Here is a 55,599-nt window from a genome sequence, read left to right as displayed (position 1 = left end):
AGGGTGCATGCGCCCGGCCCGCCACAGGAGTCGCTAGAGTGAGATGGAACAAGGACATCCTTGTCGGCCAAACCCTCCTCTAGCCTGGACGACGCTGGGCCAATTGTACGCCGCCCCATGGGTCGCGGCCGGCTGCGAGAGACCCTGGACTCAAACCAGGATCTCTAGTGGCACAGCTAGCAACTAGACCTTAGACCACTGTGCCACTCGGGAGGCCACAATAAGGTGTTTGACAGTATTGAGACCCAACCACTGAGTGACTCAGCACTCACTCTCCTCCCTTCCCTCCCCCCCTATCTTCCTCCGGTCCTCCCTGTCCTCCCTTCAGATGGTCAGTAGAACATTGATGACTCTTTGCTGGGGGCGAATGCGTCGGCAGAAGTGCAGGCTGACGTCTGTGAGTCCAGCACGGTCAGTGGAGTGGACATCGTCCTCAACCACAAACTGCAAGAGACATCCTTCCCCAAGGACTCATACAAGGGATATATCAAGGACTACATGAAGATGTGAGTGTGTTAGTAAGGGGTGTATGTGTGATGTTAGGTTAGCCCTATCAGTCCCCCTTTGCACCCTGCAAAGCTGTAATTGTACATTTTTAGAAGTCACTATTTGAAATGAAATAAAGTTGAAGGTGTGTGTGTGCACATGATCAAGGCTAAGCTGGAGGAGAACAACCCAGATGGAGTGAAGCCCTTCATGACTGGAGCTCAGGAGGAGATCAAGATGATCATGGGCAAGATGAAGAACTACCAGGTAACCAACTACATTTACATTTAAGTCATTTAGCAGACGCTCAAACTACATCTACTACTGCCTAATAGCCCAGTCAATTACACATGTTCTACCCGAGCTTGCTGGGTATTCCTAGACTTGAGGAGAACCTGGGGTGTATTCATTACGCCGATTCTCTTTCCCACATTTGTGTTTATCTTCTTGTTTCTGTTTCCCCAATCTCTCCACCCCTCACTCTACCCTCCTGCTCCCACCTCACTCTACCCTCCTGCTCCCACCTCACTCTAGCCTCCTGCTCCCACCTCACTCTCCACCCCTCACTCTACCCTCCTGCTCCCACCTCACTCTCCACCCCTCACTCTACCCTCCTGCTCCCACCTCACTCTCCACCCCTCACTCTAGCCTCCTGCTCCCACCTCACTCTACCCTCCTGCTCCCACCTCACTCTCCACCCCTCACTCTACCCTCCTGCTCCCACCTCACTCTTCACCCCTCACTCTACCCTTCTGCTCCCACCTCACTCTACCCTCCTGCTCCCACCTCACTCTCCATCCTCCCTCCCACTGTAGTTTTTTATTTTACAGGTGAGTCTATGAACCCAGATTGTATGGTTGGTCTGCTGGACATCCGTAAGGACGGCATCACTCCCTTCAAAGATGGCCTGGAGATGGAGAAATGCGCGAGACCCTTTAGGTCAGTCTACTAGTGTAATAATAACACTTGTTATAACCAGTCTACTTGTGTTATAACCACTGTCCTTCTTCCTCTCTTTCATAGTAATACACAGGTCTCAGAACTTTGTTTCTATTAGCTGCTGCATCTCACCTGACCCACGACCAGGGACCAACCAGACGACAACCCTGCATTACGTTTGGAATGGAAGTATTGTATGATGCCCAAACCAAGTCATGTCTATGGGGTTGACAGAAGTTGTGCTGTGACAGTGTTACGGTATTGAACTTATTGATTATGGTGTTCAACTTTGAGTATTGCAGTGTTCTGTTAACAGGTACTTCCTGAATATACCAATCAGAACATTCAGATATAAATGTATAGAGTAGAGCAGATATGCTTCTGTCATGCAGAATACACAATATGTTACATTTCTATCTGGGACATTCTATATGTCACACAGTTTGCTGCGGGGTGATTTTTTAAACTTTGCGAAGACAATGTTTCAGTCCACTTATTGGTTATTCATTAATGAGTTATTATTGTTGATTAACTCTCAGGCCTACATTTGCTTGGTTTACAGTTACATTAGATGTGACACCCTTACTAAAAGTAGTGGGATAGCTTAGGACTTCCTGATTTGAGTTGTACAAAATAAAACACTGGATAAAACCTACACAAATGTAGTGTTATTTTGTCAGAAAATGTAGATGCAACAGTCATTAGATTCATCAAATATCTTTTGATGTTACACCATTGGCCTTTTTCTTGAATAAATACACTACATGACCAAAAAATATGTGGACACCTGCTCGTTGAACATCTCATTCCAAAATCATGGGCATTAATAAAGAGTTGGTCCCCCTTTGCTGCTATAACAGACCCCACTCTTCTGGGAAGGCATTCCACTAGATGTTGGAACATTGCTGTAGGGACTTGCTTCCATTCAGCCACAAGCATTATTGCGGCCAGGCACTGATGTTGGGCAAATAGGCCTGACTCACAGTCAGCGTTCCAATTCATCCTAAAGGTGTTCAATGGGGTTGAGGTCAGAGCTCTGTGCAGGCCAGTCAAGTTCTTCCACACCAATCTCGACAAACCATTTCCGTATGGACCTCGCTTTGTGCACATAAGGCATTGTCATGCTGAAACAGGAAAGGGCCTTCCCCAAACTGTTGCTACAAAGTTGGAAGCAGAGAATCGTATAGAATGTCATTGTATACTATAGCGTTAAGATTTCCCTTCACTGGAACTAAGGGACCTAGTCCAAACCATGAAAAACAGCCCCAGACCATTATTCCTCCTCCACCAAACTTTACAGTTGGCAGTATGCACTGGGGCAGGTAGCGTTCTAGCATCCACCAAACCCAGATTCGTCCGTCGGACTGCCAGATGGTGAAGCGTGATTCATCACTCCAGAGAACGCATTTCCACTGCTCCAGAGTCCAATGGCGGCAAGCTTTACACCAGTCCAGCCGACGCTTGGTATTCCGCATGGTGATCTTAGGCTTGTGTGCAGCTGCTTGGCCATGGAAGCCCATTTCATGAAGCTCCCGATGAACAGTTCTTGAGCTGAAGTTGCTTCCAGAGGCAGTATGGAACTCTGTAGTGAGCGTTGCAACCGAGGACAGACGATTTTTACGCGCTGCACACTTCAGCACTCAGCAGTCCTGTTCTGTGAGCTTATGTGACCTATCACTTCGCGGCTAAGCCGTTGCTGCTCCTAGATGTATCCACTTCGCAATAACAGTACTTAACAATTGACTGGGTCCGCTCTAGCAGGGCAGAAATTTGACAAACTGACTTGTTGGAAAGGTGGCATCCTATGACGGTGCCACGTTAAAAAAAAGTCAGAGCTCTTCAATAAGGCCATTCTACTGTCAATGTTTGTCAGTGGAGATTGTATGGAGATTGTGTGTTCCATTTCATACACCTGTCAGCAACGGGTGTGGCTGAAATGTCCGAATCCACTCATTTGTATGCATGTATCTGTGTGTAGTTTCCCTCAAAAGCTTGTTCTGTCACATTCATTGAAAGAAAATGTCAAATATTCCGAAACCGGTAGTTACATTATTTTATAAATGATTTACAAATGATAGTGCAAAGTTTCAGCGTCTGTAAGTAGTGAAGAAAAAAAATATTACAATTTCTATAAGCTGCACCAAACGACATAGAAAAGAACCCATCCAAAAGAGTGTTGCTTTAAGGCAAGTGTTTCACACAGTCTGGTTCATAGTGCAAGATCCCCACACACCATCCTACCAACAGATGATAAAGGGTAGACCCTTTGTGATCATGTAGTTTTGGGTAGCAGTTTTATATGAAGTGAAAGACAAAAGAACAAAGACTTCCGTGATGGTAGGCCCCCAGGTCAATGTCTGTATCCCAGACAGGGTGCTCTGTTCTGGGCTAGTCACTCTTTATCTCCTCCTCTCCTCCCTGGTAGTGGCGGTACTCTGGCTTCAGTTCCCAGGTACTCTTGTGCGTCCCTTTAGCGTTGTACACTCCTATCTCCCTCAGAATCTCCTTCAAGTAGGTCTACAGGAAACACACAGACAAACATCTCTCAGAATCTCCTTCAAGTAGGTCTACAGGAAACACACAGACAAACATCTCTCAGAATCTCCTTCAAGTAGGTCTACAGGAAACACACAGACAAACATCTCTCAGAATCTCCTTCAAGTAGGTCTACAGGAAACACACAGACAAACATCTCTCAGAATCTCCTTCAAGTAGGTCTACAGGAAACACACAGACAAACATCTCTCAGAATCTCCTTCAAGTAGGTCTACAGGAAACACACAGACAAACATCTCTCAGAATCTCCTTCAAGTAGGTCTACAGGAAACACACAGACAAACATCTCTCAGAATCTCCTTCAAGTAGGTCTACAGGAAACACACAGACAACCATCTCTCAGAATCTCCTTCAAGTAGGTCTACAGGAAACACACAGACAAACATCTCTCAGAATCTCCTTCAAGTAGGTCTACAGGAAACACACAGACAACCATCTCTCAGAATCTCCTTCAAGTAGGTCTACAGGAAACACACAGACAAACATCTCTCAGAATCTCCTTTATATATGTCTATAGGAGAGAGGCTCTTTCTACAGTACCCATTTTCACACAGCTACAGCCTGCACCCTTACTCTGAAAACTAGAAGCATCTACCAGTGAGGCGAGTCTACCTGTTATTCTTATTGTCAAAAGCCATTTGTTGTAGTTGATAATGTCCACCAGATGTCAATAGTGGGTAATGGTTGACATTCCTCCAGATACAGGTCTACAGTATGTGTTCTGATTCTGTTCAACTTATTATGGTATGACTAATCAGGCCTCAGGTTACTATAGTTCACTCTAACAAGCTGTTCTCCCTGTGAAGCACCCTGGAGAAGGTTACAGTGGTGGAGCGTAATCGATCCTGGAGAGAGAGGGTTACAGTGGTGGAGCGTAATCGATCCTGGAGAGAGAGGGTTACAGTGGTGGAGCGTAATCTATCTTGGAGAGAGAGGGTTACAGTGGTGGAGCGTAATCTATCTTGGAGAGAGAGGGTTACAGTGGTGGAGCGTAATCTATCTTGGAGAGAGAGGGTTACAGTGGTGGAGCGTAATCTATCTTGGAGAGAGAGGGTTACAGTGGTGGAGCGTAATCGATCCTGGAGAGAGAGGGTTACAGTGGTGGAGCGTAATCTATCTTGGAGAGAGAGGGTTACAGTGGTGGAGCGTAATCTATCTTGGAGAGAGAGGGTTACAGTGGTGGAGCGTAATCGATCCTGGAGAGAGAGGGTTACAGTGGTGGAGCGTAATCGATCCTGGAGAGAGAGGGTTACAGTGGTGGAGCGTAATCGATCCTGGAGAGAGAGGGTTACAGTGGTGGAGCGTAATCTATCTTGGAGAGAGAGGGTTACAGTGGTGGAGCGTAATCGATCCTGGAGAGAGAGGGTTACAGTGGTGGAGCGTAATCTATCTTGGAGAGAGAGGGTTACAGTGGTGGAGCGTAATCTATCCTGAGAGAGAGGGTTACAGTGGTGGAGCGTAATCGATCCTGGAGAGAGAGGGTTACAGTGGTGGAGCGTAATCGATCCTGGAGAGAGAGGGTTACAGTGGTGGAGCGTAATCGATCCTGGAGAGAGAGGGTTACAGTGGTGGAGCGTAATCGATCCTGGAGAGAGAGGGTTACAGTGGTGGAGCGTAATCGATCCTGGAGAGAGAGGGTTACAGTAGTGGAGTGTAATCTATCTTGGAGAGAGAGGGTTACAGTGGTGGAGTGTAATCGATCATGGAGAGAGAGGGTTACAGTGGTGGAGCGTAATCTATCTTGGAGAGAGAGGGTTACAGTGGTGGAGTGTAATCGATCTTGGAGAGAGAGGGTTACAGTGGTGGAGCGTAATCGATCCTGGAGAGAGAGGGTTACAGTGGTGGAGCGTAATCTATCTTGGAGAGAGAGGGTTACAGTGGTGGAGCGTAATCGATCCTGGAGAGAGAGGGTTACAGTGGTGGAGCGTAATCTATCTTGGAGAGAGAGGGTTACAGTGGTGGAGCGTAATCTATCTTGGAGAGAGAGGGTTACAGTGGTGGAGCGTAATCGATCCTGGAGAGAGAGGGTTACAGTGGTGGAGCGTAATCGATCCTGGAGAGAGAGGGTTACAGTGGTGGAGCGTAATCGATCCTGGAGAGAGAGGGTTACAGTGGTGGAGCGTAATCTATCTTGGAGAGAGAGGGTTACAGTGGTGGAGCGTAATCGATCCTGGAGAGAGAGGGTTACAGTGGTGGAGCGTAATCTATCTTGGAGAGAGAGGGTTACAGTGGTGGAGCGTAATCTATCCTGAGAGAGAGGGTTACAGTGGTGGAGCGTAATCGATCCTGGAGAGAGAGGGTTACAGTGGTGGAGCGTAATCGATCCTGGAGAGAGAGGGTTACAGTGGTGGAGCGTAATCGATCCTGGAGAGAGAGGGTTACAGTGGTGGAGCGTAATCGATCCTGGAGAGAGAGGGTTACAGTGGTGGAGCGTAATCGATCCTGGAGAGAGAGGGTTACAGTAGTGGAGTGTAATCTATCTTGGAGAGAGAGGGTTACAGTGGTGGAGTGTAATCGATCATGGAGAGAGAGGGTTACAGTGGTGGAGCGTAATCTATCTTGGAGAGAGAGGGTTACAGTGGTGGAGTGTAATCGATCTTGGAGAGAGAGGGTTACAGTGGTGGAGCGTAATCGATCTCGGAAGGCTGAGCAGAACCGCTCGCAGCGCATACTCGCTTATGGTAATGAAATCAGACAGGACAGTGAACAGGTTGCTGTTTGTGTGTGACTAACCACAGGTTGCTTGGTGACCTCCACCAGGTCTTTGATGTTGTAGTACTGGTGTTTCTCAAAGGCGGAGAAGAGCATGTCCATCACCTGCTGTCTGTCTGCCCTCACCATCCTACCTTCAGCCTTCTTCTTCTTCTCATACTCTACCTACACAAAACAACCCACGGAAAACCCACACAGGGACAAGGAGGGAGCATGGTAGAAGTGCACGTTACAGTTCCAACTGTGTATTGATTAAACACTACAAAGATATGGAACCTTCAGGAGCATGCAAGCAGACACACACCGATTTTAACATGTGACATGGTAGTGTTCTTACATTAGCAACATGGTTGGCTACAGGCTTGAAGTTGTTGGTGACAGCCCTGTCCATCTGCTCGGTCAGACGCTGGGGCTTGGTAGACACCTCAATCTGTAATCTAAGGAGAGGAGAATACATTCTAGAACACTGTCACAGAACTGTTTGAGAGAACCTGAGAAATGATTCAAATGAATGAAGATATAGGGTCTCATTGAGAGAAGCAACCCAGTGGGCAGAGCAGTGAATAGAACAAAAGGCAGAACAATAGCATCCACTATGCTGTACAATGGTTGAATAACGCATATAGCCATTTAGTATAATGTACAGTACTGGCACTGCTGTGCACAGAGACACCAAGGCAGACATGCATGTGCTCAAACACACAGGGAGAGGCTCTACCCAAAATTACAATCAACTAATTGCACCATTACCGCAAAAATGGAAGAAGCACGTTAAAGGGGGAAAAGTAAAGAACTTGTCGGTATATCAGTTTAATGTAAAGGAACAATATTATTATTATTTTATTTTTATTTTTTACAGCTGTGCCATATAGATGGCAAAATAGTTAGGACGAGATTTTTGATGTACCAATTCCATGCCACATGGTTTATGAACTGATACGCAAAATGACACTGATCTCAAAAAGTAGAATATTTCAATTTAAATGATTATAAAAAAATCTTGCAACCAATAGAATGTATATACAGTTGATGTCGGAAGTTTACATACACCTTAGCAAAATACATTTAAACTCAATTTCACAATTCCTGACCTTTAATCCTAGTAAAAATTCCCTGTCTTAGGTCAGTTAGGGTCACCACTTTATTTTAAGAATGTGAAATGTCAGAATAATAGTAGAGAGAATGATTTATTTCAGATTTTATTTCTTTCATCACATTCCCAGTGGGTCAGAAGTTTACATACACTCAATTAGTATTTGGTAGCGTTGCCTTTAAATGGTTTAACTTAGGCCAAAGTTTCGGGTAGCCTTCCACAATAAGTTGGGTGAATTTTGGCCCATTCCTCTTGACAGAGCTAGGGTAACTGAGTCAGGTTTGTAGGCCTCCTTGCTCGCACACGCTTTTTCAGTTCTGCCCACAAATTTTCTATAGAATTGAGGTCAGGGCTTTGTGATGGCCACTCCAATACCTTGACTTTGTTGTCCTTAAGCCATTTTGACACAACTTTGGAAGTATGCTTGGGGTCATTGTCCATTTGGAAGACCCATTTGCGTCCAAGCTTTAACTTCCTGACTGATATCTTGAGATGTTGCTTCAATATATCCACATAATTTTCCTTTCCTCATGATGCCATCTATTTTGTGAAGTGCACCAGTCCCTCCTGCAGCAAAGCACCCCCACAACATGATGCTGAAACCACCATGCTTCACAGTTGGGATGGTGTTCTTCAGCTTGCAAGCATCCCCCTTTTCCCTCCAAACATAATGGTCATTATGGCCAAACAGTTCTATTTTTGTTTCATCAGACCAGAGGACATTTCTCCAAAAAGTACAATCTTCGTCCCCATGTGCAGTTGCAAACCGTAGTCTGGCTTTTTTATGGTGGTTTTGGAGCAGTGGCTTCTTCCTTGCGGAGCAGCCTTTCAGGTTATGTCGATATAGGACTCGTTTTACTGTGGATATAGATACTTTTGTACCTGTTTCCTCCGGCATCTTCACAAGGTCCTTTGCTGTTGTTCTGGGATTAATTTGCACTTTTCTTCTCTAGGAGACAGACCTTCCTGAGCGGTATGACGGCTGCGTGGTCCCATGGTGTTTATACTTGTGTACTATTGTTTGTACAGATGAACGTGGTACCTTCAGGCGTTTGGAAATTGCTCCCAATGATGAACCAATGTTGTGGATGACTAGAATTTTTTTCTGAGTTCTTGGCTGATTTCTTTTGATTTTCCCATGATGTCAAGCAAAGAGGCACTGAGTTTGAAGTTAGGCCTTGAAACACATCCAGAGGTACACCTCCAACTGACTCAAATGATGTCAATTAGCCTACCAGAAGCTTCTAAAGCCATTACATTTACTAGAATTTTCCAAGCTGTTTAAAGACACAGTTAACTTAGTGGTTGTCAACTTCTGACCCACTGGAATTGTGATACAGTGCATTATAAATGAAATAATCTGTCTGTAAACAATTGTTGGAAAAATTACTTATGTCATGCACAAAGTAGATGTCCTAACTAACTTGACAAAACTATAGTTAGTTAACAAGAAATTTGTGGAGTTGAAAAACGAGTTAAGGACTCCAACCTAAGTGTATGTAAACTTCCGACTTGAACTGTATATGGGGGATACAACCATCCCAGCTCTGCAGATTTTGCTGCGAAGAGACAATCCTTAAAATAATTTGTTTTGGTGCTGTCCATATGTAGCTTTTTTTTGGTCACAGGTCCAGGAATGGCTGAAGAATTGCAACATTTACCTGGAGCGAACTGCAAATTGCACTGCTGGGTGATTTGAAAAGTCATAGTCAATCGATCAATAATAATAATACTCTTAGCAAAAATGTTATCTTTAATTTACAATCTGTAGAAACTATAAGAATAGAAAGGTTCAGAACATTTGTGAAACATCACAGCACAGTTGAAAAATATATGGCAAATAGAAATACAAACTGGATGGTGTTAAGAGATAGATGGTAGGGGTTGAGCTGAAGGGTGGGAATAAAAACAACAAGATAACTATTGTAAAATATACTGTGTCCATAAAATGTATATAGGTTCACTTTTGAGAGACAGCACAGTTAAAAATATATGGCAAATAGAAATCAAACTGGATGGTCTTCGGAGATAGATGGAAGGGGTTGAGGGTAGCTGAAGGATGGTATTAAAAACAAACAAAACATAACTGTAAAATACATATGGTATGTATAAGCTTAAGAGTTGTTGTCCATTAGTTTACTCCAATTAGGGTAGGGTTAGGGGAAAATAATAAAGGAAAATATATATTTTTTATAATCATTTATATATACAGTGCCTTTGGAAAGTAATCAGACCACTTGACTTTTCCCACATTTTGTTACATTACAGACTTAGTCTAAAATTGATTAAATGTTTCCCCCCCCTCATCAATCTACACACAATAATCCATAAAAAACATTTTTTTTATTTAATTTTTGCTAATTTATAAAAAGTAAAAACCTGAAATAATGCATTTGAGTCCATCAGTTGAGTTGTGACAAGGTAGGCCTGGTATACAGAAGATGGCCCTATTTGGTAAAAAAACAAGTCCATATTATGACAAAAACAGCTCAAATAAGCAAAAATAAAACAGTCCATCATTACTTTAAGACATTAAGGTTAGTCAATCCGTAACATTAAGAACTTTGAAAGTGTCTTCAAGTGCAGTTGCAAAATCCATCAAGCGCTATGACGAAACTGGCTCTCATGAAGACCGTCACAGGAAAGGAAGACCCAGAGTTACATTACAGTTACCAGCCTCAGAAATTGCAGCCCAAAATAAATGCTTCACAGAGATCAAGTAACAGACATCTCAACATCAACTGTTCAGAGGAGACTGCGTGAATCAGGCCTTCATGGTTGAATTGCTGCAAAGAAACCACTACTAAAGGACACCAATAACAATTAGAGACTTTCTTGGGCCAAGAAACTCTCAGCAATGTACATTAGACCAGTGGAAATCTGTCCTTTGGTCTGATGTGTCCAAATTTGAGATTTTTGGTTCCAATCGTGTGTCTTTGTGAGACGCAGAGTAGGTGAACGGATGATCTCCGCATGTGTGGTTCCTACCGTGAAGCATGGCGGAGGTGGTGTGATGTGTGGGGGTGCTTTAATGGTAACACCGTCTGTGATTTGTTTAGAATTCAAGGCACACTTAACCAGCATAGTTACCACAGCATTCTGCAGTGATACGCCATCCCATCTGGTTTGCGCTTAGTGGGACTATCATTTGTTTTTCAATAGGACAATGACCCAAAATACCTCCAGGCTGTGTAAGGGCCATTTGACCAAGAAGGAGAGTGATGGATTGCTGCATCAGATGTCCTGGCCTCCACAATCACTCGACCTTAACCCATTTGAGATGGTTTAGGATGAGTTGGACCGTGGAGTGAAGGAAAAGCAGCCAACAAGTGCTCAGCATATGTGGGAAAGACTGTTGGAAAAGCATTCCTCATGAAGCTGGTTGAGAGAATGCCAAGACTGTGCACAGCTGTCATCAAGGCAAAGGGTGGCTACTTTGAAGAATCTCATTTGTTAAACACTTTTTTGGTTACTACATGATTCCATATGTGTTCTTTTATAGTTGATGTCTTAACTATTATTCTACAATGTAGAACATCGTGAAAATAAAGAAAAACAATTGAATGAGTAGGTGTCCAAACTTTTGCCTGGTACTGCAAAAATATATATATAAATAAATATTATATATATATAAATAAATATGGAGGATTGGAAATGCAGACAATTACATTGACGGAAGCTACACTCTATCTGCAATATTAAAGCTGATCTACCCCCTAATACATAAAAAAAAAAAAAAAAAAAATTGCATACAGGAGAGAGAATAGTTGCCATAGCACACAAGGAACAGTTGCTATAGCAATCCCTGCCAACCTCTGCTACCATAAAACTGAATTGAGAACGGTTATACACCATTATTAGATATTCTCTTGGAGTTCGCTATGACTACTGTTTCTCCCACATCTACTAATCTCACTCAGAAATGAAGCCAGGAGAAATAGCCTATTGGTGATGCTTTATTTTACTGTCACCTAATTACAGTACCAGTCAAAAGTTTGGACACACATTCTCATTCAAGGGTTTTTCTTTATTTTTTCACTATTTTCTACATTGTAAAACAATAGTGAAGACATAACTATGAAATAACATATGAAATCATGTAGTTAGCAAAAGTGTTAAACAAATCAAAATGTATTTTATATATTTGAGATTCTTCAAAGTAGCCACCGTTTACCTTGATGACAGCTTTGCACACTCTTGGCATTCTCTCAACCAGCTTCACGTGGAATGCTTTAACAACAGTCTTGAAGGAGTTCCCACATATGCTGAGCACTTGTTCACAGCTTTTCCTTCACTCTGCGGTGCAACTCATCCCAAACCATCTCAAATTGGGTTGACATTGGGTGATTGTGGAGGCCAGGTCAGCTGACGCAGCACTCCATCACTCTCCGGCTTGGTCAAACAGTCCTTACACAACCTGTAGGTGTGCCTTGAATTCTAAATCAATCACAGACAGTGTCATTAGCAAAGCACCCCTACACCTCCTCCTCCATGCTTCATGGTGGGAACCACACTTGCAGAGATCATCTGTTAACCTACTTTGCATCTCACAAAGACACGGCGGTTGGAACCAAAAATCGCAAATTTGGACTCATACCAAAGGACAGATTTCCACCAGTCTAATATCCATTGCTCATGTTTCTTGGCCCAAGCAAGCCTCTTCTTATTGGTGTCCTTTAGTAGTGGTTTCTTTGCAGCAATTCGATCATGAAGGCCTGATTCACGCAGTCTCCTCTGAACAGTTGATGTTGAGATGTGTCTGTTACTTGAACTCTGTGAAGCAATTTCTGAGGCTGGTAACTCTGAGGCTTCTTTTCCTGTGGCGGTCCTCATGAGAGCCAGTTTCATCATAGCGCTTGATGGATTTTGCAACTGCACTTGAAGAAACTTTCAAAGGTCTTGAAATTTTACGGATTGAATGACCTTCATGTCTTAAAGTAATAATGGACTATTGTTTCTCTTTGCTTATTTGAGCTGTTCTTGCCAAAATATGTACTTGGTCTTTTACCAAATAGGGCCATCTTCTGTATACCACCCGTACCTTGTCACAACACAACTGATTGGCTCAAATGCATTAAGGAAAGAAATTCCACAAAGGAACTTTTAACAAGGCACACCTGTTAATTGAAATGCATTCCAGGTGACTACCTCATGAAGCTGGTTGAGAGAATGCCAAGAGTGTGCAAAGCTGTCATCAAGGCAAAGGGAGCCTACTTTGAAGAATCTCAAAGTAAAAGTATTTTTCATTTGTTTTAACACCTTTTTGGTTACTACATGATTCCATGTGTGTTATTTTATAGTTGTTATGTCTTCACTATTATTCTACAATGTAGAAAATAGTACAAATATATAAAAACCCTGAAATGAGTAGATGTGTCCAAACTTTTGACTGGTACTGTATATTGAAATTGTATTGAATTTTGTTTCACTCACTTCTTCAGTTTCATATAGTTTTCATTGACGGCTGGTCTGCACTCCGCTCTCTGTACCACCATGCCCTCCAGACTGATCTTATCTGAAACAAAGACCATACGTTTCCTTTAAGGACCCACACACATCAATAGCAGAATGCTGTTTTAAATCACAGTGTATTCTTTCTTTCAATACAACAGGCCTAAAAGTGTTATTTAATATCCTTCAGCACCGTACTAAACATGCAGCCCAAATTATATTTGACTGAACTGAATCACTTGACTGAATCAGTAGAGAAACAGGTGAAATAGGTGGCACCACCCAAGCTGAGTACTCCACAGCCAACACTACACATCTCCACCAACTGCCACTGGACTGCCCATCAACAGCTTGCCATTTCAAAATGTAGTGATTCATCTATTTGGCGTTTTCTTTGTCATTGTGTGTGTGTGTGTGTGTGTGTGTGTGTGTGTGTGTGTGTGTGTGTAACTATCCTTGTGGGTACCAGAAGTCCTCACAAGGATAGTAAAACAAGAAAAATTCATACAAATAGCGAGGCATAGTTTTAGGGTATGGGGTTAAGGTTAGGCTTAAGGTTACGGTTAAGAAAAATTGGATTTAGGATGGGAATCAATTCTTTGGTCCCCACAAGGATAGCAAAACAAAATTGTGTGTCTGTGTGTGTGTGTGTGTCTAACAAGGGGGCCGGGATAGGTTCACACAATTTTATGGGACACTGTCATACAGAGATAAATAGTAGACTCTGTCCAGACTGTCCACAAACGCCAAAGAACAACCACTGAAGTCCAGTTGGTGTCCGTTTGTGTTTGTTGGCTAATCAGGTTTTGTTCTACTGAGAAAATGTCCAGTTGGCGTTTGTTGGTGCGATTAAAAATCTGTGCACTTTTACCAGGTGGCTACAGAGAAATCACATCACAGTCAGTCCAATGTCACAGATCTCACGCACTCACTAATATCCATTCCTCACCTTTTTCATGCATTATGTGCAATTATTGCACGATAAGGGCTGAAACACTTGTCGGCGCATCTCCATAACACACAAACGCATTTCTCAACTTCAGAGCAGCCTGCCTCCATCTCCCCCTCTAGTCACTCACAGGCCACTGGCTGGGATCATCTGAGTCAGGGCCGTATGAGAGAGAATAGTATACTGTAGATCTCCTCTCGATCTCATGTTCTCCATTCAAGGCTCCCTCTCTCTCTTCCAGTTCACTTTTTCAACCTATCCCCTACTCTATACCTCTCTCACCAGTCTGCTCATGCCTCTTCTCCTGTAGGGTTGTATAAGACTGGGACTGTTGAGGGTTTATGTCTGTTTAGTGTGGAATGAATTAGGATAAAACTTGCAGGTCCCAAGGGACACTGGTATGTAGGAGAGCAAAGCTGCACATGCAGAGATGGAGAGAGATGGAAGGAAGCAGAAAGAGAAGAGAACAGAATGAGAGGAGGAGGAGGAGGGCACAGTGAGAGGTGGAATGGCCACAGCATTTGTTGCTCAAGGCTGTCGTGCTAAGAGGGAGCGGAACGGGAGGAAAGAGAACGGGAGGAGAGAGAAGAGGAGAAAGAAGGGTGACAAGGTCAAGCTACCGCCCACTCATCTTCTCCCACCATCTCTAACCTCTTATCTGCTCTAAGGACCCTCCATCTAAAAAGCACACACACTCACCCCCCACTCCCACTGATATTCCCTAGACACCTCCCTCTGTATCTGAATATTCCAGGAGCCTTCAGATTTCTCAAGCCTCTGGTGAATTTCAGATAGACGCTAGACTACCAAAAACCCTCAGATAGAAAATTGGCTATGGGAGGAGGAATGTGTTAGTAAATTGCAGTATTCATCCTTGAGGGGACAGAACAGCGAGAGGGGACAGAACAGCGAGAGGGGACAGAACAGGAGAGAGAAAGAAAGAAAGAAAGGAGAGCGAGAACCTGCGAGGAAACCTGTTGACTAGATCGACTACTACTATCAGCCTGTGTACAGGAATCTTTCAGACCACCACGGTAGTCTCTAACCTTACGTCAAAAACAAACACCTTATGAACCTGCTCATTAATGTTGGCCCCATTGCGGTTTTTGTCCTATTGACAATCCACACCACACAACACAGCCTTGGAAAAGCAGTCAAACATGTCTCAATAGTGGAGGAGATGTAAGCTGACTGGATGCCCAAAGCCATCTCCCTGTGACTACCAGCTCTATAAATGACTTCCCATGTGGAGGGGGGGGGGGGGGGGGGTGTTAGGGACACTTAGATATGATGAGGATACGTAATATTATAGAACCACTAATCTCTCCACAGCCTGGTAGGGCTTTCAGAAGGGAGAGAGAAGACATCTTTATCAAGAATCTGTTGTGAGGGGTTATTCATTTACTTCATTACCTGTATCAAACCCACCGGAGGACATTTTCAGCACCGTTAGTGGAGATATTTGCTCAAATATAGCCAACATCAAAGTGTTTTGACATAGAGAACGCATGTGACTAATTGGGTTTGAACCCGGGTTGCCTGTACAGCCCTAAACCGTGTTAGCCTGCTGAGCTAAAGGCCAGGCATTAGCTTAGGGAGCCTAATGCAAGTCTACAGGTCTCAGGCAAGGTTACCTAACCACCTCTGCCACACACACAACATCTATGTTCCTCAAGGCTACTGTTGCTATGCCAGCTTCACTGCAGTTTGTGATATAACGTTACAGCTCTGACTTGGCCAGCAGCATTATGAATAACTCAACATCTTTAATGAATAGAGACAGTGATTTTACTGATGGGAATCCCCATTACTGCGCTCATTACTGCTCTCATTAAAAAGAAAAAGAAATCAAATAGATTCCGACATGATGTTGAACAATTATCTCAGGTAATGATGGTGCGATAGGGCTGGGAAGGAGCGCAGGCCACCCACCCACCCACCATCCCCTCTCCGCTGTTCCACTGCCTCATTTGCAATTCTAATGCGGGGATGATTCTATTAATCACATTATGATTAAAAAGCACCAGGATACGGTGGAGCCGCCTCGTTGATGGCCGATGTGTCACAGACGTCACCGTGGTGAGCCATCACTCTGGGATCATAGGCTCATTTGCTACGTTCAAGACAACTCGGAACCTCCCAATTAAAATTTTTAAGTTTTTTGCATAACGCTTCCTATTGGTTGATTCTGATACTCTGAGCTAAACCTTTCTTCAACGAGTTTAAGTCGAAAATGTCACCGTTACCGATTTACACACACACACACACACACACACACACACACACACACACACACACACACACACACACACACACACACACACAATTAACTGAATGGAAAGGTTTGTCAGACTGCCACACTGATTGTCCACTGGTACATTATTTAAGGGAGTGAGTGAATGGAAGTTGTGCCTCCACAGCAGAGAGTGGTATTCTATTGGATAGGTTGTCTTTCTGTCGAGAGTGTGTGGGGAATGTTCTACACCTGTATTCTGCGGTGATTGCTTGGTTTAATTTAATTTTGAACACCAGCATACACACACCAGAGCCTTCTGTATAACTACAGCTCCATCAAACAGACTTCACACAGAGAAAAGACATCCCCCTTTTTAGATACACACAACCTGACATCGATGTCACTGTTTACTTCAATTAGACTTCTGCCCCCAAGGGAGAGTATATGTGTGTGATAGATGAAGAAAGAGAGAAGAGGGGGTCCAGTAACATCACTGTCCGACTGACAGCCCATCACCTGCAGGACACACGCACTCCCTCTGTTTATCTCTCTCACTCTCCTCAGGGACCAAACTGTCAATAAACCCCCCCAAAGCCCCCCCCCCCGCCAAACCCACTTAAATACCATGAGTGACATGAGTATACATTGTCCAGGCAGTTTGTCACAGTCAGCCCATGTAGAAAGAGACACTGTACTTACTTTAGGTCATGTAGTGTATAATACAGTATGTGGACACCTGCTCGTTGAAAATCCAAAATCATGGGAATTAATATGGCGTTGGTCCCCCCCTTTGCTGCAATAACAGCCTCCACTCTTCTGGGAAGGCTTTCCACTAGATGTTGGAACATTGCTGCGGGGACTTGCTTCCATTCAGCCACAAGAGCATTAGTGAGGTCAGGCACTGATGTTGGGCGATTAGGCCTGGCTCTCAGTCGGCATTCAAATTCATCCCAAAAGGTGTTTGATTGGGTTGAGGTCAGAGCTCTGTGCAGGCCAGTCAAGCTCTTCCACACAGATCTCGACAAACCATTTCTGTATAGACCTTGGTTTGTGCATAGGGCATTGTCATGCTGAAACAGGAAGGTCCCTCCCCAAACTGTTGCTACAAAGTTGGAAGCACAGAAACATCTAGAATGTCATTGCATGCTGTAGCGTTAAGATTTCCCTTCACTGGATCTAAGGGGCCTAGCCCTAACCACGAAAATCAACCCCAGACCTATATTTCTCCACCAAACTTTACAGTTGGCACTATGCATTGGGGCAGGTAGCGTTCTCCTGGCATCCGCCAAACCCATATTCGCTTGCCCGACTGCCAGATGGTGAAGCGTGATTCATCACTCCAGAGAACGCTATCCACTGCTCCAGAGTCCAATGGCGGCAAGCTTTACACCACTCCAGCCGATGCTTGGCATTGCGCATGGTGATCTTAGGCTTGTGTGTTGTCGCTCCTAGACGTTTCCCCTCCACAATAACAGCACTTACAGTTGACCGGGGCAGCTCTAGCAGAGCAGAAATTTGAGAAACTGACTTGTTGGAAAGGTTGCATCCTATGACAGTGCAACGTTAAAAGTCACTGAGCTCTTCAAGACCATCATAAGACCATCATACTGCCAATGTTTGTCTATGGAGATCGCATGGCGGTGTGCTCAATTTTATACACCTGTCACCAATAGGTAGGGGTGCAAAGGGTCGGAAACTTTCCGGTAAATTTCCCCGGCAATTTTCCATGGGAAGTTAAGTCCGGGAATTTGGGGAATTTTGCTTAAATTCATCCAAAAAGTTAGCTCATAACAGTGAACCTTTTTTTGTGGGATACACAAGGCAATTCTAGGCCTTGTGGCATATTTTGGTTAAACTATCCCCAATTCAATGGAATTGCAACCCTCTGCATGCACAGCGCACTCTTCCATCACATGTACAGTTGATTCTCAAGCTCTTGCACACTAATGAGATGCTATTGAGCCCACACTATTACACTGTCTGAACCAAGGACTACATGCTTTCTGGTAAGTTTTGATTACAATACTGGGTGGGGTGAATATATTTTATAGGACATATATGATTTTTTGTTGACTAGTAAATAGTAGCCTACAGCAAAGTGTGTTTAAATAATTTCTAACTTGTTAACAATTTCTGCTAATTAGTTTTTGCTACCATTTGGGTTTTAGCTTTTGAGCCTGCTAACTGAGGAGTGTTAATTCACCTGTTTCCATACATGTTTCATTTTAAAACATTTATCTTACAAAGGACTTGTTTAATCTAACTGCTTAGCTATTTATCTGTACATGGAATTGTATTTGGGTTTTTTTTACATTTTTTTTTCTAATCTTTATAGGAAAATTCAACGGGCACTATCTGATATGTGGAGACATTTCACTGCAGCTAATGTAGAAGGAAAAGCTGTGTACATCTGCAAATACTGTGCCAAATCATATGTCAAGAATGCAGAATCATCTGGCCAAATGCATAAAGTTCCCTCAGAGCTCACAACAAGCAACATCTGACAAAAGTCCCTCTACTTCTAATCGAGGTGAAAATTATGAATCAGACACCTTATTAATAGCAACAGCTCATGGTCCTCCTGGAATCAGAGTTTTTTTTGACTCAATGGGGAACGTAGTCAGAGAAATGCTGATGAATGTCTTGCTTGAGCTGTGTACGCAACTGGTTCACCTCTGATGCTCACAGGCAATGTGTATTGGAAGAGATTTCTGAATGTTCTTCGCCCAGCATACACCCCTCCAACCAGACATGCTTTATCTACTCATTTGCTGGATGCAGAGTTCAACAGAGGTCAAGTGAAGGTCAAGCAAATCATAGAGAAAGCAGACTGTGTTGCAATCATCTCTGATGGGTGGTCGAATGTTTGTGGGCAAGGAATAATTAACTACATCATCTCCACCCCACAACCAGTATTCTACAAGAGCACAGACACATCGGTCTCTACATTGCAGATGAGCTAAAGGCAGTCATCAATGACCTTGGACCACAGAAGGTATTTGCACTGGTGACAGACAATGCTGCAAACATGAAGGCTGCTTGGTCTAAAGTGGAAGAGTCCTACCCTCACATCACACCCATTGGCTGTGCTGCTCATGCATTGAATCTGTTCCTCAAGGACATCATGGCACTGAAAACAATGGATACACTCTACAAAAGAGCCAGGGAAATGGTTAGGTATGTGAAGGGTCATCACGTTATAGCAGCAATCTACCTCACCAAGCAATGTGAGAAGAATACGAGCACCACATTGAAGCTGCCCAGCAACAACCGTTGGGGTGGTGTTGTCATCATGTTTGACAGTCTCCTGGAGGGAAAGGAGTCTCTCCAAGAAATGGCCATAACACAGTCTGCCGATATGGACAGCCCCATCAAGAGGATCCTCCTGGATGATGTATTTTGGGAGAGAGTGGTAAGCAGCCTGAAACCTATAGCAGTAGCCATTGCACAGATTGAGGGAGACAATGCCATCCTGTCTGATGTTCCGATTCTGCTTTCAAATGTAAGAGAAGAAATCTGTACCTCCCTGCCCACTTCACTGTTGCTCCAAGCAGAGGTAACTGCAGTTCTGAAACAGATCAAAAAGTGTTTAGACTTCTGCCTGAAGCCCATACATGCCGCAGCGTACATGTTGGACCCCAAGTATGCTGGCAAGAGCATCCTGTCTGGTGCAGAGATCAACAAGGCCTATGGTGTCATCACTAACGTATCTCACCACCTTGGCCTGGTTGAGGGCAAGGTTATTGGCAGTCTGGCAAAGTACACTTCCAAGCAAGGGATTTGGGATGGAGATGCAATATGGCAGTCGTGCCAACATATCAACCACCTGGTGGAAGGGCCTTTGTGGATCTGAGGCTCTTTCCCCTGTTGCCTCCATCATCCTCCAAATCCCATCAACATCAGCCGCCTCAGAGCGCAACTGATCCTTGTTTGGGAACACACACACACACCAAAGCACACAACAGGCTGACCAATACAAGGGTTAAAAAATTGGTGGCCATCTGGGCAAATTTGAGGCTTTTTGAGCCTGACAACGAGCCATCCTCAACAAGGTTGTTAAGTGACAGTGAAGATGAGGCCTCAGAGTCTGATGTTCAAGAGGTGGACATTGAACAGGTCCAGGGAGAAGACATGGAAGCCTGAGAGGAAAACAACCAAAGCTTTAGTTTCTAGACCATCATTTTTCAGATGTTGAAAACGTTTTTGGGAAATGCGATGGATCATTGGGGATTATTCAATATTCCCTTTTGTTGTTGTTCAGTGAAATCAACCCATGTGAAGAGTCAACTCAATTAAAGTTTAATTCGTAACTAAATTGTTTTTTAAAATGTATTTATATTGGAAGGATTTAATAATTTGCAATTATGTCTACTTATGATAAGGTAAAAGGTTTATGTTTGTCTCCATATGATAAATATATCCAATGCAAAAAACATAACATTTAAATGGTATTAATATTAATTTGCATTATTTCCGTTAATTCCCATATATTCCCGTTAATTCCCACAGAAAGTTTCCACCTCTGAATATTCCCCAAAATGTGCGGAAGCTAACACTACAAGTCTATGACCATAATAATAAACAAGCCTCGGTCTTCCTTATAGAGCAGTAACAGAGACCGTTGGCATAGAAACAGAGACATGACACTCGGTTTAGACCCAATTACCTTCCAGTCAACTGGATACAAGGAAGATGTGGACAAATCAAAGACCCTGCCTGCATTCACCAGTAATTGGGTTGTGCCCACAAAAACCCACAGGGAGATCTTAACCAACTGTACGCAATCTTGGAGAAATCAGGCCATCTGCCCATTTATCCCCATCACACTGCCAGCGAATGTGCCCACCATGCTGCCAGTAATGCCACCCTGAACAAAGCTGTAAACATAGTCTAACATATATCTGACTGCAGTGTCTCTATAACAGAGATACTGCCACCACCCCTCTCTCAGTCTAGGGGTTGGGGAGAGAGGTTTGTTATCCAAGTTCCCAGCCACGACAACATCATGTGTGTGTGTTGGTAGGAGGTTGGTGTGTATCTTCAAGCGTATATAGAGCGTGTGTGTTCACGGCCACCTTTGCTCTCACGTGCAGAAGCACAGCTTAGGAACCTTTCCATCAGCGAGAGGAGAGGGCTAATTATGAAGACAGGGAGAGAGAGAGGAGTAGAGAGAGATGGAAGACAGAGAGAGGGGGGCTGGATGAGAGGTGGGAAGAGGGAAGATGGAGAGAAATAGAAAAAGAGAGAGGGTGGAAGAAAAGATGGGGATGAGAGGAAGGAGAGAGAGGGGAAAGAGAAGACAGGGAGATTTAGAGAGGAAGAGACAGAGGGGCAAGGAGTGCACCTGCCACTTTCTACTCTGTTGTTTTCTCTCTCTCTAAAGCACACACACTCTCTCCTCCCACCCTATGATGGAGGATGGCACTGGCACCCTCTCTTCCTCCAACACAGAGAGAGAGAGAGAGAGCGAGAGAGTGAGGGAGGGATGTAAGAGGGAGGAGAGAGAGACAAGTAGAGGCAGACTCATTCTGTTACCAGTGCGCTCTGCACACCTCTCTATGCCAGTACCTCTCCGTGACGCTCCCATACACTAACACACACACACACACTTTGTTACTGCACGCTACACACTTATCCTGAGGACACACACACACTGACAAAAAGACTGTGCGGTTGTTGAGCGGGAGCGGCATGGAATGGAACCTCAGAAGGATGGACAGTGAACTGAGACAGATCAACCCAGACCTGCTGCAGCCTAGCAAGAGCATCAAGAAGCCCTCCTCAGGCACCATCACTCTCAACGTGGGGGGCTTTCTCTATGCCGCACACCGCACCACCCTCAGCCGCCACCAGGGGTCAGTGTTGGAGGAGCTGGCCAGCGGCAGGAAGCCCATCCAGCACACTGACTCCATGGGCAACCCCTTCATCGACCGTGACGGCCCCGTGTTCAGACACATCCTCAACTTCCTGCGGACCGGAGACCTGCAGCTGCCTGATGACTTCCGAGAGGTGGGCCTTCTGAGAGGAGAAGCAGAGTTCTACCGCCTCAGTGGATTGGTGGAGGCCATTTCAGAGTGGGAGGGGATGCGGGCGGCGCAACGGGAGCCCGCCTTCCTGGAGGTGACTGACGAGAGGTCGCAGGGCTTCAAGGTGTACTGCAGCGACCCCTCCTTCATCGACAAGATCAAAGGGCGCCTGGTTCAGATCTCAAAGAGCCGGCTGGACGGCTTCCCAGAGGAGTTTGAGGTGTCGTCCAACGTGATCCAGTTCCGCCACTTCATCAAGTCGGACCCTGGCTCCAGGCTGGTGCTGAAACAGGACAGTACCTTCCTGTGTACCCTGGAGTGTCTGAAGCTAGAGACGGTGATGCTGGCCCTGAAGGCTGGCTTCTCTCTAATCAGCTCTCTGGACAGCAGCAAGGGATCTGTGGTGGCCGCAGAGGCTCTGCACTTTGTCAAGTAAGAGAGGGTGGTGAGAGGCAGGGAAGAGGGATCAGGAAGGGAATGAACAGGGAGGTGGATAGAGAGGGGAAGACTGGGAGAGAGGGGGGCAGGTACAGTAGGTAGTGAGGGAGACGAAGGGATGAGGGAAGGAGAAAGGTGTCTGATTCCAGATTGACCCCTAGCCCCTAGATTGAAACTGATGCAGGACAGTCATTTCTCTGCACTTTGTCTGGAGTCCAACCTCAGAGAGTCAAGAGAGAGCATCCACCTCCTTGACCAACCTCACTGCTGCAGGACAGAACACAACACAACCTCTCAGAGGCTCAGTCTCCTACTGAATTACGCATATAATAGCTGCTTTTTCCATCCAGCTGCTTCCCCGTCAAACTAGCCTTAGTGCACCGAGAGGTATTACAGTGTGTGTTTTCGGTTGCTGTGTTTTGAGTTGAGTTGTGTGACCAAGCCTTTCTCTGGATTCTGAGGGGAGAGGTACAGTTGAACACTGTACTGACTGACTGACTGTTGCTGATCATTAGACAGAAAAACTATTGTTTTATTGCAGCAACTTGTCTGACTAGATGGAAGGGAGGTCAGTGTGAATGCCCTGCAGCAGAGAAGCACAGAGTTTAGACCCAAAGGTTCAAATCTAGCATGACACCAACATTGTGATTGTAAGTGCTGTGAGTGAGTAAGTGACAATGTGTGTTCTTTTGGATATGTGAATGTTTTGTTTCACACAAAATAAAAGTAATGAATATCGGCATGATTATATTATCTCATATTTTCCACAAGTCATGCTGGCATTTGTGTCTACTCTACTATATACAGTACAAGGAGAGTTGTATATCATATTTAATTGCATCAACATTATGACAGTTCATTAAGGCAGACAGACAGCTTCAATAGAATAGACTGGGAACTAATGTATCAGACGTAGAACTATAATAGAGTTAGCAACTTAGAAAGTCAGCTCAGTGTACTGGAACATGCATCAGTGCCCAACATCCCAACGCAGTAACCTCAAACCAAACCCTCAACAGACATGCAGTGTTTTGACATACAGATGTACGATCTTAATTTGATCACCATTGCAGAACTTTCCTTCAATTCAGGAAAAGTAAAACATGCAGTGTATTTGAGGCTTTAAAAAAAGCTTCTGAAGTTTATAATTTCCACTTTGAAATTTCAGACTTGATTTATCCTTAAGAAAAATGTATCAACCCCTACAAAAATGTAAATGATTTATAATCCATATAATAATTCACATTTCCTGTTTCTGAAGGATTATTTTCCTGCTGTAGCAAACTGGCTCAAATTAAGATCCTACATCTGTAATGTAATAACCTACCTGAAAGGATCATAATCAAATCTGAATTCCTATATTAAATCTCTTTTCCCATTTCGCTACATTTATACTTTTTTAAATTTAACTGGGCAAGTCAGTTAAGAACAAATTCTTATTTACAATGATGTCCTACCCCGGCCAAACCTGGATGACGCTGGGCCAATTGTGCACCACCAATGGGACTCCCAATGACGGCTGGACCGGATACAGCCTGGACTCGAACCAGGGACTGTAATGATGCCTCTTGCACTGAGATGCAGTGCTTTAGACCGCTGCGCCACTCGGGAGCACCATGTTATAAGCCAACATTTCATATAGGAAGTGATCACTGGTAAGTGAGGTCAGTGATGGACAGTTGTGCTGGTGTCTTCATCCCAGGGTCTCTGGGACTTATGCTCCCCAGACCGTGGAGACTATTGATATTTTAAGAAGTGGGTCAGGAAGGCAGTTCAATAAACGCTGCTCTCTTCCCTCAAGGTGTACCTCTTTTTACAGAAATATACCTTTTAAATGTGTAGTACTATCCATTTTTTCACTATGCATTTAGGCAATATACTACATTCCACAACAAGACTAAACATATTGAATCAATAATTGTGTAGTTATTTCCCAAAACTCTGCTAAAGAGGTTGTTGTTGAGCAGTGGGTCCAGTATTCCATTAAATGTTTGTACCGAGTACTGGTGGTAGAGTATGATACGGTGCACCTCTGACTAAGCAGACACGTTTCCTTTAGTTTGGTCTTAAACAGAGTTCCCCTGCCTCCCAGTGCTAATTGTTTCACCATCTTGTAATTCATCTCTGACAGAACCCTTCTGACACAAGGCAACAGATGGTGCGAGAACAGAATATTAGTAACTAAAATAACCAAACTCAGTCTATGTTTTAAGTACAGTAACTGTAGTGTTGACCACATAATACGCCCACCTCGACTTAGCCTGCGTCTCAAACACCCCAGAAACCATCTGTTGTAGCACGCTCCTTCTTCAGACCTACAGCCCCCTACTCATGACACACACAGTGAACACTGTCTCTATGTTTCATACTACTGAACACATCCCTTCTGATCCACCACAGCAGACTCAAGCTCCACGCACGCACGCACGCACGCACGCACGCACGCACGCACTCTTCTGGCATTGGAGAAAAAACGAGGCTCCCGGAGCCAACAGTATGCTGAGGGGGACATCAAACCTAAGAGCTTTTTAATTGCAGCTAAGACCCATCCATATTTGATGAGGTACCACTGTGCCTATTAGCTGTTAGCTCAGATTGGTGAACATCTCAGCCACAGGTGGCAGAGAGAGTGAAAGAGAGATGGAGGAAGAGGGGGGAGAGGAAGAAGCAGTGGGAGCAGGGATAGAGGGGTGGGGGTTAATACAGAACTAGAGAAAAACAGAGAAAAAGACAGAAATACAGAGAGCACACAGCTTATTAAAAAAAAAGAGGCAACCCATTAACTGAATATTATTCAGATTAATATTCACTGTTTGTCTCCACACTAACATTCTTCCCTCTAACACACACACACCGAGCCTGTTCCTTATGGCATTAGGTGTCTCCATGGCTATGCGTAACTAAGGGAAACAACTAACATTCCTAACTATCCTTACCCCTGGAATGATTCTAATGGACGGGTCAACTACAGCCAACCTAGACTGACAAGAGGCCAAGGCTAGAGGGGGAAGCGGGATATAGGGGGAAGAGAAAGAGAGAGGGTAGAGGGAGAAGAGGCAGAGAAAAAGATGAGGAAGAGGCAGAGAGAAAGAGGGGGCAGAGAGACAGAGGAGGAAGAGGCAGAGAGGGGAGAGGGGGTAGAGGAGTCAGAAAGAGGGTAGAGGAGGAATAGGCAGAGAGGGGGGTGAGGGGGAAGAGACCAAGAGAGGGAGGTATAGAGAGAGGAGAGAAAGGAGGGAGAGAGAGAAAAAAGGCAAGGAGAGAGGAGTCAGATATGAATGGCAGAGAAAGAAAGGCAGATGACAAGAGAAAGAAAGAGATGACAGGGGGAGAAAGAAAGGCAGAGAAAGAGACACACACACACACACAGCTGAATCAATCACTTTGTAGCGGAGCTGAGCCACATGCTGCGGTCTCTCAAATAAATCACCAGCCTCGGTAAGCACTAAATAACCTCTAAACCTCGATATTCTAAAGAATATCTGTACATTCTAAAGAATATTTTTATGTTTTACACAGGCCCAATATATACACACAACTTGTACATTATCTACGCGATAAATACACTCCCCTCCACATGTATTTGGACAGTAAAGCTACATTTTAAAATGTGTCTCTACAAAGCATTTCATATTTTAGAAATAACTGTTCACAATAGGTGACAGTACAGAATGTCCGTTTTTATTTGAGTGTATTTTTATACATATCTGTTTTACCGTTTAGAAATAAAACACTATGTATCTAGTCCCCCAATTTGAAGAAGTCATAAGTAAGCTAATTGGACAAATTCACTTATAGTGTAGGAACATACGCCTCCAGAAATTCCTACGTTTTTCCCCTATAAATTGTTGATTATTTGTGTACTTGCTTGACATTTTACTGCATTGTTAGGAGCTAGTAACATAAGCATTTCTCTGCATCCTCTAACATCTGCTAAACTGTGTGCATGGCCAACAAACTGAATGGATTTTGATTTGACCTCCTCTGTTATTGTTAATGGGGAGAGGATAGCATGTTTTGTTGTCTCCTCTGAACGGCATCTCGCTCATCATAATTCAGGATTTTTTTATCACGTCATTATCAGGATTCATTTTGAAAGTATTTTCGAAACATCTACTCAGAAAGAAAATTACTCCAGTCATCATTCCCCATTCAGTTACTGTTGAACAAAACATTACCCAAAAAACACAACCAAAACAAACTTCAAATGCATCTGTAGAGTCACAAGCTTGATATAGATATTTCGTAAAAGTAATATGGGAACAAATACTAAAAACGTTTGACTAATTTGATACACAATAAGTAGATTTGTCCAAATACATATGATTTCTTCCCATTGCGGGGGAGCTAGGTACGGTGCATTCGGAAAGTATTCAGACACCTTCACTTTATCCACATTTTGTTACGTTACAGCCTTATTCTAAAATTGATTTAGCAGTTTTCTCCCCCTCAATCTACACACAGTACCTCATAATAACAAAGCAAAATCAGGGTTTTAGAAATGTTACAAAATGTATTCAGACCCGTTACTCAGTACTTTGTTGAAGCATCTTTGGCAGCGATAACATCCTCGAGTCTGCTTGGGTATAACACTACAAGCTTGGCACACCTGTATTTGGGGAGTATCTCCCATTCTTCTCTGTAGATCCTCTCAAGCTCTGTCAGGTTGAATTGGGAGCGTCGCTGCACAGCTATTTTCAGGTCTCTCCAGAGATGTTAGATCGGGTTCAAGTCAGGGCTCTGGCTGGGCCACTCAAGGACATTCAGAGACTTGTCCCAAAGCCAATCCTGCATTGTCTTGGCTGTGTGCTTACGGTCGTTGTCCTGTTGGAAGGTGAACCTTCGCCCCAGTCTGAGGTCCTGAGCGCTCTGGAGCAGGTTTTCGTCAAGGACCTCTCTGTACTGTGCTCCTTTCATCTTTTCCCTCTATCCTGACTAGTCTCCCAGTCCCTGCCGCTGAAAAACATCCCCACAGCATGATGATGCCACCACCATGCTTCACCGTATGGATGGTGCCAGGTTTCCTCCAGACGTGATGCTTGGCATTCAGGCCAAAGAGTTTAATCATAGTTTCATCAGACCGGAGAATCTTGTTTTTCATGGTCTGTGTCCTTTAGGTGCCTATTGACAAACTCAAAGCAGGCGGTCATGTGCTGCAGAGATGCTTGTCCTTATGGAAGGTTCTCCCATCTCCACAGAGGAACTCTGAAGCTCTGTCAGAGTGACCATTGGGTTCTTGGTCACCTCCCTGACCGAGGCCCTTCTCCTCCGATTGCACAGTTTGGCAGGGCGGCTAGCTCTGGGAAGAGTCTTGGTGGTTCCAAACTTCTTCCATTTAAGAATGATGGAGGCCACTGCGTTCTAAGGGACCTTCCATGCTGCAGAAATGTTTTGGTACCCTTCCCCAAATCTGTGCCTCGACACAATCCTGTCTCGGAGCTCTACGGACAAATCCTTCAACCTCATGGCTTAGTTTTTGCTCTGACATGTCAAATGTGGGACCTTATATAGACAGGTGTGTTCCTTTCCAAATCCTGTCCAATCAATTGAATCAACCACAAGTGAAATCCAATCAAGTTGTAGAAACATCAAGGATGATCAATGAAAAAAGGATGCACCTGAGCTCAATTTCGAGTCTCATAGCAAAGGGTCTGAATACTTATATAAATAAGGTGTTTTTTATTTGTAATACATTTTCTAAAATCTGTTTTCGCTTTGTCATTATGGGGTAGTGAGTGAAGATTGATGAGGATTTTTTTAAACAATTTAATCAATTTTAGAATCAGGCTAACATAACATGTGGAAAAAGAGGAAGAAAAACTCTGGACCACCTATACTCCACACACAGAGACACATACAAAGCTCTCCCTCACCCTCCATTTGGCAAATCTGACCATAAATCTATCCTCCTGAGTCCTGGTTACAAGCTAAAAAATAAAAGCAGGAGGCACCAGTGACTAGATCAATAAAAAAGTGGTCAGATGAAGGAGATGCTAAACTACAGGACAGTTTTGCTAGCACAGACTGGAATATGTTCTGGGATTCCTCCGATGGTTTTGAGGAGCACACCACATCAGTCATTGGCTTCATCAATAAGTACATTGATGACGTCGTCCCCACAGTGACCGTACGTACATACCCCAACCAGAAGCCATGGATTACAGGCAACATCCGCACTGAGCTAAAGGCTAGAGCTGCCGCTTTCAAGGAGCGGGACTCTCACCCGGAAGCTTATAAGAAATCCTGCTATTCTCTCCGACAAACAGGCAAAGCGTCAATACAGGACTAAGATCGAATCGTACTACACCGGCTCTGACGCACGTCGGATGTGGCAGGGCTTGCAAACCATTAGAGACTACAAAGGGAAGCACAGCCGAGAGCTGCCCAGTGACACAAGCCTGTCAAACAAGCCAAACTACTTCTATGCTCGCTTCGAGGCGAATAACACTGAAACATGCATGAGAGCACCAGTTGTTCCGGGAAGACTGTGTGATCACGCTCACCGCAGCCGATGCGAGTAAGACCTTTAAACAGGTCAACATTCACAAGGCCGCAGGGCCAGACGGATTACCAGGACGTGTACTGCGAGCATGCGCTGACCAACTGGTAAGTGTCTTCACTGACATTTTCAACCTCTCCCTGTCCAAGTCTGTAATACCAACATGTTTTAAGCAGACCACCGTAGCCCCTGTGCCCAAGAACACTAAGGTAACCTGCCTAAATTACCATCGACCTGTAGCACTCACATTTGTAGCCATGAAGTGCTTTGAAAGGCTGGTCATGGCTCACATCAACACCATTATCCCAGAAACCCTAGACCCACTCCAATTTGAATAACGCCCTAACAGATCCACAGATGATGCAATCTCTATTGCACTCCACACCGCCATTTCCCACCTGGACAAAAGGAACACCTATGTGAGAATGCCATTCATTGACTACAGCTCAGCGTTCGACACCATAATACCCTCAAAGCTCATCAATAAGCTAAGGACCCTGGGACTAAACACCTCCCTCCGCAACTGGATCCTGGATTCCTGACGGGCCACCCCCAGGTGGTAAGGGTAGGAAACAACACATCCGCCACGTTGATCCTCAACACAGGGGCCCCTCGGGGGTGCGTGCTTAGTCCCCTCCTGTACTCCCTGTTCACTCATGACCGCACGGCCAGGCACAACTACAACACCTGATCACCGACAACAACGAGACAGCCTATAGGGAGGAGGTCAGAGACCTGGCCGTGTGGTGCCAGGACAACAACCTCTCCCTCAACGTGATCAAGACAAAAGAGATGATTGTGGACTACAGGAAAAAGAGGACCGAGCACGCCCCCATTCTCATCAATGGGGCTTTAGTAGAGCAGGTTGAGAGCTTCAAGTTCCTTGGTGTCCACATCCCCAACAAAGTACCATGGTCCAAGCACACAAAGACAGTCGTGAAGAGGGCACGACAAAGCTTATTTCCCTTCAGGAGACTTGGCATGGGTCCTCAGATCCTCAAAAGGTTCTACAGCTGCACCATTGAGAGCATCCTGACTGGTTGCATCACTGCCTGGTATGGAACTGCGCGGCCTCCGACCGCAAGGCACTACAGAGGGTAGTGCGAACGGCCAGGTACATCACTGCGGCCAAGCTTCCTGCCATCCAGGACCTCTATACCATGTGGTGTCAGAGGAAGGCCCTAAAAATTGCCAAAGACTCCAGCCACCCTAGTCATAGACTGTTCTCTCTGCTACCACACGGCAAGCGGTACCGAAGCGCCAAGTCTAGGTCCAAGAGGATTCTAAACATCTAATCAAATGGCTACCCAGACTATTTGCATTGCATTGCCCCCCCCCCCCCTTTTACACCGCTGCTACTCTGTTGTTATCATCTATGCAGTCACTTATCTCTACCAAAATGTACAAATTACCTCTATTACCTTGACTAACTGGTTTCCCCGCACATTGACTCTGTACCGGTACACCCCTGTTTATAGTCTTGTTATTTTACTGCTAATCTTTAATTACTTGTTACTTTTATTTCTTATTCGTATTTTTTTTAAACTGCATTGTTGGTTAGTAAGTAAGCATTTCACTGTAAGGTTGTACCTGTTGTATTTGGTGCATGTGACAAATACAATTTGATATAGGTGGATATACTGTACCTGCTCTTTACATGACAGTCTGACCAGGTGAAAGCTATGATCCCTTATTGATGTCATCTGTTAAATCCACTTCAATCAGTGTAGATGAATGAACGGAGACAGGTTGAAGAAGGATTTTTGAGTGTGTGGATTGCGTGTGTGTGCTATTCAGAGGGTGAATGGGCAAGACAAAAGATTTAAGTCCTCCCTTTGAACGGGGTATGGTAGTAGGTGCAAGGCGCACCGGTTTGAGTGTGTCAAGAACTGCAACGCTGCTGGGTTTTTCACACTCAACAGTTTCCCGTTTGTATCAAGAATGGTCCACCACCCAAAACACATCCAGCCAACTTGACACAACTGTGGGAAGCATTGGAGTCAACATGGAATATTTGAAGCCTTGTAGTCCATGACCTGGCGACTTGAGGCTGTTCTAAGGGAAAAAGAGGATGCAATTCAATATTAGGAAGTTGTTCCTAATGTTTTGTACACTCAGTGTATATCAACGCAGACAGCGCTAATTGCGTCCATTAATGATGTCATTCCTACAGAAGCCATGCGCGGAATGTCAGTAGTAGTTGGTTCATGTAATTTTATGTCTTTAAGTGTTTTATTTTTTTCTGCGTTCTGCACAGCTCTGGCATGCAGCAGGTATTAAGAGGTTGCTTAGCAACAGGCTACAGAAGCTGGCAGTGAATAAGCTCAGCTGTATGTACTGTTAGAAAGCCATTCCTCCCTCTTGCTCTTTCTCTCACCCCCCCAACCAGCTCTATTTTTTTCTCTTTCTCTCCCCTCCTCTCCTCTTTCATCCCTCCCGCTCTCTCCGTCTCTCTCCCACAGGTTGTGGTTTTCTCAGTAAGTTTTTAATTGCAATTGGTCAGGGGTGAAACTACTTCCATCTAATGTTCCAGAAGCTACGGTAAACAGAGCAGCCAGGTCTGGTGAGCAGATCATAGATATTCTCCCTGTAGAGAGAGACAGATCATTTTAAAATAACACTGTGTACTCTGCTATTACTGCAGACACGCAGTCAGCCAAGACCCCTTTGACTCTGTCTGGAGATAATCATACTGCATTACACACAGCAGAAAGAGCCCACCTGTTGTGGAGTGAATGAGTGATGCTGATATACAGTACACAAATCCAGGCTGTCTCCTGAGTGCATCTAATTGCTTTGAGCAAAATTCCCTGCTGTCATGTCCTTTGTCGGTTTGTCTGTCTTCGCTGCCTCCATCTCTTGTAGGATCAGATGCAGCTTGTAAGAAATGTAGCAGTCTGAATCCGAGGCAGTGAGTACGTTTGGGCCATCAGAGAGGTTACATGGCACGATAGAAAAATCTTAAGCTAATTTCCTGCAATTATACACCTTTCTCCATGGAGCTGAGATTTTATTTGGCAGTTTTAAAGCAAATTGCCTACAATTCTATACATTTTGCCATGTAGCTGAGGAAATTTTGCAGTTTAAAAAAAAGAAAAATCCCTGATAAAGTGATACCATTTCAAGCACAAAGCTTCATGTATTCATTTTGCACCGGATTCATCACCGTGCCTGTTGTGTACAGTAGCCTACAGTATTCTAGGAATAGGTCTTACCTAGCACCATTCACCAGAAGTTCTGCAGTCAACACATTTATATTAACTACAAAGATCAAAGAGCCAAACCCCCTCAGACCTGCTCAGATCTCTTTCCAGTCTCTCTACTGGAGCTGTCATGTGATTCTTGCCAGGCAGAGAACTGAGCTCCTGTCTCTCTGTCTGTTCTGTCCTTGTTTGTAATGAGAGTAGAAGCCAAGTCCAGAGTGGGAGGGATGGCAGACAGTTTCCCTGCCCTCTCCCTCTCCTACTGGACATGTCTCTACTCTCCAGCTCAGCTCTAGATAGAAGACCTCATTCAATTCATCAAGCAAGGGCTGTTGCTGGAATAGAACAAATATGCAGTGTCTGATGGGCTGAGAAGCTGGGTGGATGTGCCGAGGTTGGTGTGAAAACTACCAGCCCAGGTCCAGATGGACATCATCCAGCCAGAAGTGGCAGCAGCGTATTGTTTAGGCAGGAAAAGTAATTGTTTCTCAGAGAGACGTTGTCGCCTTTTGCTCTCTCTCAAAGGAGTCACGTGTTGCCAAGAATAAATCAGCAAGAAATGTTCACACACAGACAGTCAGCTGACTGAATAACTGCCTGCCTAATGTTCCACTATGCCCTCGATGGAATGTGCACCATCTTTAGCATATACAGGGAATTCGTAAAATATTCAGACCCCTTCCCTTTTCGAATCAAATTTTATTAGTCACATGCGCCGAATACAACAGGTGTAGACACAGTGAAATGCTTACTTATGAGCAACCAACCAACAATGCAGTTTCAAAAAATACTGACAAGAATAAGAGATAAAAGTAACTAGTAATTAAAGAGCAGCAGTTAAACAACAATAGCGAGACTATATACAGGGGTGTAACCAGTACAGAGTCAATGTGCGGGGGCACCGGTTAGTTGAGGTAGTATGTACATGTAGGTAGAGTTTGAAGTGACTACGCATAGATGACAACAACAGAGAGTAGCAGCGGTGTAAAGAGGGGTGACAATGCTAATAGTCTGGGTAGCCATTTGATTAGATGTTCAGGAGTCTTATGGCTTGGGGGTAGAAGCTGTTTAAAAGCCTCTTGGACCTAGACTTGGCTCTTCGGTACTGCTTACCATGCGGTAGCAGAGAGAACAGTCTATGACTAGGGTGGCTGGAGTCTGACAATTTGGTAGGCTCGTGTGGTAGGCTTGTGTCACTGGGGAGCTCTCGGCTGTGCTTCCCTTTGTAGTCTGTAATGGTTTGCAAGCCCTGCTACATCCGACGAGCATCAGAGCTGGTGTAGTACTATTAAATCTTAGTCCTGTATTGACGCTTTGCCTGTTTGATGGTTCGTCAGAGGGAATAGCGGGATTTCTTATAAGCTTCTGGGTGAGAGTCCCACTCCTTGAAAGTGGCAGCTCTAGCCTTTAGCTCAGTGCAGATGTTGCATGTAATCCATGGCTTCTGGTTGGGGTATGTACGTACGGTCACTGTGGGGATGACGTCAGTGTTCCACTTATTGATGAAGCCAGTGACTGATGTGGTGTGCTCCTCAATGCAATCGGAAAAATCCCGGAACATATTCCAGTCTGTGCTAGCAAAACTGTCCTGCTGCTTAGCATCTGCTTCATTCAACCACTTTTTTGTTGACTGAGTCACTGGTGCTTCCTGCTTAAATTTTTGCTTGTAAGCAGGAATCAGGAGGATAGAATTACAGTCAGATTTGCCAAATGAAGGGTGAGGGAGAGCTTTGTATGAGTCTCTGTGTGTGGAATAAAGGTGGTCTAGAGTTTTTTTCCCCTCTGGTTGAACATTTAACATGCTGATAGAAATTTGGTAAGACGGATTTAAGTTTCCCTGCTTTAAAATCCCCGGCCACTAGGAGCGCAGCCTCTGGGTGATTGTTTTCCTGTTTGCTTATGGCGGAATACAGCTCATTGAGTGCGGTCTTAGTGCCAGCATCGGTCTGTGGTGGTATGTAGACAGCTACAAAAAATACAGATGAACTCTCTAGGTAGATAGTGTGGTCTACAGCTTATCATGAGATACTCTACCTCAGACAAGCAAAACCTCAAGACTCCCTTAGATATCATGCACCAGCTGTTATTTACAAAAATACATAGTCCGCCGCCCCATGTCTTACCAGATGCCGCTGTTCTATCCTGCAGATACAGCGTATAACCAGCTAGCTGTATGTTGATAATGTCTTCGTTCAGCCACGACTTCGTGAAGCATAAGATATTACCATTTTTATTGTCCCGTTGGTAGTTTAATCTTCCGCGTAGGTCATCAATTTTATTTTCTTAAGATCGCATGTTTGCTAGCAGAACGGAAGGCAGTGGAGGTTTATTTGATGGCCTACAAATTCTCAGAAGACAGCTTGACCTCCGGCCCCTTTTTCTCCACCTTCTCTTCACGCAAATGAGGAGGATTTGGGCCTGTTCCCGGGAAAGCAGTATGTCATTCACGTCGGGCCCGTCGGACTCGTTAAAGGAAAAAAAGGATTCTGCCAGTTCGTGGTGAGTAATCACTGTTCTGATGTCCAGAAGTTAATTTCAGTCATAAGAAACAGCAGCAGCAACATTATGTACAAAATAAGTACACAAATAAGTTACAAACAATGCAAAGAAACAAAAAAACACAATTGGTGAGGAACACCGGTGCCATCTTATATCGACCTGTGGATGTGCCCTCTCTGTGTTCTTTGAGAATCATCCAATAGATCATTAATACATGGGTGTGTGTGCTGATACTGTGTATGCACATGAGAAGGCGTTAAGTGCCACAGTAGGCGTTAAGTGCCACAGTAGGCTAAACGAAGATAGAGGTGATCAAATCAGAAATTGCCCATATTGATTCTGTGGGGGGAAAAAAATCCCTTTTGAGAACAAATTGAAACAGGACGTTGACAGAACTGCATTTTGAGACATAAGAACTCTGTTCATTTTAATTTGCCAAGCATACATAGACATAAAAATTGTATTTACTTGACTCTGGTAGAAAAAAAGGCCTCATTGCCAAGATCCAAAAGTATCCCTTTAAATGCCGTTACAAAAAATAAATTAAAAAAAAGTGTCTCACAATGTAGATTTGAGAACAGGAATAAAAGGTGTAGAGGTAATCTCACAAAATAAAAAATTCAACCATTAAATGGCTTTCTGAGAATCACAGTACTGACAAAGGAGGGGTTGTTATTGTATAAAAGAGAGGGACAAATACTGTATGAGCAGGAAGGCTAAAGACGGTACAACAATATTGACTATTACCTGCCTTTGTCTTCTAGCCCTTTGGAGAATATGAAACAAGAGTTTAGTGATACAATGCATTCTGGAAGTATTCAGACCCCTTCCCCTTTTCCACATTTTGTTATGTTAAAGCCTTATTCAAAATGTATTTTTCCTCAAGCTACACAAATTAACCCATAATGACAAAGCGAAAACAAGTTTTTAGAATTATTTGCAAAATGTATTATCAATAAAAAAAACAGAAATACCTTATTTACATAAGTATTCAGACCCTTTGCTATGAGACTCGAAACTGAGCTCAGGTTCATCCTGTTTCCATTGGTCATCCTTGAGATGTTTCTACAACTTGATTGGAGTCCACCTGTGGTAAATTCAGTTGATTGGACAGGATTTGGAAAGGCGCACACCTGTCTATATATGGTCCCACAGTTGACAGTGCATGTCAGAGCATAAACAAAGTAATGAGGTTGAAGGAATTGTCCGTAGAGCTCCGAGACAGGATTGTGTGGAGGCACTTCCCTTCTGGGGAAGGGTACCAAAAAAATGTCAGCAGAATGGAAGGTCCCCAAGAACACAGTGGCCTCCATCATTCTTAAATGGAAGAAGTTAGGAACCATCAAGACTCTTCCTAGAGCTGGCTGCAGGGCCAAACTGAGCAAACGGGGGAAAAGGGCTTTGGTCAGGGAGGTGACCAAAAACCGGATGGTCACTCTGACAGAGCTCTAAAGTTCCACTGTGGAGGTAGGAGAACCTTCCAGAAGGACAACCATCTCTGCAGCGCTCCACCAATCAAGACTTTATGGTCGAGTGGCCAGACAGAAGCCACTCCACAGTAAAAGGCACAACAGCCCGCTTGGAGTTTGCCAAAATTCACCTAAAATGACTGACCATGAGAAACAAGATTCTCTGGTATGAGGAAACCAATATTGAACTCTTTGGCCTGAATGCCAAGCGTCACATTTGGAGGAAACCTGGCACCATCCATATGGTGAAGCATGGTAGTGGCAGCATCATGCTGTGGGGATGTTTTTCAGCAGCGGGGACTGGAAGACTAGTCATAATAGAGGGAAAGATGAACGGAGCAAAGTACAGAGAGATCCTTGATGAAAACCTGCTCCAGAGCGCTCAGGACCTCAGACTGGGACGAAGGTTTGCCTTCCAACAGGACAACGACCCTACGCACACAGCCAAGACAAACGCAGAAGTGGCTTCGGGACAAGTCTCTGAATGTCCTTGAGTGGCCCAGCCAGAGTCCAGACTTGAACCCGATCAAACATCTCTATGTAGCGTCATACCCAAGAAGACTCCAGGCTGTAAATCGCTGGCAAAGGTGCTTCAACAAAGTACAGGGTAAAGGGTCTGAATACTTATGTAAATAGAATTTCGTTTTTTTTTTTACTTTTTTGTTATAGATTTGATCATTTAAATGATTTTTTTTAAAGTCCCTGCCCACCCTAGGTTAACGTGCAGTGGATGTTTACCAATAAGTGGATGTTACCAATAAGTCCACAAGGATCCTCATAAACCTCCTGGAAGGCCCATCAGCAACAATGACACTACATCAGAGCCTGCCTCCAAGTATATTGATTTCTACATTAAGCCTTTTGTACCAAACTTCCCTCTTTCCTTCAAGATACCACTCATACTCTTAACAAGCTATCTGAGCTCAAAGATGTTGGATTTTCCAACTTGGTAACAATGAATGTTGAATCCCTTTACACCAATATTGTACACAACGAAGGTCTGGAGGCTTCAAAGCATTCTCAAACATAGGCCATAGGAAAATATGCTCCCTGCTGACTTTCTTCAATTAACAGAGTGGAACTAAACAAGAGAAGGAGACTGCTATGAGGGCTTGCTTTGAACTACCCAAACTTATTATGGGGACTTTGGGAAGAGAAGTTTATTCTCTGTTCTGCTAAGAGAATGAACCGTATTTATATTAAAAGGTTAAATGGAGAAAATCAGACTTCTCTGAAATGAAAAAGTATATTTTACCTAAACCCTCCATGAACGCTTAAAAAAAAAAAGTTAACCTCCCCTATACCTAAAATAATAATTAAAACAAAGTAGATAGCAGAGAACATGTCTACCGCTTAAGCTCACTTCTTGCACAGACCTGAGCCTTAGATATGCAGTTTTACAAACTGTTCTTCGTCCTGTAAGCATTACATGGCAACACAGGAATTTTGATAGCACACAGGGCTGCAGGTCTGGAAGGTTGTGGAATCGCAGACCACTGTGGACAAGAGTAGGGATGGAGAGATCTCCTTTATAGTAAAAGCATTGCATGAATCTATCATCCTATTTGCAGGTCTGAGGAAAGATATTGCCTTCTTTAAAAATTTCAAGCAATTCTACGTCATTTTATGTAGATTTAGCAGAATATTTTTTAGTATCACACAAATTACAGGCCAAGAATTTAATCATATTTCTCCAATGCCAAATTAATTTGTCTTGTTTGCCCACGAAACTGTCCCGGTTTGCAAATAATTTAAATTGGCGATGTCATTAGGAATCTGAACATGGCACTTTCAGAAGTTATGCCGACCTTTCCCCCCCAGACGGAGTAGACCAACCGACGCAGAACACTGTAAGCTTTAGCTGCTGGCTACTCTTCTTCCGTGCCTTAACCCAACGAGAGAAGGTCACAAGTGATCCCCGTAAAGCTGTCGGGGTTTAAACATCCACTGTACAGAAAGTAAATAGTTTAATCAATTGATAGTGACAGATTTCTTCAAAATCTTAAGCAAACAAGGAGTAGGCCTGTGCTTTTTGCCATTTTCTTTCAGAAAAGGCAGGCCTATGGCATACCCTTGCATACCCCCCCAGTTCTAGTCTTGGTTTTAACTTAACAGCCCTTCACTGACACGGAGGTAGGCTATTTAAAAAGTGCATGGTGGGTGGAGGAGTTGACCAACAGATCTATGGATATAGTAGCCTATAGCCTAATTTAGTCTGTCAAACAGGTAGGCCTATCTCATTTCTTAAATAGGAAGAAACTGTCTCTAACACAAAGCCCTCGTTGTTAGTAAAGTCTAATTGCAATAAAGACTGTTGAAATGAATTATGCCTACTCGAATTTGCCTACTTTCAGCACCATGAGCACAGCCATCGATTAGGCAGCACATAAAAAAGTTTGATCAACAAGAGCAAAGCAAGACAGGGCTCAGGGTTGGAATATCCATTGCAGTGTGTAATGCAGCCTAGTTTAAATTTACACCAGCCCAGCAGCTAACTTAGAAATATAATTTTGATCTATGCTTCTCTGAGCATGTACTTCGTAGGCTATAGCCTATAGATCATTTGATTGAGACCACACTAAATAGCCTATAGGCGCACTTGATATTGCGCGCCCAGCAAAGAATCACAGATGAGGTACGGCATCGGGCACACATCAATAAATAGCCAAATAAGCAACTAATTCTAAAACACTGACAAATATTAAACATTTGATCAATTACATGACCCTCTGCTGGACTAGATAAAAAAATTAAAAATAAACCCTCCATTGAATGAAATTGAAAAAGCATGAGCCTCCCCCATTTCCTACAGGTAACCATTCTGTAAATATTGATCCATCCCCAACCCTTTTTTAATTGTATGGTATGGCAGATACATTGATGACATCCTTTTAGTGCTCTCTAGATCAGAAAATTAATTGTTAGAATTCAAATCCGTCAATTCCCTCAATGAGAATTTGAAGGCGAGTTTAGAATACAGTCAAACGCAAATTAACTTTCTGGACTTGAAAATCTTAACTCAGAATGGCTCACTCCACGTCACCATTTACAGGAAACGTACGGGCCGAAATATCCTCAGGGTGGACAGTTTTCACCCTGCAACGCCATATTTGTGACAGGAAGGAGGATTGAGGAAAAAGCTGTGAAAATGTATTCTAGGTCTCAGCAATGGGGATACAAGCCAAGAATGCTAAACCAGTCTCTCACCAAAGCAAAATCTCTAGAAAGAGAAATTCTTCTCAAAACACACCCACAGGCCTAAAAAACCCAAGCAAATCTACTTTGTGACCCAACACAGCCAGGAGGTGGACAGGGTTAAAGGGCTTTTCCTCCACTTTTCAACCTCATACTCATTATCTCTAGAATCATACCAGTGTCTACATACAGTGTCTTCGGAAAGTATTCAGATCAATTGACTTACTCCACATTTTGTTACAGCCTTATTCTAAAGTTGATTAAATAGTATTTTTTTCTTTATCAATCTACACACAATACCCCATAATGACAAAGCAAAAACAGGTTATACATTTATGCTAATTAATTTTTTTAAAGTATGACATTTACATAAATATTCAGACCTGTTACTCGGTACTTTGTTGAAGAACCTTTGGTAGCGATTACAGCATAGAGTCTGCTTGGGTATGACACTACAAGCTTGGCACATCTGTACTTGGGTGTTTCTCCCATTCTTCTCTGCAGATCCTCTCAAGCTCTGTCAGGTTGGATGGGAGCATTGCTGCACAGCTATTTTCAGGTCTCTACAGAGATGTTTGATCGGGTTCAGTCCGAGCTCTGGCTGGGCCACTCAAGGACATTCAGAGACTTGTCCCGAAGCCACTCCTGCATTGTCTTGGCTGTGTGCTTAGGGTCATTGTCCTGTTGGAAGGTGAACCTTCGTTCCACTCTGGTCCTGAGGGCTCTGGAGCAGGTTTTCATCATGGATCTCTCTGTACTTTGCTCCGTTCATCTTTGCCTCGATCCTGACTAATCTCCCAGTACCTGAAAAACATCCCCACAGCATGATGCTTCCACCACCATACTTTACAGTAGGGATGGTGCCAGGTTTCCTCCAGACATGACGCTTGGCATTCAGTCAAAAGAGTTCAATCTTGGATTCATCAGACCAGAGAATACTGTTTCTCATGGTCTTAGAGTCTTTAGGTGCCTTTTGGCAAAATGAAAGCGGGCTGTCATCTTCCTTTTATTGAGGAGTGGCTTGTGTCTGGCCACTCTACCATAAAGACATGATTGGTGGAGCGCTGCAGAGACGGTTGTCCTTCTGGAAGGTTCTCCCATCTCCACAGAGGAAATCTAGAGCTCTGCCAGAGGGACCATCGGGTTCTTGGTCACCTTCCTGACCGAGGCCCTTCTCCCCCAAATGCTCAGTTTGGCCAGCTCTAGGAAGAGTCTTGGTGGTTCCAAACTTCTTCCATTTAAGAATGATGGAGGCCACTGTGTTCTTGGGGACCTTCAATGCTGCAGAAATGTTTTGGTACTCTTCCCCAGATCTGTGCCTTGACACAATCCTGTCTCAGAGCTCTACGGACAATTCCTTTGACCTCTTGGCTTGGTTTAGCTCAGACATGCACTGTCAACTGTGGGACCTTATATAGGCAGGTGGTTGCCTTTCCAAATCATGTCCAATCAATTGAATTTACCACAGGTGGATGCCAATCAAGTTGTAGAAACATCTCAAGGATGATCAATGGAAACAGGATGCATCTCATAGCAAAGGGTCTGAATACGCATGTAAATAAGGTATTTTAGTTTTTTATATATTTGCAAAAAAATTCTAAAAACCCATTTTCATTTTGTCATTATGGGGTATTCTGTGTAGATTGCTGAGGATTTTTATTTTATTTAATACATTTTAGAAGGGTGTAATATAAGGGATCTGAATACTTTCTGAAGGCACTATGTGAAAACAGTGTGTTTCTATGATCGGTGGTTAAAAAGATAAGAAAAGTCCTAAAAAGAATGTGTCTCTGACATCACAGGGTAGGATTCAGAATTTAAAAAATGTAATTAAAAAAAACGTTTTAACTTTTGATGATGTCATTGGGTAGAACTTTTTAACATCATTTATTTTCTTCTACAAAACGTAGAAATGCGCCTTTTTACATACAGTACCAGTCAAAAGTTTGGTGTGAGTTGGTATATACACACCTGTTTTTCCACCACTATTCTTTGTCACCCTGATGAAGGCTGTTGTAGCCGCAACGCATTGGTGCGTTTTTTTATTCTTGCATAAGCAGCAAACAAAGGCTTTCACATTTTTTCACTACATTGTTTACTATCCAGCTGATAAAGGCCGTTGTAGCCGCAACGCATCAGTGCACCACAAGCCTATGGCTCATGAGGGCAGCAGGTGGCCTAGCAATTAGAGGCGAGCCAGCAACCGAAGGGTTGCCAGTTCAAATCTCGGGTCTGACTGGAAGAATCTGTCGGGAAGTGAGTTGGCAGGCGGAAGGGTTGATGATATGAAATCCTATATACCACTACCTGTTGTTGTGCCCTTGAGCAAACCCCACACAACAACAGCCCACTGGGAGCCCAGTGTGGCAGCCCCCTGCACCTTTACAAAAACACAGATCTGTGTCTTTGAGGGGTTAAAAGTGGAAGTCAAATTTTGGTTTGATCTTAATCAATTTATTTTTGTTCTATATTATTTCATCCAATGATCAAAGAGAACCTCATGGATTAACTATAAACCAAAGAAGCAGTCCTCTCCTGTGTCTCTACAGTAGACTGTTTAAAATAAAGTTGGGTCTATCTATTTGATGAGAATTTTTTAATATAACATTTTAAAGGGTTAAAAAATTAATAAATCAGTGCATTAGAGTAATCATAATAACTCTGTCAATAGAGCCAGGCAATAGAGCCAGGCAAAATCAGGAGTATAAAATAGTTTGTCAACATTTCAGCTTCAGCTTTTAAGACAAGTCAACTGAAATAGGCCAAACGAGAAGTCTTGATGATGAATCTCTCCATTGCTTGAGCATGACGACCCAAATCTAATCTGTTTAATCTCAAGGAGTCTCATCTCTTGAATATTTATGATTCACCAACTCAAAAGGCACCATATACCGTCAACTCAAAATGAAACATATCTCCATGGTGTTTTACCAGTACTAGAGCAGAGCAGGGCAGTAGTCTGTTACCTGCAGAGGTCTCAGTGAACACAGCCAGGGTCTGCCCCCCCACACTATGCATGGTGAATGGGTGGTCCCGGGGAGCTCGTACAGACGCTGCCTTCTCCCCCAGGGCAGACAGACTGGTTAGGTCCTCATTCAGGGTGAACGACACCTAAAGGAAACACCACAGACCTTTGGATCTGCTAACATCCCAGCATGGATGCAGGCTTTTGTTCAAACCAAGCAGTAAAACCTCTGATTCAACTAATCATAGTCTATGAATCTATAAACATGACTTACAATAATGAAAATGATGTTCTCATAATACAGCTACTGTTTTCTAGAACGCTTCCAAAAGTTTGAGGTATTACTGAGGACAAGGAACAGTGTATGGGTTTACAGTGACACCTTGTGGCAACAAGTAACATACTTACATCTGCTTTTCCTTGTTTCCTATGAAGGGGGGAAATGCATTTACTTTCAGTTAACTACAACATAGGCTACACTAATTGTCTCATTAGACAGCTGATTCCTTTAGAACCATGTTACTGAATTTCAGACCATTTATAACTAGCATCACCAACTACAAAATTGAGCATGATGTCCACTGCAAAAGTCAACATTTCTATGTCTGGTAGTATTGAACCCCTCTGAAAAGCAGTCATATGTTATCAGTAATGACAGATGTGGAGTTATAGCTAATGGTCAGTGTTTACTTTACAATCTTGAGCTTTCCAATTTCTCCTTTTCCGGATGCTTTGGCCCACTGCTGGGCCAAGTACTTGGGAACCTGATCAGGTCAAACAAAAGTTAAAAAGAGACCGGAGGTGGTAATTTAGCTAGCTAAATGCTAGGCTATTCCTCAACAAAACCGTCAGGTGTGACCAATATGTGTATGGATATGACTTACCGTTTAATTAGATTTTAGGCAACATACCTTTACTAGCCATACACCGGTGTTTTGCTTAGCTCCCGTTAAATCAACCTCCGTTTTTTCAGACATAGCGGCAGATCCTTTGATGAGGTTCTTCACGACACGTGAAGTTGCTAACAATGGAGTCACAGACAGGTTACAGGAAATACAACGCATGAGAAACCTCACTTCGATCAATGAAGACCACACTACACAGCGGTGATGGATAATACAATTTGAATAACATTGTGCAGGTGTGAAATTATTTTATGGTGAATTTGGTCAATTTTATTTATTAGCCTATTGATAAGGTTGTAACTATACGTGGATCAGAATATTTGATCCCACTGGAATTCACAAATGTTTTATAAAAATACAGTATAAATCAGAGGTGGCACCAAGTCACTATTATTCGAGTCACATGCAAATCTCAAGTGACAAGGCCCGAGTCTCAAGTCGAGTCCCAATTAGAACGGGTCAAAACTCAAGTCAAGTCGAAGTCGTGCATTCTAAGAGTCCAGTCACGTTTTCAAGTCAGGTCTCCAGTCAAGTTTTAAAAAATCTATACATGCAACAACTTGTTCAACTACAAAGCATTGTCATCTATTTATTGAGGCTACCAGACAGCCCTTTTCATTATTTTGTCTACAACACATTTTGATTTGCCTATGTAATTGTAAAATAGGGACCTTGTGGCAGTTGTAAGGGCATGAAATCAGCAGAAGGCAAGGCAGGTTGACATACTCAGTGTAGATTTATCTACAGGTCTTGGTGATCCAATGATGAAAGCGAGTTATATTTAATTAAGCAATAAGGCCCGAGGGGGTGTGCTATATGGCCAAAATACAAGAACTGTTCTTTATTAGGACGCAACGTGGAGTGCCTGGACACAGCCCTTAGCCATGGTATATTGGCCATGTACCACAAACCCCCGAGGTGCCTTATTGCTATTACAAACTGGTTACCAATGTAATTAGAGCAGTAAAAATGGTCATACCTGTGGAATACGGTCTGATATACCACAGCTGCCAGCCAATCAACATTCAGGGCTCGAACCACCCACTTTACAATACAAAATATACACGTAGATTTACCAAATATACAGAGCCAATAGACCAAAAGAAATAGCCTCTGTATCAGGCTTAACCTGTTATATCTGAGCAGACACAAGTAGAGGGCAAGACTGTAACCTCCCATTGAAAAACCAAATCGAATCCGGCAAACAGGTAGGCCTAAATAATATAAGCTTGTGGCCCCCAGGACCATACAATTACCCAATTGGCAATTACAACCAATAACCTGGTACTACCATGTAAAAGGAAATTTCCACATCCATTTTTACATTCGTCTTATTCAGACTTAATGATTATTAATGATATTTCAACACCATGCATATATGGAGCAATCATTTCCTCTTATTCAACGTTCTGACTCCAAAGCGTGGAGCGCAGGCCACGTAGCCTATTTCTCTGTGCCCTGAGGCGCGCGCGCTCCTATTACGCACAACCAGAATGACAGAGACATAGGACAAATGACCCGTTCAAAACAACTGGAAACCTGAAACGGGTAATTAGGACATTTTCGACTTCCGACTTCAGTGCGCTCAAAACAACTGGAAACTCTGAAAAAAACAAGCGCCGAGTGGGAAAAATCATTTGGAACGGTCATCCAACTCGGGAACTCGGGAACTCGGGCCTCTTTCTAGAGCTCCGACTTTCCGACCTGAAGATCAATGACGTCATGATTTGATTTCGGATTTTTCCGAGTTCCCAGTTGTTTTGAACGTGGCAACGGAACTCCGACATAACCTGTGAAATATGAACAAAGCAGTGGTGGTGTTGCCATTTAAGATGTGGGAGGATGATCATTCCCAAGATGTGGGAGGATGATCATGAGCATGGCCTTATTTCTATTACAGCATACTGGATGACTGTCATTCATATTCCATTGACCCAGGTTAACATTAACATCGATAGGTTTAAGGTACTACATGATACTCAAATTTTCCCTATACCCATCATGAGGTTGCTAGCTACAACTTAGCCTATGAATGGAAGTTTACAACGTAGGTTGATAGAAATTTGAGTAATCAAGATGACAGACATTGACACATTCAATACCGCCTTGCACACTCTTGCCAGCATATAGCTGATCTAGGGTGTAATCATTAGTCCAACAGTTGGAAACAAGAGTTTCTACTGGACAAATTCAGGTAAGTTTATCCCCGTTTCGTTATGTTTGCTTCTATTTCAAAATCGTTAGCACAATCGGCGGAATGAATACACGCCTGTTCACATGCAAACACAGTTCACTTTCATAGCAGCCACATACAAACAGCATGAATGATCCCTTTGATCGTTGTATTCCTTCTCTCCTCCTCTCATCAGATCAACGCAAACTTTATTTGTCACATGCGCTGAATACAACAACTGTAGACCTTACCGTGAAATGCTTACTTGCAAGCCTTTAGCCAACAGTGCAATTCAAGAAACAGTTAAGAAAATATTTACCAATATTTTACCACAATAAAATAACAATAATGAGGCTATATACAGGGGTTACTGGTACCGAGTCAATGTGAGGGGGTGCAGATTAGTCGAGGTAATTTGTACATGTAGTTAGGGGTGAAGTGACTATGCAAAGATAATAAACAGTGAGTAGCAGCACTGTACATAACAAATGGGGGGATTTCTGACAATTTCTGGTTATTTCCTCTGACACCGCCTAGTATATAGGTCCTGGATGGCAAGAAGCTCGGCCCCAGTGATGTACTGGGCCGTACGCACTACCCTCTGTAGCGCCTTATGCTCAGTTGCCGAGCAGTTGCCATACCAGGTGGTGATTCAACCGGTCAGCATACTCTCGATGGTGCAGCTGTAGAACTTTTTGAGGATCTGGTGACCCCTGCCAAATCTTTTCAGTCTCCTGAGGGGGAAAAGGTGTTGCCATGCCCTCTTCATGACTGTCTTGGTGTGTTTGGACCACGATAGTTCGTTGGTAATGTGGACACCAAGGAACTTGAAACTCTCGACCCGCTCCACTGCAGCCCCGTCGATGCTAACGGGGGCCTGTTCAGCCTGCCTTTTTCTGTAATACACGATCCGCTCCTTTGTCTTGCTCACATTGAGGGAGAGGTTGTTGTCCTGGCACCACACTGCCAGGTCTCTGACCTCCTCCCTATAGGCTGTCTCATCGTTGTCGGTGATAAGTTCTACCACTGTTGTGTCGTCAGCAAACTTAATGATGGTGTTGGAGTCGTGTTTGGCCATGCAGTCTGGCCTGTCTCCTGGTAGTGCCTCCATGCTCTGGACACTACGCTGACAGACACAGCAAACCTTCTTGCCACAGCTCGCAATGATGTGCCATCCTGGATGAGCTGCACTACCTGAGCCACTTGTGTGGGTTGTAGACTCCGTCATGCTACCACTAGAGTGAGAGCACCGCCAGCATTCAAAAGTGACCAAAACATCAGCCAGGAAGCATAGGAACTGAGAAGTGGTCTGTGGTCACCACCTGCAGAATCACTCCTTTATTGGGGGTGTCTTGCTAATTGCCTATAATTTCCACCTTTTGTCTATTCCATTTGCACAACAGCATGTGAAATTTATTGTCAATCAGTGTTGCTTCCTAAGTGGACAGTTTGATTTCACAGAAGTGTGATTGACTTGGAGTTACATTGTGTTGTTTAAGTGTTCCATTTATTTTTTTGAGCAGTGTATATAGCTCAACTCTAGATGTTCACTCTATGATTTAATGACATTAGCTAATTTACCACTAGATGGAGCTGTTCCACATGACAAGATTAAGGGAAGGGAGCAACTTCAATCACAATTGGGGTGCTGAGGCAGATATGTAGGCCTACATGTAGGGTATTTATGTGGATAACCTGAACATTGGAGTTCTCAACTATAACTATTTTGAGCTTAGACCACCAGGTCAACACTGTCACCTGTTGCTCCTCATGTTGTTGACTAGGCACATTTCCTCTGTTCCTCAGAGATCTCTCAACACATTGTGACCCAGTAGCACCATGTCCTGGTCCACACAAACCTCTGACTGCTAAAGGACTGATCTCAGAGCCTCTCGCCTGCCTACCTTTCACCACCTTAACATTTACCTCAGAACCCTTCACCACATCAGGGCACTTCACCCACAGACTTCCCTCAGCCTGGCAGGTCTTATCTTCGTTATGGGAGTGTGTCGAAAGGCTATAAACAAGGACAGAGGCCGACAGATGATGCAGTTACTGTACAGTAGCATCCACACAGGCACACACCCAAGCTCAAGCACATTCACATGAATATATGCACAAACATGCAAACATACAGTACAATTGCAAGATACGCGCTTTCCAGTCGGGCTGATACAACATAGTGTGATTGGCAGTACTATGGAGAATACCTGGTGTTCCTACTCAGTAGATTCTCCACACCTTTTTCTCAGGGCTCAGATTTCACTCTGGCTGTCTCTGTGGTTTTCTTCAGACCTGAGAGAAGTGTTGACAGACCTCCTCTAACCCTAAATGAACACTGCCATGGTCATGACTCAGGGCTTTGATTCCCCTGTCAGGGGCAACATTACTTGAGGTTTGCATTTATGTAATTGCGAGAGAGAGCGAGAGGATTTTGCTTCATTCACCACTCTATTGTTGCTTCGGTTCATAAACTCTCTATTTTCCTATCACTCACTGCAGGATGAGAAGGATGGACCATTCATAAACATTATTAGATTCAGTTAGCTAGGCAGCGTAACTACATGATGCAATACTTCCTAGACTCATAAATCTATATATGAGGGGCAAAATGAAATCATGCTATGGTCACTTAACTTACTGTTAAGTTTTCAAAGAAAGAGAGCAATGTTGTTTTACACAGAACTAAATATTTGTGTAAAGTACTCTGCTTGGCACTGTATACTGTAATAGTCTTGTTAATTTGAAAGACTATCAGTAAGATATTTTTTTATTTTTCCTTGCTGTCAAGTCAGTGATATCTGTGAAATGTATGAGTGCTACTCTGTCAGCTGTAACTGAGATGTGTGTTTATGAAGTGGCGCCATGGAGGAGCTTGAACAGGTTGTTTCAGATGTGTTTAACTTACCTCTGTTGATGGATCATCTAACAGAGATGTATATATATATATATGTCCCTGTCTCTGTCACTCGGATCAGCCTCTGCCCCCCTTTCTCCTCTGGACTAGAAAGACAGGTCCAAGGAGCAGGATCAGAGCAGTATGTCTAACTAACTGGTCACGTACTGGTCATCACTGTGGGGACAATATACTCTACAATAACATATGCATTGGTTGAAACTCAATGTTGAATTCAAATCTCCCTACCATCATAGCTAAGCCAATATGACAACAATGTCGATGAACATTTGCAAATCAACTAGACTGGAGGTACACAACACACCCGCCTCTCGCCATTAGCCATCCGGCCGTTACCGAGAACCACATACCAGATTATTGAACAGGATTTTGAACAGGGTCGTTAGCCTCAGCAAAAAATGACAATTTCTTGCCCGACCTAGCTCAATATCTAGGCGACCTAGCTCAATATCTAAACGTCCGATAAGGACACTACAGCATCCGGTGATTACAGTGACCGTGGAAACATGAACGAATACAAACAGTGTAGCTATTCCCTCCGCAAGGCAATCAAACAAGCTAAGCGTCAGTATAGAGACAAAGTAGAGTCGCAATTCAACGGCTCAGACACGAGAGGTATGTGGCAGGGTCTACAGTCAATCACGGACTACAAAAGGAAAACCAGCTCCGTCGCGGACCACGATGTCTTGCTCCCAGACAAACTAAACAACTTCTTTGCTCGCTTTGAGGACAATACAGTGCCACTGACACGGCCCGCTACCAAAACCCCTCGGGCTCTCTTTCACTGCAACTAACATGAGTAAAACATTTAAACGTGTTAGCCCTCGCAAGGCAGCCGACCCAGACGGCATCCCCAGCCTCGTCCTCAGAGCATGCGCAGACCAGCTGGCTGGTGTGTTTATGGACATATTCAATCAATCCTCATCCCAGTCTGCTGTTCCCACATGCTTCAAGAGGGCCACCATTGTTCCTGTTCCCAAGAAAGCTAAGGTAACTGAGCTAAATTACTATCGCCCCGTAGCACTCACTTCCGTCATCATGAAGTGCTATGAGAGACTAGTCAAGGACAATATCACCTCCACCCTACCTGACACCCTAGACCCACTCCAATTTGCTTACCTCCCCGATAGGTCCACAGACAACGCAATCACACTGCACACTGCCCTAACCCATCTGAAAAAGAGGAATATCTATGTAAGAATGCTGTTCATCGACTACAGCTCAGCATTTAACACCATAGTACCCTCCAAACTCGTCATTAAGCTCGAGACCCTGGGTCTCGACCCCGCCCTGTGCAACTGGGTCCTGGACTTCCTGACGGGCCGCCCCCAGGTGGTGAGGGTAGGAAACAACATCTCCACCCCGCTGATCCTCAACACTGGGGCCCCACAAGGGTGCGTTCTCAGCCCTCTCTTGTACTCCCTGTTCACCCATGACTGCGTGGCCATGCACGCCTCCAACTCAATCATCAAGTTTGCAGACGACACAACAGTGGTAGGCTTGATTACCAACAACAACGAGATGGCCTACAGGGAGGAGGTGAGGGCCTCTCGGAGTGTGCTGTCAGGAAAATAACCGCACACTCAATGACAACAAAACAAAGGAGATGATCGTGGACTTCAGGAAACAGCAGAGGGAGCAGGCCCCTATCCACATTGACGGGACAGTAGTGGAGAAGGTGGAAAGTTTTAAGTTCCTCGGCGTACACATCACGGACAAACTGAAATGGTCCACCCACACAGACAGCGTGGTGAAGAAGGCGCAGTAGCGCCTCTTCAACCTCAGGAGGCTGAAGAAATTTGGCTTGTCACCAAAAACACTCACAAACTTTTACAGATGCACAATCGAGAGCATCCTGTCGGGCTGTATCACCGCCTGGTATGGCAACTGCTCCGCCCACAACCGTAAGGCTCTCCAGAGAGTAGTGAGGTCTGCATAATGCATCACCGGGGGAAAACTAACTGCCCTCCAGGAAACATACACCACCCAATGTCACAGGAAGGCCAAAAAGTTAATCAAGGACACCAACTACCTGAGCCACTACCTGTTCACCCCGCTATCATCCAGAAGGCGAAGTCAGTACAGGTGCATCAAAGCGGGGACCGAGAGACTGAAAAACAACTTCTATCTCAAGGCCATCAGACTGTTAAACACCCATCACTAACTTTGAGTGGCTGCTGCCAACATACTGACTCATCTCTAGCCACTTTAATAATGGAAAATGTATGTAATAAATGTATCACTAGCCACTTTATATAATGTTGACATACCCATTACTCATCTCATATGTATATACTGTACTCTATACCATCTTGCCTATGCCGTTCGGCCATCGCTCATTCATTAATCTTTATGTACATATTCTTATTAATTCCTTTACACTTGGGTGTATAAGGTAGTTGTTGTGAAATTGTTAGATTACTTGTTAGATATTACTGCATGGTCGAAACTAGAAGCGCAAGCATTTCGCTACACTCGCATTAACATCTGCTAACCATGTGTATGTGACAAATAACATTTGATTTGATTTGATACGTCATCTATAATAATTTGTCTGCTCTAAAATATTTTGACCAGCAGGTACTTATTTTTGACCCAATTGGATGTAAAACCTCAAGAAGCTTTGCTTCCCCATCGCTACCAATTAGCTAGCCAATTAACATTAGCCAGTAACCTTAGCTAGCTAGCTACAAGCCAAAAAGGGTGTAACATTAGCTGTATGAACAGATTGTGATGCACCAGCACATCTCAATGTTTACAATATCACACACATTCTTCCACAAAGCACAGCTAGCTAGCTAAGTAAAGTTCATGGTCAACACCAAACTATGGGAAACTGCCACACTGCTAATGTGTAATACATGCAATGGGCATTGTTCATTTAACGTTAACTAACGTTACGCCTGGATTGCTTAGCAATGTAAACTGAACAAAAATATAAACACAACATGTAAAGTGTTCGTCCCATGTTTCATAAGCTGAAGTAAAAAATTGAAAAATGAATCCAAAAGGCTCGGGGTTCAGGGATACATCACGTACAATACTCACATCTAGTAGTTAATGTCCCATTACTGAGCCTTGATAAAACCATCTTCATGCTAGTGTGACACTTTTGATATTCTGGATTTTCCTTGATTGTCTATGCGATTAAAATGTGGGTCAAAAGAAAAGGGAAATTAAAATACTGTCTGAGTTTTCGGGGGAAAACTACACTGTCTACCAGTGTCCTAGTGTCCCACCTGCTGTGTACCAGAGTTCTCCTCTCTAGCTAGCTACCTAACTAACTGGCTAGCTAACTAGCTAGCACATGGTGTCCTTCACTCCTGCATGCCAAACACCTGCCCTCGCCGTTGTTAACAGAACTGCGAGAAAGCAGTGCCCGACAGGCAGGAGCTAAGGACACTGTCTACCGGTGTCCTAGCTATCGTTAGCTAGCTAACTACCTATCCCGCCTGCTGTGTACCGGAGTCCTAGTTATCTAGCTAACTGGCTAGCACAGGTGAGGGTGAAGCTAACTGTCTACCATTGTACCTAGCTAGCTACCGGCATTGTCGCCCCCACCTCTTCTTCTGTGGGGTTTATCGGCGGTGGCATCCAATACTATGGTGCATTACTGCTACCTACTGTACTGGAGCGATCCCGCCTGTGTACCGGAGACCTACCTTAAAAATGTACCAAAATAAGTATAAAGAGGGGTTCCTGCAGATGCTGGAATGCCCACATACAGGAACGCCCCAAATTGTGGGATGCAATTGCACCCTTCTCCATCTTGTTACTATGGAGAGAACGGTGGAGACTGGAGAGACCAACACTCAACTGTCAAGGAATACGTTGTGCCCTTATCCGTCAGATGCTCTCCTGCCCTAAGGTACACCCCAGGGACACACTGCTTAATAACTGCAGATTGGCAGATTGTGTTTCCTGAAATGCGTACACTCGTTCGATTGACTAAACGAGTTGATTTTTCGGTTGACTCTGGAAAATTAGCTGTTATTAATATTAAATAAATACTAATAACTACATTATTTTAGTTGCCATTGCCATTATTGTGTATTTTTACTTTACTTGTATTGCTATGTTAAGTTATGCTGTATTATATATGTTGTATAATAATGTTGCATAATCACCTTCCGGTGTAAAAAACATGGAAATTAAAAGCAAAAAACTATGTTTTAAGTGAGAAGGGATTTGTTTGAAGCCATAAAAAAGGAAATTCACATGATCACCACAATGCCTACTCCACCCATGCTCTACCAAGGTTTTCCAGCACACAGCTTTGACCTACTACAGTAGCTATGTTGGTCTATTACTTAAATTCAAACCTTCTCAAACAGTCTAATTCATAACTCTTCAGTGGAATAATGAACTTTACAGTGTCCTGCTATTAAGTTTGTGACTCTACAAATTTGTTGGATGCAGTGATGTTTGTTTTGGTTGTGTTTCAGATTATTTTGTGCCCAGTATAAATTAATGGTAAATAATGTATTGTGTCAGTTTGGAGTCACTTTTATTGTAAATAAGAATGGAATATGTTTCTAAACACTTCTACATTAATGTGGATGTTACTTAACACTTAATAATGATGAGTGAGAAAGTTATAGACGCATAAATATCATACTAACCGCTCACCGTTACAATAACTGGGAAGGTTAGCATTTTTGGAGGGTTATGATATTTGTGCATCTATAACTAGGCCCCTCAAGTGAAGGGAAATCTTAACATTACAGCATACAATGACATTCTAGACAATTCTGTGCTTCCAAATCTGTGGTAACAGTTTGGGGAAGGCCCTTTCTGGTTTCAGCGTGACAATGCCCCCGTGCACAAAGCGACGTCCATACAGAAATGGTTTGTCTAGATTAGTGTGGAAAAACTTGACTGGCCTGCACAGAGCCTTGACCTCAACCCCATTCAAACACCTTTGGGATGAATTAGAACGCCGACTGCGAGCCAGTCCTAATCACCCAACATCAGTGCCCGACCTCACTAATGCTTTTGAGGCTGAATGGAAGCAAGTCCCCGCAGCAATATTCCAACATCAAGTGGAAATCCTTCCCAGAAGAGTGGAGACTGGTATAGCAGCAAAGGGGGGACCAACTCCATATTAATGCCCAATATTTTTGAATGAGATGTTCAACGAGCAGGTGTCCACACACTTTTGGCCATACAGTGTATCTGTATCTATTCATCATCATCAATCATGTATCCCAGGTCTTCCTCACATTTTTGTTTTACATGTTTTCTGTCATCGGGGAAATTGGAAATCAACTTTAAAGGTTTGTCAGACTCTTAAAATAGTTTCAATCTTTGAAGCTTCTTGCTTGTCCAGTGTTTGCTGCATAGAGAGAATAAAGTGTTGCATCTACAAAAGTTCACCTTAGCACCACTACGGACTGGTCTTCCCTGGTTGCCTGAACCTGCTGAGACCCCTGTCATCATCTGATCCTGCTAAGATGAGGCATGGCAAAGAATTACCTTGGTGTTCATTTATACATTGATTCTATTCTTGGATAATATAATGGTTCAATAATTGAAATGACCATTATTCCCAGATCCCAGACTGTCTCATGTAGCTACTGTAGGTCTACCCATCACCTCAAGATGGAACTTTCTTATCATTCACTGATTGATATAATATACTGAAAAATTCACCTGAACTCCGTAGGCGGGTCTTCCCTGGCTGTCTGACCCTGCTGGGACACCTGTCACCATCTGATCCTGCTAAGGCATGATGAGCATAGTGTTGTGTAGTGTGTACTGACTGTGCACCATGACAGTGAAGCCTGTAGAGCTGTTTATGCCGTGTCAGTGTGAAAAGTAGGGAATTAGCTAGTGAAACTGACAGATCAATGACATTACATTGCTACTGTATGCTGACTAATATCATCGTTTGATTCAGGTCTAGTGTGATTGAGGAAAAATTTTAATTGTGAGCTAGCGAGCTAACGTTAGCCAACTTTTGGCTAGCTCTAATGGTACATCTTCTGGCGAAAACTAGCCAAGTTAATTTACTTTTGTTGAAACGGGACAAAACAAAGGCTACAAAACATTTCCATACACACAACAGCTGTTAGATACTGCTACCTGACAAATACGGAGATAGCTAGAGGGTAAAGCTGAACTGGCCATGGTGGCGAAGTAATTACAATATACCAATTAGACACTGGAGTGATAGATGTGCAGAAGATGAGTGTGCAAGTAGAGATATTGGGGTGCAAAGGAGCAAGATAAATAAATAAATACAGTATGGGGATGAGGTAGTTGGATGGGCTGTTTGCAGATGGGCTATGTACAGGTGCAGTGATCTGTGAGCTGCTCTGACAGCTGGTGCTTACTTAAAGCTACTGAGAGAGATATGAGTCTCCAGCTTCAGTGATTTTTGCAGTTCGTTCCAGTCATTGGCAGCAGAGAACTGGAAGGAAAGGCGGCCAAAGGAGGAATTGGCTTTGGGGGTGACTAGTGGGATATACCTGCTGGAGCGCATGCTACGGGTGGGTGTTGCTATGGTGACCAGTGAGCTGAGATAAGGCGGGGCTTTACCTAGCAGAGACTTGTAGATGACCTGGAGCCAGTGGGTTTGGCGACGAGTATGAAGTGAGGGCCAGCCAACGAGAGCATACAGGTCGCAGTGGTGGGTAGTATATGGGGCTTTGGTGACAAAACGGATGGCACTGTGATAGACTGCATCCAATTTGCTGAGTAGAGTGTTGGAGGCTATTTTGTGAATGACATCGCCGAAGTCAAGAATCGGTAGGATAATCAGTTTTACGAGGGTATGTTTGGCAGCATGAGTGAAGGCTGCTTTGTTGCGAAATTGGAAGCTGATTACAGATTTAATTTTGGATTGGAGATGCTTAATGGGAGTCTGGAAGGAGAGTTTACAGTCTA

At 43.7% G+C, this 55,599-nt stretch overlaps 2 protein-coding genes across 3 annotated transcripts; one reads left to right on the top strand and one right to left on the bottom strand.

Annotated features, from left to right (window-relative positions):
• Positions 1-3,461: 3,461 nt before the first annotated feature.
• Positions 3,462-43,923, bottom strand: gtf2f2b (general transcription factor IIF, polypeptide 2b). Of its 2 annotated transcripts, XM_055878084.1 has the most exons (8): positions 43,628-43,923; positions 43,407-43,480; positions 43,125-43,143; positions 42,718-42,862; positions 13,220-13,301; positions 7,031-7,130; positions 6,715-6,858; positions 3,462-3,942 (listed from the first exon to the last, which is right to left on the bottom strand). In XM_055878084.1, exons 1-8 carry the CDS (start codon positions 43,778-43,780, stop codon positions 3,814-3,816), a joined length of 846 nt encoding a protein of 281 aa, XP_055734059.1. In that variant the 5' UTR covers positions 43,781-43,923; the 3' UTR covers positions 3,462-3,813. The 2 variants fall into 2 exon arrangements, with proteins under 2 accessions (XP_055734059.1, XP_055734060.1); XM_055878085.1 differs by lacking the exons at positions 43,125-43,143; positions 43,407-43,480 and having other exon boundaries at positions 43,628-43,921.
• Positions 21,892-23,628, top strand: LOC129820944 (BTB/POZ domain-containing protein KCTD4-like). Its single transcript, XM_055878086.1, has one exon. The coding sequence runs from the start codon at positions 22,114-22,116 to the stop codon at positions 22,882-22,884; it is 771 nt and encodes a 256-aa protein (XP_055734061.1). The 5' UTR covers positions 21,892-22,113; the 3' UTR covers positions 22,885-23,628.
• Positions 43,924-55,599: the final 11,676 nt, after the last annotated feature.

Source organism: Salvelinus fontinalis, chromosome 23 (genome assembly GCF_029448725.1).
Source record: "Salvelinus fontinalis isolate EN_2023a chromosome 23, ASM2944872v1, whole genome shotgun sequence".
NCBI classification, from domain to species: Eukaryota; Metazoa; Chordata; class Actinopteri; order Salmoniformes; family Salmonidae; genus Salvelinus; species Salvelinus fontinalis.
Note: the sequence above shows the minus strand (reverse complement) of the source record. Positions and strands in the feature narration are given on the sequence as shown.

Coding starts and splice junctions, on each gene's coding strand:
- LOC129820944 (XM_055878086.1), top strand. CDS start 22,114: ATGGAATGGAACCTCAGAAGGATGGACAGTGAACTGAGACAGATCAAC.
- gtf2f2b (XM_055878084.1), bottom strand. CDS start 43,780: ATGCGTTGTATTTCCTGTAACCTGTCTGTGACTCCATTGTTAGCAACT. Junction 6,859..7,030: donor TAGCCAACCATGTTGCTAAT/GTAAGAACACTA, acceptor TGTTTTGTGTAG/GTAGAGTATGAGAAGAAGAA. Junction 3,943..6,714: donor AGGTCACCAAGCAACCTGTG/GTTAGTCACACA, acceptor TGTTTCCTGTAG/ACCTACTTGAAGGAGATTCT.